This window comes from Lepisosteus platostomus, chromosome 12 (assembly GCF_059453375.1).
Source record: "Lepisosteus platostomus isolate fLepPlt1 chromosome 12, fLepPlt1.hap1, whole genome shotgun sequence".
NCBI classification, from domain to species: Eukaryota; Metazoa; Chordata; class Actinopteri; order Semionotiformes; family Lepisosteidae; genus Lepisosteus; species Lepisosteus platostomus.
Window position 1 is genome coordinate 14,957,220 of NC_142622.1, and position 72,089 is coordinate 15,029,308.

The 72,089-nt window shown below is 34.7% G+C and overlaps 1 long non-coding RNA gene across 1 annotated transcript; it reads right to left on the bottom strand.

Annotated features, from left to right (window-relative positions):
* Nucleotides 1–2,014: 2,014 nt before the first annotated feature.
* LOC148651137 (uncharacterized) lies at nt 2,015–47,301 on the bottom strand. Its single transcript, XR_015925523.1, has 4 exons — nt 47,194–47,301; nt 31,980–32,125; nt 2,826–2,865; nt 2,015–2,337 (listed from the first exon to the last, which is right to left on the bottom strand). It is a non-coding gene; the product is annotated as an uncharacterized LOC148651137 (long non-coding RNA).
* Nucleotides 47,302–72,089: the final 24,788 nt, after the last annotated feature.

The following is a 72,089-nucleotide window of genomic DNA, read 5'->3' on the forward strand; positions in this document are numbered from 1 at the left end:
CATGTCTCCCCTCCCTCATTCTCCCCATGCGGTACAGTAATCATTGCTGTAAACATAGAGATAAAGAAACAATCCCTAATTAGAGAGGATTTTATATAATGCACAATTACTGAATGGGTCAAAATAAAATGAACAATAGATTTTAAAAATATTTTAAAAAAGACAGTAGACTAATATCACTATACTGCAAAAACTGTAAAATACTCTGAATAACTGTGTTTTTAATTTAACATTTAATCTAATTAGATTTTAGTGTTTGCTACACTTGAAACCAAATTATAAAATGGGTTTTGTCAAGAGACATTATTGGCTTAATCCTACATTTTGTTCTGTTATACAGCATATGCATGATTTAGACTTACAGTATAAGGGAAGAATTCATACATTTTAAAAGACTAAACATTTGTGGTAACTAGTTAAATGTATTGTCTTAAAACTTTATGCAATATAAAAAAATATACTCTTGTACATTAAAAGTATTTATATTTTTGAACACTTAAAGTATACAGTAGTTCCTTACTTTTAGTAAGTTGTCAAAAACACAACTATAACATACACATTAAACATCTTTGCAACATTTGTTTTTTTGCTTACTAGAAGAAAGAATAAACTTGTGATTGTGCCAGCAGCAATCTGTATCAGTTTGTGAACTTAGCAAAAAGTTGTTTATCAAAATATTGTGATTGTCAGAGCTTGTGATCATGTCTGTTACATTAACTCCATATGGTTATTTAAATAGTGTTTAATGTACATCATGAGTGACGATTGATCTGAATACCAATGAGTGGTTTGTGCCTGTTCATGGAAAAGTGAACCCTAACCTTTAAATAAGCAATATTTTTATTCAAGAACAGTTCTTGAAACAGTTCAACACCATGTACATTAAATTAAGTATTAAATAATATAGACATACATTCATTTTCACTCTCAAGATTTGATGAATTTCTTAAGTAAAATTAGCAATAATTGTTGCTGTGGAGTTCAAAGAAATGTATAGGCTATTCCTATGTTTATCACTTTACCATACATTGTGCACAAATGATATGTCTTAGAAATCACAATTGTTATGACCTCCTGATATAGACTGAAATTTAAATTTAATTTTAGATTTGGTTTTGCATTATTCTTACAAAAGCCAAAGAGGAAAAAACGTTAAAGAAACTGCGTGAAGCACTCTATATTTTTTATACAAAGTGTTTCCAGTATTGAGACCATCTGAAAAATCCAGGAACAAAGCATACTTCTGTGGCTAATCATGTTCACATCAAAGTTTAAAATACATATTCCAATCTCAAGGAAATGCCATCACGTCTTGCTATAATCTGGAAGACACATCTGCCACCAATATTGTCCAGCATGTGGTCAGCTCCATCTTCTGCTTTCATCTCTTCACCAAAAGCAGAAATTCAGTCATTTTGTTTGACACATATTGCCAGGTTCAGTTCAGCCATGAAGCTAGACAGGAACTATGCATGTCTTAGGAGTAAACCTATTAATATCTAATATGTAAGTCTTTAAATGGCCATTGACAGTAGTCTTTGTATATAAATACTGAATTATAAGACAATTAAAAGAACACTAAAATACAGCTTTTTATAAATTAAATTTAATTAAAAATTAAAGTTTATAAATTTCCACTATACTATATATACATACAGTATATACAGTACTATATAAACAGAAGATGAGTACTTCTACTCAACTGCAGAAAATAACAAACATATTTAGAGAATAAATATGAGCTCCATCTTTGCGAATTATTTGTTCTGCATTTTAATGTGATGATCTTCCTTTGCTATTTTAGTTTTCTGGGCTTTGTGCAGCAAGAAATTAAAATAGGCTGACAATAAGATAATGATATTAACACAGATATCAGTATACAGACACCACATTGAAATTACCTTTGTATGAGAGAACTGGATTTGCAAATAAGGGTATTGTTCCATGTGATTTTTTTCTTATAAAGTATACAGTATGTTGCCCATGAATATATTGCTCTTTAAAAGCAGTATAATCATTTTTAACATGTTTAAGCTTTAATAAGCATGTCAATCCAGGCACAGCTTGCATGTACCTCCTTTCCAGAGATTTGCGCCAGAAGTCAGTAGGCCACTGCAATGAAATCTGTGTACAGTGCCTTGCCTTTTAACTAAGATTAGTACAGTTCTGATGTGCCGCATCCTTTAAAATATGTATCAAAGCTGTTGAAATGCCAGCAGTTGGTATGTGGTAAGCAGGGGACCAGAGGATTGGACGATGAAGTTATCCTAACTTCCAAGTACCCAGCAGGCTACTTCAGCCTGTTGTTTGCTGGCCCATCATTGCAATCAGTAGTTCCTAACACAAAAAAAGGAGAAAAAATGTTATCTGCAGTTTCTGTGCAAGGTCTGGCACATTGATTGCTTGCTCTCCATCTCTTCTCAGGAAACACTGCTGAGAAAATCTTTATGAACTCCTGGGTCTATCGGCACTGGTTAAAAACCTGCCAGTTTAACAGCTGCGTAGAGCTCGGCCCTGGATAAAACACTTGGAAGTGTATAAGTTACACCATAGGGTGAGACTTTATGAGGCTTCCTGAGTGGAAGCTGCTGCTGAGGGTGTTAATTGGCAGCTTCTGATGTGTGATATACCTGCCCTTCATAATCCAGCACAGACATCTTAAGAAGAAAAAAAGGTTTGTACAGAACCAGCCTCTGGAATCACTTGATGGCTGACCTTTATGACTTTGTAAAAAAAGCCTTTCCAATCGCCTATCAATTCAAATGGAAGCAGGCACAACCAGCTTCTTTTCCCCAAGAGGCTACATAACATAGCCGAAAGCTTACCTCTATAGTCTGTGATTTAGTGACCTGTCCACATTGCTCCCTGGCAAAAAGCAAACAAAGGCAGCAGTTAAGTAACCTTGAAGTTTGCTTTTGTTCCTGAAAGTATTAAGAGTTATTGGAAATACACTGTGATGTAACAATTGAATTGTACGAATGCCAAATATAGCACTACATAAAAAAGAGGGAAATGTCAGTAAAATGAGAAATACTTCTAGGTTAATTTAAACTAAGTACATAAATATTAGGAGCCTGTTCACTTTTACATTCAAGTCTTTATTCCTCATTGCAAAAAAATGTGAAAGACAGAACCTAGTAAGATTATCAAACTAATTAATAACAATAAAAATTTTACTAGTGTGCCATTCCAAATATCTATAATAAATGTCTAAGAAATCTTCAGTAGTTAAGTTCTTTTAGAACAATTTATTTTAGGATTTAACAGTTGGGCAGCTCTGCCAAGTATTATTTCTTTATTTATTTCCTTCTTTCTCTGTGCAGTTCCTCAGATGATCCTACACCTCACCCTTATAAAGCAGATGACCGATTACTCCTACAATGATCCAGCTGTTACAGATTATAACAAAGGAGATGAATGTACACAAGTCACCATATAATAATTAGTCAAATAAAACAAGTCAGAGGATACTAATTAATCAATTAAGCCAAGATAGCAGCTAGATAAATGTAATAGTTTGAACATATACATACATGTGGCAATTAATACAACACAAACATCAAAGAATGTGTATTTATCTTCCTGACCAATCCACATGTTCCACAGTACTCCTCTGCAGTATAACAATCTCCTGGACAACTTTAAAGGAAGACATACTTTATTAGATTAAATAGATAAAAAGAAGGTTATAAATGTTGTAAAATGCTTTTACTCACAATTTATTTCTATATAGTGACAAAATTATTCAAAAAATAATGTTGAGCTGTATCCATATCCAATAACTGAGGTAAATAAAAGTCTACATTTGCTCATTTTATTCTTAACTGAATAAATTGGCTATTGATTTAAAATTTGTATTGTTATTCATAAGAAAGTAAAGGCCGTACTAAAAGGCAATTTACAGAAGCAATCTTTAGTGATGGACTTGCCAAATATACTTGAAGGTAAGACCACGCATCTTTCAGCAGGTTTCAAGAGTTTCCTTTGTTTTCTTTTGTTTTTGTTTGAACCATTTATACAGTATATTGGGCAATTGGAAAACATGACAAGTATTTGCACTTTCAGTGATTTCAGTAGTTTGGTTCTAATGATGGAACAAGCTGTAAAATATAAAAGAATAGTGTATTTCATATTTTGGTTTTAATTTACCTGGATGGAGAAATGACAGTGTTGGTTGAAGATTAGCACTGTCATATCCCCCCAAAAATAATCCCCAAAACACTGCCACAGATTTTGAAACACTGATCTAAGAGTGAATCAGTCTGGTTGCAGTTTCACAAGAACCGAGCAGAACATGAATATAGCATGGAATGAAGGAGAAGTGCATATGATGCAGGCTTGAGATTGTTTGATTGAGTTAATTTGGATGTACAATAGAGAAGAAGCACATATTAGTAATATTTTGCATATGATGCAGGCTTGAGCTTGTTTGAGTGGATTTGGAAATGTCGTGTTTTGGAGGTGAATGAGAAACATGTGTGATGCAGGTGACAGAATGCAAGACAGAGAACAGGTGGCAGCTAGCAACAATATTTGCAGCAGCTAGTTTCAGACTGGACTGTGGTGGGCAGTGGACAATGCTGTAGCAACCCTAAAGAACAGCCTGACACAGTAGGAAAAAAGATACTGTTTGCTGAACTTTGCTAGATGGAATGAATGAGAACATTTTTGTGGTGGAATGCCTAAAAGAATAAGCTTATCATGTGACTGGAAGCTTTGGGAGTGGGAGGAGTTGAGGGCTAACACCACATCAGTTGGAAACCAACAGAGGTGTGGGGCTAAAGAAGAGGAGGGACCATTGATGTAGTAACCTGGGGCATGGAACTAGGGATGGCGTGATTTGTACACAGTGAGGTGTGAATTTGATGCAGACTGGTGCTATGTACTTGCGCCTGCAATAAAGAGTGGGAGTTTGCAGCTGGGGGCTCCTGCAAGAACAAACAAAAAAAAGGCATCGGGAGCCAGCCAAAAAGAAGGTGGGGACATAAGTGGGCTGGATGCTCGACCAGAAAAAGAATGAAATATCAGTTAAGGAGGGAAAGGGTAGTTAGTAGGATTAGGAGGAGATAGAACATAAAAGGAAAAGGAGACAAAACTGCCCAGTTGTTAGGCATTTCTGGAAACTTTGACAACATAAAGAAAAATGTATACTGCATGGCAGTAGCAGAGTTGTTTGTTATTGTTGGAGGGCTGAGGCTAAAGTGGTGAGAAAGTGACTCTGGTCGTGGCTTGTGGGAGACAAATGCAATGAAATTAAGATTTCATCCATACCGAGTGCAAACTGGGTCTATCTGGGATGAAATGCAAAGTCCTAGAAAAGATGATATAGCACAGTGCAACTGTATGTTCAGCCAAGAATTTTACCATTAATTGTGCAACACTATCCTATTTGATTATTATTTTCTGAGAGACAGTGAAACAATTCTAGAACATTTTAGAATTCATCATCCTTTTTAGGACTCTTTGAAAAAAGTATGAATGATAAACAAATGTGACAAAGCATGTGTGAGAATAAATATTTGCAGGAATTTTCAAGAGCCAAGTTGAATGAATGCATCCATGAAAGGAACAAGTTTCACCACTTTTTAATCTCACTGAAGTGATGACATACCACAGAGCAAGGTAATTTGCTATCAGGAATGTCACAGCATGAAGTTATTAGGGGATACAAGATCCATCCACTCTCAATCACTAGACTCCAGCAGCACTATCAGGTGACAGGAAACATGATCAACCCAGGCGATGGCTTCTTGTGATGACATAATAACAGGATCATCACATTCTGACCAACCAACCAAAGTATTACTCTTTACAGCTAGAGAGTCCAAGAATACTGAGGATAACAAACGTGTCATAATCCTGAATACAGCAATAAGGTACTCATAGTATCTGTAATGTTAAGACTAGTCTTCACAAGGTACTGTAACAAGTGTTTTGTTTGCATCAGCATGGATGACAATCCCTGGTTCTCTGTCATACTTGCACGCAATTAAAGAAAAATCACAACAAATTCATTGTTACATATAAATGACATTTTTCCTGTGTGAAGTGCGTAGTTAGTACCCTCATACCTGCATAGGTACCTGCATAGGGTCCTAACTACGCACTTCAAATATATATATTATAACTAACATATTTTTTCTTTATCATTGAATCCAATGAATATAACAAAAGATGGAAAATAAATGAAAAGGGAGTCTTCACATTTATCATGACGTAAGAGAAATGAGAAATTCCTTTAAGTATGTACCTCTCCTCTCTATACGTTGGGACAGACTGCATGGCCATTAGGTTAAAAAGAGTACAGACTAATAACAGACGAAAGCTTAATGAATTACAATAAAGCTATATTTTGTAACAATACACATACCTTAAATATTGAACACAAATGTTAAGATAATCACAATTACAATTATAATTAAAAAGTATATACATTAAAATGAGAAAACATACTGTAATATTAGGGTATCTGTGTCAACATGTAAAGATGTACATTTGGAGCTCAGGTTGATCCATAGCCCAAACACACTGTGTAGAATCAGGGATGACATCAGCCAGTTTTCAGAAGGGATTCCCTAAGCAGAAGTGCAAACCTAGTTGAGCACTTTAAGGGTTGGGTAAATTCAGATTGACAGGGTGTTCCTAGTTTATGTGATCTTGTGGAGTTATCTGCTAGCAAAAACCTAATGTTGGCACAAAAGCCTACATTTTAGAAGCTAGCCATTGTTACAGCAAAATCAAGAATCATGGGTAAACTTGACTTGATATTGAAATTCTGTAAAAACTTTAAAGACAGTTATAAAAATGAGAGGAGAACATTCTGTTTACACGCAAATGGATTTCTTCATGTTCAACAGTAAAACTTGATCCAGAGGAGAGAAGAAGAAACTAAGGGGAAGTGCAGTAAGTCAGGAACAAGCTACCCAGCCATGGGTTTGAAGTTGATACCTTGGTTTCCTATGAAAAATGTCTAGATGGGATTCCTGGGATTCATCACCTGTCAGCAGCCAAACTAACAAGATGGACTTTACTTATTTTTTCATATAAGGACTAACATTATTAAATCTTCATTTAAAAACAAATCACTTAATTTCCTTTTATCACATTGGTATTCACAAATATATGGAATATTTATTATATTTAATATTTATTCCTCCTGCATGCATTTAGAAAACACAAAAAACTTTTTGTAGAATTCTTTGTACAGCCTAACAAAATCCAACACTTATCTCATGTGTGAAACAGAGAAAAAAAAGAGAATATGCTTACCATGAGGTAGCCAGATGTGACCCTGAAAACCACAGTCTACAAAAAAAGACAAATACAATCCAGCACCTTCTCCATGTCTCCCATATCCCCACAAAACACTTGTAAATATTTGTAATACAAAAGCCCCTGTAGGGATGTTTATCAGAATTGACTACTGAGAAGAAAATGAAAACATCTACAGATACATGCAATCAACAGACACAACATGATTAGCACAGACATATTTTATATATTATATCTTAATTAATCACAAAAATAGTAATCTTGGCTTAAATCAGTGTAATCACTTTTTCATAGAAGAAGTAAGAAGTTTTATTTTTAGATAAAAACATGGTTTATTCCTGGGCTGAAACACTTTTTTAATTTTATATACAGTACACCCACATCTGTATACAGTGCCTTGCAAAAGTATTCACCACCCTGCAAAGTTTCCACATTTTGTTGATGTCTAAATTTGTACTCATGACACTTTCAAATGTTGTATTTTATTTATATTTTACTTTATATTTAGAATATAAATATACAAAGCCTATTCCAAACTGATAAAGCTAAAAGTTGCTGATAGTATGTAAATAAATTATATTTTAAAAGAAAATTAGAATACATATTTAACCCCTTTGCTGTGGCAATCCTAAATCATTTCAGATTAAACAGAACAGTTTGAAATGTCTAAAAATTAGTGTAACAGTTTGTCAGTATGGGTATAAAAGTAATTTTATCTAAAATTTAGAGTAAATACATCTGTCTCTGAAAGGTACTGTACCTTGGATACACTGACTTTCAAGATACAACAAGCTGGCCTTCCGAACTGAGCAACCAGGCAAACAGGGAACTGGTTAGGGATGCTGCTGTGAAGCCAGCAGTAACTTTGAAAGACAAAGTCTATGTCTTAGATGAAACTACAAAGTTCTATATCTAAGATGGGTCTCACAGTTCAAACATCAACAGTATCTTGGTCCCTACACAAAGCTTGGCTGTATGAGCCAGTGGTAAGAAAGGAACTAGTACTGAAAAAGACTCATGTTAAATCTCATAAGAGATGCACTGCAAACATGTGGCAGAAGGTTTTGTGGTTAGACAGGACAGAAATTGAACATTTTGGTCTAAATGCAATGCGTTACATCTGGGGCAAGCCAAACAAAGCACATCAACCAGTCATCACCATCCCAACTGTCAAGCATGGTAGTGGCAGCAAAATGTTAAGGGGATGCTTATTATCAGCAGGTGCTGAGAAACATGTCAAGAATGAGGTAAGAAGGTGCAAAGTACAGGCAAATCCTAGTGGAAAACCTCCATGTGTTACCCAAGAATCTAAATGTGGTTAAACAATTCACACTTCAGCAGAATAATAACCTTCAGCACAAAACCAAAGCTGAATTATAGTGGCCTGACTAGAGGAGCGTGAATGTTCTTCAGTTGCCCAGTAAAATACTGACTTGAATCCAATAGAAAGTTTATGGCCAGCCTTCACAATTGCAGTCATCATCTATCTCCAATGAAATGATCAGAATTAAAGTAATTTTGCTAGGACGGGTGGGAAAGCTACACTATCCCACTGTGTAGAGCTGGTAGAAACCAATCCAATAATACTGACAGCCTTAATTTGACAGCATTAATGCTGCCAAAGTTCAACCAAATATTGAATTAGGGCCTGAATACTTACTCTATAATGCATTTCTCTTTGTGTCCTGTATTTTCTTAGTAGATTCTGTTGACATTCAGCAAACATCATGTATAAAAGTGTTTGGTTTGATCATTACGGTTTTGAATTACAGAAAGGTCATTTGAAAAAAAAAGATTACTTGTAATTAATTAAAATGTAATCTTTTTGTCAGAGTGAATACTTTTGCAAGACACTGCAAGCATTAAGGTATATGCTTTCATACTGTGCTTCTTCTCTTTAGTACATATTCATGCAGTACTTTTATGACCACTCCTTGAATATGGTCTATAGTTTTAATATCTCCAACGTAAGGATTTTCTATTTTCTATATTCACCAACTTGGTTTCAGTGTATGTTTCTTTTTCTGGTGCATTAATAGTATAACTAAAAAGCTATTAGTTTATCAGCTACTTTATCTTAGTTTACATGCATGAAAATAAATCATTTTGGCACACTATGTTGGTGTTTCCTTCACAGCAGTTTATAAACTGTATCCTACTATCTGACAATAATATCAGAAAATTATACAGATATATTATACAAACATACAGATGTAGAATCACAGACCAAATTATCTGTGCATTTGAAAAATGAGTAAAAACACAATTTAAATATTTTCTTTATAATCCTCTTGTGCTATTTTCTGTAACACTTGTGTAGAAATACATACAGTATTTAAGATTCACATTTAGAACACAACAAGAATATATTGTACAATATGTATAAAATGAAAACAAGTTCATTATTATTTGTTTATTACCTGTGTTTTAACCAGCCAGACACATTTGTCTGGAAGTATACAGTTAATCATTATAATGCATTTTTATCCTTAGATTCTGTGGAGAAAACAATGCAAGCATCCAAATTATTGTTGTATACAGTAAATTGCATATTCCAGTGAAGCATCACCAACACCACAGACACAGAACATGAACCTTTCCTGGTTAAAACTACAAAAGAGATCTCTTGTATCATATTTAGTACAGTTGCTAGGAAAACTATGAAAAAATCACTGAAAAGGTTTAAACTGGTCATATAGACAACATTTTTCCATTGGCTTTGTTTAAACATATTGTTTATACAATTTTCAGTTTATTATTTGTCTCTTGTGACATTGAATTTATTTTTACTTCCTATCTGCTTCAAAATTAATTATCCCTTTCCCATAAACATGACTGGATAGTGTTGGATTTAAATGAACATGTTAGGGTTCTATCACTTGCACCATTTAAGGTCTGCCTGGAGACTATTTCCCAAAGGCAGTTCCCAAAGGAACAAAACTGAAAACACTAACTACATACACTAGTCTCTATAAAAAGGTCTTTTATTGAAACTCTTCCATCTTCCAACCTCATACACATCTGAAATAAGAAACGTTACAGATTTTTCTTTTACTTTAAATCTCCAGTAGTTTTATAATCATGTTTTCCCTTCAGTTACATACTGGTACTGTAAATCATCACAACGATTTAGGTGAACCCTGGTTTGGTTGCTTAATTACTGTTTTCTGAAAACATAAAACAGATACATTATAGACATTCAAATAATGTAATTGTCTGCAAACTGCCAGCTGTTATTTGATTACATTTCCTGAAACTCACTAACTAACCCTCACCTTAGAAATATTTTAAATCAGTCTTCTTTAAGATAAACTGGATTTTTTCAAAACTTTGTAAAACCATTTGGAAAAGGGAGATATACAGTACTAAAAGTACCCAACATGTATTAAATTTTAGTTTGTTATATAGAATTGACCTCCTGTGGCACTGCTCATAAAGAGTAGAGGTGTTACCCTGGTGTCATTGTTAAATTCCATTTTTAGCTTACACAATCTGACCTACATAATTTCCCACTATTTAATTCAAATGGTGAAATAAATTCTCACTTCCCTACATAGCTGATCATATTCACTAGTCTGTACCTTTTCTTATTTAAAATTCTTTTTGTAAAAATATTTTCAGGATTTTTCATTCTGGCAGTTATTTTTTGGAACATTCAACATCTTCAGTCATCTCTAACATTCGTAATAGAAATGTTACATTTTCTTTTTATTTCTAATAAACACTGTGAAACTGTGTAAAGCTTGTGGATGTGAAACACTGCCTTAATGGTGAAGGTCCAAAAATTGAAATATTTTCTTCTTCGTAAGCTGAAAAATGTTTCTGTACACATCATAATTCATTCTGCTGCCATCACTGGTTACATCATTAACACAACTGAGTGAGTCAGATCCACAGGTGCCCATGCATAACAATACCACCACCATAACCCTATCTCCACAATGTTTTTCCATCCTCTGAAAATTGGAGCCATTTACTAGCATGAGGGTTATAGATCCTGGCTTTAGGTCCTTTACCATAACAATTTAACTGTGCTATCTACAGTAACTGTTTCAAGTAACATTTTTCTTATTTCACAATAGTTTGCTCTTGACTCTCTTTGAACTCTTACATATTTTTCAATAATATTAGTCTACTAAGGAGCATTTTTTAAGGTTGCATTTTAGTATCTACAGAAAAACTGATTTAGAATTATACTTATTCCAGCAGGTATATACCCATGTATCTGCGTATATACTACTGTGTACTCAATGTCAGCTAAAAAACAGTTTTAACTAAGCCATATATTCTTACAAAAACATTGACTCCTCTTATTGGAAAACAAAACAAAAAAATCATATCATATACAGTATAATTTCCTTTAGCTGGAATTGAACCCAATCTAAACAGTTAAGGTATACAGTCCCATTGTTATTTTGATAAACTGGTCTTATTTATCTACTGACATCAGTAGCTCTAGAAAGTATGCGTCAAAATGTTGCAAGGTTATTAAGCCACTGCCTTTAAATATATATAATATTGCTGACAGCTATTTCACCAAACAGATCTGTGAGAAAATCATAATACAAGCTCCATATAAAGTTATGACCAGAATATATTACCTAACTTACTGACCTCTAACATAAGCAAACATTTTTCATGAAATTAGTTGCTCATATGAGTAAAAACCTAATGCTGAACCTACTGCCCCTACAGTTATTTGACAAGGGGCCCCATACAGTGTTACAAATGACCCTTTGTTGAGAAGGAAGCAATATCTCATACCATCATTTCTCACCTGCTTCAAGGCTCCTTTTCCTACAGTTTTGAGACTGGCTCTTAGAAGTTAAGTCTTTGTTAAATTATTGAACAGCTCTCTTTGGCTGCTATGCAGGACATGATAAAAGCCATAGGTGTTCACTCATAGACACACAATATGTGTGTGTGAGGATAAGGTAAAAACATCCACCGGTGCATTGCATCAATTTCAATAAAAACTCACTACGATAAAAACTGAGATTAGACAAAAATTATGATGTACAGTATGTAAAGTTGTTTCTTGGCTTATTCCCATTATAAAGAGTGATTGCAAATGATAGCTTTTAGACTTTTCTTCTCAATTTAGCTTAATCACAATTACTGCTTGTGTAAAAAGGTAAAACTAACAAAATGAAGGGAACCTAAAACTCATCATAGCCATAACTGATTACTGATTTTGCATTCATATTTGAAAGAGAAAAAATACAGTATATTTTGTATTTTTTCTCTTTTCTCTTTATACTGTAAGTGTGGTTTTCAATTTTATTCCTTTAATAAAATTGTGACTGCTGTAATGTAAATTTTGTCTTGTTTTTTTGTTATTATTACAAATTCTTAGATTTTTTTTTGTGTTGAAGCAATTTGAGTGAAGCTGAGTTAAGGAAAAATTGACAAATCTTACAGCAATTATTTTGAAACATGAAAATACACACCAATGCTCTTCATGTTTAGATTGTTCATGAAGGATAACATGTCTTTTTTAAATATCATAGGACATAAAACCTTTTTTTAGGTTTCTTTCGATCATGGAGACCTAACAGCTGAGCAACACTTCGGTCTTCAACAATTTGACACAACTGCACCTTACTGCTCCATTGCCATATATTCTTTAGAACAGTGACATTTAGTTGTTGTGAGTTTTAGAAGGCACCTTCTTCTATTTGAGATATCAACCTCAGTAAATGCTTGAGGATCCATAATGATCAAAGTGATATGGAATACTGAAAGGTCTAAATAATAATAGCATGCTGAAACAGTCAATATCAATTGCGGACAGTGTGCAGTAAGAATAGAGTAATGTAAGTAACAAGGGTGAGACCAAAAAGAAGAAACAGCTTTTGTTTCTGTAATATAAATATGGAAAGCCTCATCTATGGTATGGGAGATGAAACTGAAAATGTCCAAATGTCTAATGTCTACTTTTAATCTGTCAATCATCCCACAAGAGGTTGTGCATGTATTGGTCATTTTTCCTCAAAACAATAAGTACAGTAAGTGAAGAGGAGAAGAGTGAGAAAACAGAAGGGGACTGTAGAGGTAACTGACAAAATAAAGGAAACTAGTAAAAGAAGGATACAATGTATATTGAAAGCAGGTGGTTCCAGACAGCTGTAATTCCTGTGTAGTTAAGCAGTTAACATCCCATCATGCTTAGGAACATTTATTAAAATCCTAGGCAGGCCCAGTTGCCCATTACTTTGGCTACCATGACTATAAGAAGAGATCTCAGTGACTTTGAGAGAAGGGTGATTGTTAGGGCACGATTGGCAGGAGCTTCGGTGATGAAGACTGCTCAAGTTAGAGATGTTTCATGAGGAACAGTGGCTATGATGATGTTGGCATGGAAATCTGGGGGAATGACATCAACTGTGGAGGAAAGTGCATACCCCTCGACTGTGATTTCCTTAAATTGGTTCGAGATGCAAGGTAAAACAGATGAGCCACTGTGAATGAGTTGAATACAAATGTCAATCTCAGTCATGAGCAGGCAGCTTGATTAAGTACAGTCAAGAACTTTACAGAGAGCACTACTATGGTCAGGTTGCAGTGAATAAACCTCGTATTACACATAACAATGCATAAGTCCGCCTTCAAGAAGCAGAGAAGTACATGTGTGACACATGCCAAAAGAAGCCTACAAGTTCAAGTGTTTGTTTCCTATGTTGAAGGGTTCTGGCGACTATGTTATGATATGGACAGGCATGGTTTAGGTCCATTCAACCCCTTAGAGGGAAAAGTAAATGTAAAAAATTACAAAGCTATTCTGAGTGATTACTTTCATTCTGTGATAAGGTATTATCTATCTATCCTAATGGGAGTGGGGTCTTCTAGGATAGCAATGCCCCCATCCACAGGACACAAGTGGTCACTGAATAGTTTGATGTGCATAAAATGATGTAAACTGTATGCCATTGCTGTACAGTACCTGTCACCAGATCACAATCGAATTCAACACTTATGGGAGATTCTGAAGTGGCTTCTAAGATATCATTTTCTGCTACCATCAACAAAACACCAAATGATGAGCTTTCTCTTAGAAGAATACTGTTGCATCCCTCCAGACACTTGTAGAATCTATGCAAAGGTGAATTGAACATGTTCTGGTTGCTCATGGTGGGCAATATGCCCTATTGAGACACTTTATATTGGTGTGTCCTTTATTGTGGCAGTTACCTGTATAAAATCAAAATTAGTAGTCAAGTAAAGCTGTTTTGCCCTTAATAGCGCTCATCAGCTAATCTTTGACCAGTCAGCTTTGACCAACATAATTGACATATATACAGTACTTACACATATACTCTATAATGATAATGTGTTTCAGGTTTATGGTGAACTTTAAGATCATGCAGTTACTATAATTATGGAAATTAATATTAATTAGATCTTGTCATTTCATGATGCTAAATGGAGAGGAACTGCTTAAAGAGACTACTTATCCTGCCTTTTGCATATATTAAGTCACAATTTGCAGCCACAGAAAGCTGCGTTGTCCTTTTTTAGGGATCGTCAATGAGATATAGCAAGTAGTTAGACTATTCTACCATCCCCAACATTATGAAAGGGCTAATTAATATTCAATGCAATGATCAGGAAATGAAGGCAATGCAATAATGCACTGGTTAGTGCCACTGAATGCTGCCTCACAGCTCCAGGGTTCAATTCTGGCCTGAGGCAATCAATCAATGTTTATTTTTTATAGTGTCCTTCAAAACAAACTGTCACAGAATGCTTTATGTACATGCATTTGTAAGAGTTTGCATGCTCTCTTTATATTCATGTTCATTTACTCTGGGTGCACCATTTTGCTTCCACTACACCAACGACACTATGTCTAGATTAATTGGCTATTATAAATTCTCTCTTTCTCTAAGGCTCTACATTTGGCACACTGGCATTCCACTGAGTTTCACATGTACAGTATACTATCAGTCCCACTTTTTGTCGTATGCCACCACGATAGTCTGCTGCAGCCCTCACAGGGGCAAGCAGCAATCTGATAATGGACAAAAAACTAAGAAGTAAATTATCTATGTGATAATAATGGATTATTGCTAGAGGATGAAATGAAAATGATAGATGTATGGAATTAATATTTTAGAGGCGTTCATCAAAGAAGAAATGAATTCTCTGGTAAAAAAATGGTCTTGCTCAGTCTTTACTTAATTCAAGAATTTGTTAGAGTCTAGGAATGCCTGACAGAAATGTATAAATTGTCAGATATGCTCATTGAACATCAATAAGGATTACCTAACAGACAGATAAGGCTGGCATTGCAGCTAGAAAATCACAAAATGTATGTCCAACTATAAAGACCAAACTAAATATTAATCACTGTAACATGTATTGTATAAAAAGGTATGGAAACATTTATAGACTCTAACATTATATTTAAATTATTATTCTAGATAACATTTGGAAAAGGTAGTAGATCTTGTTTAACTTAGTGAATGCTTTTAAACAAGCAACATATACTAGTAAAACATCTGATGTAATTCATTTAGACTTCCAGAAGCCTAATGATAAAGTTCTGGTAAAGTTAAAAGCATTGTTCAATAAAGAATTTAAAATACTGTGTACATGAGGATTGAGAACTGTCTGTTGTGTTTAAAACACAGAGTGCTGGTATGGAAGAAAAAACTTCTAACTGGGGTAAAATAATTTGTGGAGTACCACAGGGATCCTTTTTCAGTCCACTGTTTCTCCTGACTGTATCCACAGTCTAGACACTGTAATATTTCAATGGGGTTAAGGTCAGGTAACTTGGAAGGCAAGCCATGTAATATGAAAAGTTGCTCTTTATTTTTATAAATGCATTTATTTTGATTATGGACCTTTTGTTCAGGATCATTATCAAGTTAAAAATAAACTTTTCCCCTGAAATTGACTTCCTGATATTATTACATGACACAGACTGTTAAATTGTTCTTTTACAAATGTGCATTGTTAGATAAAGATTTTCACTATATCTTTGTCATTCCACTTCCACATTTTACTAAAAGCATTATGACTTATTCTGATAACTGCTTATCAATCACATTGTGTTTCCTTTTGCAACTAAAGTTTTTGTTCAAATAGTTTTTCAACCATCTAACATACTCTCTTCTTTTTGCTAGTCTTTATAGTTAAGTGCCTGTTTTTATGGCATCTTCAACTGAACAATTATCATCAAGTTGCAACATTTGTAATTCAACAAGACAACTCCTCACATTCTATCATTTGACTATCAAATTCCTCACAACTGTTTGATAAAACTTTATAGGTAAGTGTATATTGGATATACTGTATGTTTTGAAGCCACAACTCTTCTGGTTATAAAGCATCTCAAATATATTTTGTATTGTTATATATGGTATTTTGACACCAGAATTGTGATGATAGTGTTTGTTGTCTGGTTTTCTGGTTGTGTATACATGTTTTTCTACACAAGCAGAAAAACATGTATACATGTATACATGTTTTTGTTTTGGAAGGCATTATGCAAATAATTGATTTTTTGTTTTACGAAGAATGTCCTTCCTTGTGCAGGGTAGATTTATAAATATAATCCTGTATTCTATCATCTTCATTGGATGTGTGTAGTATACTCTTACCCATACTCTCATCCTCTGCTCTTGTTATTTTATTTTTGCACTATTTTCCTAAGTTAAGAAAGATCATAAAATTGATCTTTGGCCTTTAGACTGAGAAAATGTGTGCCCTATGAGAATGTGTCCTTAGAAGTAACTGAAGTAAAATCCCCAAATAATGAATGCCACTGTTATATTTGGAAATGTCTACAATACCTAGTACTGTTGTAGGGTCTTCACTTTTCCCTAACTTTATTTCCCACCTTCCCAGACATTCAAGTGACAGGAGAAATAAGGGAATTTTGGACTGCAGATATTTTTCTATTTGTGTGTATAGGTACACACAGATAAGTATGAGCTATGGTAGCTCATTTCAAGTGCAGGACATAAAGATCAGTGAATAATAGCTGTGATTTAATAAGATATAGCTTCTACTGACAGAAAACCATTTAATAATGTTTTGAATATACTGAATGATCATTATGATCACTGTGCACTCATAATGATAAAAAGCATGCATGACCTTGTGTGTCAGTTTTGCTGATTGCTCTCTATTTCTAATACATTTTATTGTACAGTATACAATATATTTTATTAGAACTGATCTGTTTTCTTGCACCTTTTAGGGTTTTTATTTCACTTTATTTTTTCCAGTACAGATGAAAGAAAAAAAACCAAGGATCTGTACTATGTACTGTAATACAATAGCAACAGCGTATGTTTAATAATAGATGACTCTTTTAAAAGAAATATAAGTTATTCCACTACATCTTTATATAGTACTAGCTAAAAAAAGCCACTCAGTTGGTTTGAACAGAGAATTATTTTCTGGAACATCATATTTTGAGCATGAGAATCTGTTCTGTTATTTTACTCCCTTGCAAAAAGTGTGCATTATGTTTTCTGTGGCTTTAAGGCAATCCATTTGAATTTCAAAAAACATCTGATACAAAATAATATTTATCTGGAAATATTCTTTGATCTAATTATATCTAGATATTGTTTTTCCAACACAGGACAATGTTTGTTGGAACTAACTTTTAAAGTAAAAGGCTTTGCACCTAATGCACCACTGTAAGTGGGTCCATGCTTTAGCAAAGCGTGGCTTGCAGGCACATATGTTATTGGTAAACACTTAAGTGCAGCTGAGCATAAAAAAGTAAAAGATCATCAAATTAAATATTTTACATTTCAGCAACAGCCCTAAGCATGTACTAAATTACAAGAAAAGCAACAGCTGAATTTTTCACAAAATGCTTGACAGACCTTCTCTCTTTTATCCCACAGTCCAAAGACCACTGTTGGTTAATTAGAAGTCCGTCTGTCCGTGGGTTTGTGTCCGTGTGTGCCCTGAAATGGACTGGCAAAGGGATGCCTTGTGCCCATTGTTTGCCCAGATAAACTCTCTCTCTGTCATTACCTTGTATTAGTTTGTTGGATTAAGTGGTGAATAAAATGAGGATGGAAAGTTGGAAATGAAGGTTGTATGACAAAACACAGTCCAGTCTAATCCTGACAGTTTGTTAAAAATATTCAAAAAATGCCAGAGGGCATACACAATTTCCAAAAAGGTTGGTGTGTATAATTAATTTTATAATACAGTTTTGCAAATATTTTTAGATCAATGGTATGTTTTTATTTTAAATTACAGTCTTCACTTATAAAGGTAATAACTGACATGAATTAAATAGTTTCTATGGCATTATCTTTTCATTAATTTTATTTAATAACCTTGTACTGTATATATATATAAAGATGGATAATACATACATAATGTATAATATTAGAAAACCACATCTTTCATTAAGTAAAGAGCCTAACGATCAAATTGTTTTATCCATCATTTTTCTATATTATATTTTTATATAAAGTGCGGCCAATTTGTATAAAGTACAACAGAAGAAAAATAAGGGAAGAATGATTTAATGAACATATAGTACTTTAAAGTGGAAATCATAAAGGACTTTCACAGTCATACATTTAACGTGCATTCTCAGCCAAAAGTCGTCTGCATATTTGGAAGAAATGAAAGCCTCTTTGTGAGAATGGGTTTAATCCTTTCTTTGGCACATAAAGGATGTACCTTTAAACTTGCCTTCACTGCAGTGACAGCCATGGAAATTGCTCAGAGGTAGGATGCCATCTCATTGACATTGTTTGTAAGAATAACATACTGGAGGGGAAAGGTCTCATCCAGAGTAACCATCACTCTATGAATTGTTTCTAAGAATTGTCACAGGCTTGCTATTTACTATAAATTACTAATTTTATTCCTTGCAAACACATACATTTGCTTAGGAAGTTCCTCAGCTATCCTAGCAAACTTTCAGAAGAATTTCAGAAAGGCTAAGCAGCACAGCACTAAATAATAACAAATCTTTATTTATAAAGCACCTTTCAATTCCAAGGAGTTTTCAAAGTACAACAGCAACTAACAAAAGTCACTAAAATAAATACAATTAAACAATTAAAATGTGAGTAAATTGACAAAATGTATAATAATAACCTTTATTTTATTACTTTCAAGTACTGTAAAATAAAACAAAAGAGAGAGTTATCCACAAACTAAAAACAGTAAATCACACAAATAAAATCAAGGTATAAAACTGAATTTTAAAAACGTATTTGAGTTCTGAATAACTAAACTCTGATATGGTGTTGTCCCCAACCTCATTTTGAGATTAGATTTACTGTACCAAGTTTCAGGGCAATGGCTACCACATTCCAGACAGCTTTCAGCATCCTCTAACAAAGTCCCCAAAATAACACAACAGCATTGGGAGGACAATAGGAAAGATCTTCCACTTCAACAAGTGATGTTGGGAATAGTTGGATTGGATAGTTAACCAGAAGAACTGAGACAGCAGTGAAACAGGTCTCCCATTCATCTTTTTCAATTCTTCTTCTGTGCTTTCCTCTTCTTTTTTCTGGGGTACAAGATCCTGGCAGACAACTGATCTTTCTGGCTCCCTGGAAATCTGAGTGATGTGCTTCCTCATGAAACATTTCCCCTTACACCAAGTTATGCTGAGTCATGCATGTAACCAAGTGATTAAAATAATGTGATCTCAAAATTCAGAGAAGTTAAGACTTCCCACACTTTTTAAGATTAAGAACAATCTTCATTACCACTTATTCAAAGGATTCAACTTTGCCCATGTCCTAAAATATATACACCTCTACAACCACTCTCTGTCACTGGAGAACGGTTTGAATGGATCACAATGCACTTCAATGGGACATTACCAAAGCCTTTCAAGACCACAAATACTGTATATCCTTGTAACCTTGATTACACCATCAGATATCTGGATGCTACTAAACACAGCTAGTAAATCTTTGATGAAAGAATCCATGTCCTTTTTTCATCAGAATTAGCCTTCCCAAAGAAATGATCACAAAATAAAGTAGCACTTTAATCTAATTAGGTGGCTTTGTATTTGAGAATTTTCTATGGACCTCTGGTTACCACCTGTAAAGCCAGGTATTTATACGGTTCCTTCAGTTGAATTGGTGTATAAAATTGTTTCTCCAGAGAAAATCAGTTGAAATTGAGTCTGAAGATATTTTGCATTTCCTGATCTCTGTTTAAGTGTTCTTCTTTTCATTTACTTTTCATTGTGGATATAACCTCTGCATATATACTATAATTTTATAATTGCTATTTTTTACAATAATTCATTTTTCTAAGATGTATATTGTTTCTTTTTCAGTTACAAAGAAATATGCTTTATTCTTAACTAAGCTGAATATGGAGACATGAACTAAAAGACTAGCAAATGAAATAAAAAAAAGTATAATTACTAATTACGGAAATTTGAAAAATACAGAAAATGATGTTAAAATGACAATACACAGTGGCTGCTAACACTGATATATTGTCCAGCCTTACATGTTTTCTTTTTTTAAAGAAACTTTAATAAGGACATTTGTTGACAAAGCAAACATCCTACAGTATATGCATTCCTGACAAATGTCCATGTCTGCACTCTGTATGGAGTTTTAAGAAGATTTTCCATGTGACTTAAGATCAGAGATCATGAGCAGGTCATTTTCTAATCATACACATATTGAACACATTCCTTTTGTATTCCATAGTAAAAATGATCTTATTTGCACTGATCATGGTGTTATCTTGTCGACAGCACAATGTACTTCATTTGGCCTTAGATTTCAGAGAAGTTATTCAAGTTTTTTTCACCAAATCCAATATGAGAGTCAACCAAGTGACCAAATACCTTTTTTGGACTATTTTATCAAAGATATAGTATAACTACAGAACACCACCATGTTTCAAGGCTCTATGGTGTTCAGTTCCAGAGAGTAATGCCTTTAAAAACCCTCACATTTGGTCACAATCCAGCATGACGGCCAATCCACGTGACCTGCCAATGTAACTTTCACTCTTCCCACAGATCTTTACAACCCTGCCAAATTTCATAACCTTTCATCCAGGGGTTTCGAAAATAGCATTGGAAGAGCATTATGATAATAATCCAAAAAACGATAATAGGTTTATTTTTTGCTTGGCCCCTTGATTTTGCATAGCTTTGTTTACTAAAGTATGCACAGCTTATTTTTAATGTTTATAAAAAGTCATACAAATTTGAATTGTATTAAAGTGCATTGCATACTAAAATATGTTCAGTTGTGTTTCAAAGTACTCATTAAATAATACACTGTCTCTAAATGTATTTAAAAGTATATGAATGGGTGGTCCCTTTAAGGTGGTCCTGAAAGCAAACCATTCAATTAATCTTTAGACATGCTACAATGTTTACAGCACATAATACTGTAGGAGAGTTATTGCCAACTAGAGGAGTGGTACTGTACATCTCACATTTTTGTCACAGCAGGTCTGCAGGTGTGAAGAAAGACAAAGGATTCTCTGCTTCACACAATCTTAGAAAGCCTTTCTGACTAATTCCCATTCAATCAATCGCAAAAAGGCGGTATAACTTAAAGAAAATGTTCATATTTTATAAATTTTTAAACCAAAAAATCAATAATGAAATTAGCAGATTCCCTGAACAGAAAATAACCTCAAGAAGTATTCAGAACCCACATGTACGTGGGTACAAGCAGTGGAAATAAAGTTTCTCCATTTAGCTGCTGGGCTTACTCTCCATGACAGGGTGAGGAGCTCGGGAATTCGAGGGAACCTTGGTGTAGAATCACTACTCCTCTGGAGTGAAAGGAGCCAACTGAGGTGGTTCAGGCATTAGATCAGGATGTCCCCTAGGTGCCTCCCACACTGGAGGTGTGCAAGGCATGGTGCACTGGGAAGTGATCCAGGGTAGACTCAGGACACACAGGAGAAAGGAGCTGGGGAAAGGGAAATCTGGTCTGCCCTGCACAGCCTATCACCATATGCACCTCTCACCAGGAGTAGGTGGTTAAAAATGAGATGAGAGGGGAGATGAGTGTTTAGTATTTCTATAGCAGATCAGAAATACAATAAGTCATAATACTGTACTATATCTAAAAAAGATATTTTTATTAAGAGGTTGAATCCTGCTGAATTTTAAACCATTTGAGTATATGTATAACACGCAGCATATGCTCAAAACCACAAATAATGCAAAAATAAATATAATATTTACTGTATATGCTGGGGATGCATTGCTCTACTGCTCTTCTTTCTGGAACAGTGTTAAAAAAGAATAAGAGTTGGGTTTTTTTCAGGAGAAGAAATCTAAAGCTCATTCCATATGAGCCACATTTTATGGGCAGACAAATCAATGTAAATCAAATGTGAGGCATAAAATGAGGAGTGTCACACAACTCACAGTTCTTACAGCATTAAGCCTCAAAACAGACATATGGGCAAAAGTGTATATGGAAATCCTTTTAATGTATTTTTGTGATTCTACAGATTATGACAAGACCATTTCTTTCTGCAGATCACATCTTTGATGCTTTATGAAAGGACAGTGGTACCATAGGAGCAATATGTGGAAAGAATAATAAGGCAAAGCTGTTTTCTTTGCTTTATATTGCCATGTACAAAAGCTGACCTGTGCAAACCTTTTTTTTAACAGATACACAAATGTTATAAAAAGCGGTTAGAAAATAATTGGATAAATGCCTTGTTACATGGAAAGGTCATCTTTAATTGCCAATTAGGCCATTGATAAAAGTGATTATAAAACTTATCATGGAGAACTCCATCATCTGCTCTTATTGATGTCTACGTTTACCTAATATTACTGTGTCCATAGTGTGAAAAGGAGAATAAACAGATGCTAGTTCACCCACCCTAATGTGTAAAAAAAAGGTCAGTTACAGTAACTAAATTGGTGTTGAGTTACATGTTTCATATACTATAAGTATCCAACAAAGTAAAAGACAGAGGTGTCAATAAAAACCTGCTTTATAATCTTTGACTACATTTTATACTAGCATTTTCAGCCATGTGTGCTGATGTACACTATTACTGGTAATTTGGAATTTTAATTGGTGGCAATTTTTTTCCCAATTAACATGCAAAAATACCTGAAATGGCTGAAGCTGAAATTTTAGTATATGACGGTGTTATTATGGATATTTTTTATGTCTTAGCAACACATATAAATAATACCATGGCACTTTTACATAGTGCTGTCTTCTGTTATTATTGTATTGTTGTCTTATCATAGAACACAGGGAGGTAACTGGCTTGATTAATTATTTTGTTGTCCATTTCCCTTAGTGAACGTAAGTTTTGATCTCTGTCAGCAGTGGTGACCTTGCATCTGGCTAAATGCATTTAATTAACTTGTGTCAAGAGAAATAATAAACCTCAGGTCTATTTAGTTTGGATCATTTACCACACTAAATCCAGTGAAGTTGGAGATCACCATACTGTAAGTATATGTTTGATCATTTGCAGTGTATATCCAGTCTTAATCAGCATCCTCACTTTCAATTGGAAAAGCTGTATAATACGCACTGCTAATATAACACAAAATGATTTAAATTAATTTTCTGCAGTGGTTTGCAAATAAAACTATAAGAAAATAGAATAAATTAGTCATAATATGAATCTTTGTTAAAGTTTATAATGTCTTTACAAATTAGTATTCATATACTGTACATTATTAAATGTTTTTAATGATGAATGTAAAAAAGACAACCTTGACTTGGAACCTCTTTTGTTAGCACATAAGATTAGCAAATGGAACACAAACTATAACAGACATGCACTGCACAATATAATGTATGTTTACGCAATTCAGATGTGCCTAGAATAAGTCAAATGGGCATCAGTCTTGAAAGATCACATTCCAGTTTTTAACACAATCCAGAAGTAGAGCTCTATCTGAGTGGAAAACGGGTAACAAGCAAATCCTTTTGATACCAGTGTGACTAACAGTTTAATTTGGAACAACCACTTCAAAGGAATCTCTGAATGTTTTCTACTGTTTTCCCCATAGGGGTCCATACATTATTTTATAAATGCATTTCTGTTCTAAATATGTTTTAATGCCATTCTGATTGCCTAATTTCTCATGTCAGCAACTCTAGTTTGGAATGAGTTGACACAATTGGACCAGAAGGGCATATGATTATTACTGGATGTAAATGGTAATGCAGCCTGTCTGTTGTGGGATGGTTTTAGTTTTAAATATGCCATTTAGTCATATTTGTCTAGTTCATCTACAGGACATGTCAGGATGTGGCACTGATATACAGCTGTGTGGAGGCAATGATAGCACTGAATTTAAAGTTAATTGAAAACATTAAAATTGTCTTAATGGAGTTTAGTCATTTGTAGCATATTAAATGTGTTCATGTAAAGGTCTGTATAGTATTATTTGTTCAAAAGGTCATTCTATGGCTGAATATTGAGTTTCCACTAATAAACAAAATGATTTATCTGTGCAAATATCTGGTGGCTTAACCAGGTTTAACAATTCACATATATTTGCCTGAATAAAATAGAGCATTAATGTAAAATGTGGCTACACTGGTTAATATCTGTATGCATCTAGGGAAAAGTCCACAGTTGTATCACATCATAAAACTTTGAGAAACAGTTATGTTTTATAGGAAACCAAAACCAAAAATTGGCAATTGTGTGATGAAAACATAGATTTCTGAACATGTGGTTTGGGGGCAAATGAGCATTGCTAAAATTAAACTAAACAGTGCTTCAGTTTGCAGATTTGTATGTTAAACTGCAGCTTTTTTCCTCCTTCTAGCAATAGTATCTACTTTTCACTTTTAATAAATGCAATCAAACAATAAAATAAAGAATATTCATATAGTTCAAATGTACTGTATGAATGTTTATACAAATGAAAAATCATGTTAATAGTACAACTAGGTTTTGTTTTTTTAAAAATAAGAAGAACTATAAATCAGATAAGATCCCTTCGCCAATCAAACTGAATTGGAACGGCAATGCTTTGAGCAGGAATGGCACCCAGGCAGGCAAGAATTCTTCCACTTTTTCCACTTTAACAGGTCAAGAGTATTCTGTCATTGTATGACTTACATGGTCGCAGTTGTTTTTGTTACATATTGTCTTGCCTTAAACCTATTGACATGCACTGCTTTGAACATTTGTAATTTGAAAACAGTATGTCAAAATGTGGAAATATGATATTGTGAATGTGGGATGAAACCCTTCTTCGAATGATGGCTATAGTTTGCAACAAGGTTTAAACCTAAATCAAATGTGTGTAAGGTACTTCAAAAGAACAGGTAAAGAAATAATGTATACAATTTATGCTTTTGCTTCGTCAACCAGTGGAAATTCCTTGAAACTAAAGAAGGACTCAAGGTTATACAACCTCACAAAAGAATGTCTCAAAGGAGACGTGTACATGACTGAGTGTAAAAATAGCATTACCCCACAAGAACCTGTTAAACTAGGGTATACCATGGTTTAAGAACAGCATGCATAGTACATGATATATTCGATTGCATTACATTTGGTTTCAGCATTTTTTAATAATGATACACAAGATGTACATTCACTTTAAATTCACTGCTGCAAAAATGACTATATATTATATGCCTATAGAAAGTAAAAGTAATTTCTGTCAGCATTACTAACAACAAAATAAAAAAAATGTTACTGTCAATGTATTGTTCACATGCTTGAGACTAATAAAATTGATTCCCATTCAAAATAATTTCTTGATATTGTCAAAGTATCTGCTTTCATACTTTTGTAAAGGTTTTATTTCTTAATAACCCTTTTGTTTGAAAGTCAATTCCAACCTCTGACATGAGAAAAGCATTACAAACTAACAGTACTTTGATCTGAAGGATTATAGGATTTATTTTCATGCAAAGAGAAATACTAGGATAAGCAAATCACAAAAGACTTCTTCAAGTCAGCAGTTTTCATGTATGATTCCTTTTTCCGTTTTCATCATTGATTCCTACAGTAGGTGTCTGTAAATTTAGAGAAACCACTAGTGTCAAAGTATGAAGTTTAGCTTGAACTATAACACTATGTCAAAGCACTTAAGAAAATGTGTTGAAAGAACAAATACTTAAAAATGACCCTGACAGTAGAATTTACCTTAAACGGGTAACAGGAGAAGAAATTGATTAAAAAAGGAACAGAATAACAGGAGTGAGAATGCTTCAATTTAAAAAACAATTGGGCGTAGACTGTAATTAAAAATATTATTGTTCTTCCGGGTAGATTATCTATTATTACTGTACGCACTATCATCAACGTTTGCTTAATGATTAAACAACGCTTAAAATATTTCTTATTAAGTTTCCTACTGCAAAAATAGTTACAAAGCAATTCAATTTACCACTTCAGAAGAAGTCTTTTGGAAGTTATCTGCACAAATGGAAGTTTGCACAAATGGAAGTTATCTGCACATTGTATGTGCACTATGTAAATGTGTCAAACGTATGAATGGTCCCTGATGTTCCTCTATTCAGTCTGTACAACAACTGCCACATCAATTTCTGAGCATCTCTATTCCTTTTCTTCCTCTGTGGATCTCCATCTCTTTACCTATTGATTCCAGCCCCAATCTATGTCCCTCTATTGCCAAGAACCTGTCACGATCATCATCCCTCCTTTAGAGGGCGCTCCGACCCTTTTGTATTTTAGTTTTATAACGTACACCTGTCCCTGGTTTTTCCCCTTATTATTTAAACCCTGTGCCTCTGAAGCTCTGTGCTTAGCATTGGAAGATGGAAAGCCGGAAGCCCACCTACCAACAGGTCCAAGAGGGACCCAACGGCATAGGCTTCAGAACGGCATCCTGACTGTCTGAGTCCGGGGCTCGGAGGGCCTGCCTCCAGTATTGTTTTATCTTCTGTGTCCTTGGTTTCCTGTTCCCTGTGTTCGTCTTTGGCTTTGGATCTCCCAGTATTGGATTTTGGACTACGCCCTGCTTTTACCCAGTTGGACTCCCCTTGGAGTCGTTCGCCATGCTTCCCAAGCACCGGATCACTGCCGTCACCACCCCCCTGTTTGTAATCCCATCCTGTTCCAGCTGTGTTTTCCCTGTTGTCCTTCTCCAGTCACTTCCAGATTATCTGCATAGGGTCCTAAACAACACACTTTACGGGAGTCAGGACCAGCTCCCGTGACAGAACCTCACTGTACTATTGACTTTCCCTTTATTACTCAAAATATATTTATTCATTCCCTGGCACATTCTTGCTGGATATTATTGAATAATATTAATCTGCCCATTCCTTACCAAATACACTGGTAATACTGGTAATTCAGGCCCTGGTACTCCCCAGCCCATATGATTGTAACTCTTTTATGGTCAAACTCCCTTCTGATGCTTTCTGAACAATCAAACAATTCAAGAATTATGTGGTTCTTCTTGTCTTTTCTCTTGCTCGCTTTTCTAAAGCTACTCTGTTACTCCAGTTCCACAACTGGATTCTAACTGGATTGCTATAATCACCCGTTTCAAAACACTAGTTCTTGCCTACTCTTTTCTCAGGTTTTTTGCTCCTTGCCAAACTCTTCTCTTTTTCTACCAGACTTTCTGTGCCCCAACTCTGTTTTCTTACTTTCAGAGTTTGTTAATTCTCAATCTTTGCTCCTCAATAGTGGAATGAACTATCAAATCAGAACTGCTTTGTACCTTAACATAATTTGGTATTTACTCAAATCTCTTCTGTATAAGGAACTGTGATCTCTCAGCTACTGTATAATATATATCTTCAGTAATTCTAACACTATCATGTGCTGATGTTTTGAATTCTCATACTAGTAATGTAAACTTGCTAATTGCAGATATTTACTATAAACATGGAACACATACAAACAGGGTGCTTACGTACATTACTAATCTGTATCTACATATGGTCTCTTTTCTTTAGTTCTTAATATTGCATTTTCTTTCAGGGCATTGCATTACTCTTCCTGCTTGTGCTGTCCTTATTTAATTGACTTAATTTAATCTCAGTTTACTGTTGCTGCATGACTGGTATATGTACTTAAATGTGATGTAAGAAATGTAAATTTATAACAGCAACAAACCTCCAATCTAAATTTGTTATTAATGACTAAATATTGTTGCATGTGTACTAACATTTTATAAAACAGAAATAGTTTAGGTTAATCCATTATGCTCATTACCATTTGTCATCCACATGTTTGATCAACAGGAGCTCTACTTTGGACGTCACAGTACCAGAGATCCACCATTGGAAGAAAGCTTTAAAATTTGTGATGCATACTAGGTTGTAAATGTGGTGTCAACGGATTCTGTCCTATTACTCTTATCGAACGAATAAATGTATATGTCAGTTCACTGGTCTCTGAGCCCTAGATGCCACACATTATTCCAGCTCATCCTATAAATATACAATAGAGATCAAGTCAGAGAAGAGGGTATCCACTGCATAATTATCACATTCTTATCTTGCAAGAAACCCTTTGTTACATGAACAGCATGAGGATTCCTGAAGGAATGTTAAGTCAGGATGAGTCAGAAGGTCAAAAAGTGAGGTCCCAGGACTTGATTTGTGTTACGCCATGCAGGTTATCATCAATCATTACAAATGGAATTCTGTAGTGACTAGACACCCCTGTCAGCCTCATCATACTTAGAAGATTGGCCTGTTGTACACAACAATTAACATCTTTCTGCACATCTGTACCACACTTGCTAATGTCCATCTGGGTGGTCTACACAAAACCTTGATTTATTGCTAAAGAGTATCTAACACCACAGTGATAGTGTACTGATTTAGTCTACATACGTATACTGTAGCACAAAGACATTGTTCTCACAATTAGCAGGTAATATTTTTCCCCTTTCAGTGTTTTCCTTTCTTGATTTTCGTCAGGTCAACTGATGAAATTACTTCTTCACCTGTGTCATATCAAGTCTCTCATTAATCCGGTTATTTAGTGCTAATGCAAGAATGACAATTATTCAAGTATATAATGGTCATGATTAACTATCTGATCAATTAAACAAGATGATGCCAAAAACATCTAATCCAGTGATTCCTAATTTGGGGGCCATCTTCCCTAGGTGAATTTGAGTTGCTTCAAAGGTGGGTATGAGGAAATGAGAAAATATTTAATGTCAAATTCAGATAAAAAAACATTACAAAAAGAGTAGATTGTAATATTTGTTAGCATTAATATTCTGCAAATAAAGAACATTGCCCAGCATTATTGTGTTTTTAGAAGAAAAATCATTATAAAATACCACAGAACTGCAGTAATAGACACAAACAGAACATATATTTTCAGATTACTTTTAGGAAAGTTCTTTTATAAAAGGTTCTTTGCCAAATTGCAAACAGTAGGCCCTTCCAAAGCTATCACACATTTTTGACATCTTATTAACAAGAACCCCCACCAAAAATAACTAAAAATGTAAAGAAATCATTATTAATTGCATTCAGCGACATCATTTATTAAATAAAACAACATTGAAAAAAGAAAGCCATACAAAAGATTGATATTCTATTAAATTTGTAGGAAAGAAGCTGTGTTTTCACCATAAAGAAGCTGGTAGTCTATACATATAAAAATCTATAAACTTGTCTCACACAATGCCAAAATGTTCTTCTCACTAAATGGGAGTGAGCAATATTAGAACCAAATGAGCAATGTACCTTGCATGGACCATGCAATGCTCAGCAATCTTAAATTTACAACACTTAAAATCTATCATAAACTGGAAATTCATGCAGACACACATGTAATTATTTCCCTCGACTAGTTGCCTAACTAAAGTAACCATAGGCTAATTTATTTTTCCCCTTTAATCTATATAACACTTGGACACACTGCATGGTTCCATCTTTGCATAATCTTCCCTTAGGAAGAGCCATTTTGGTTTTGAATAAATTTAAATAAAATGTTCATACTATAGTGTTGGAAAAATAAATGTGAAGTACAAAAATATAAAGGAAAGAAATCTGCATTAAGTTATTACAAACACGGATTGAGGGTAACTAAATCAACTCAGTACTTTTATATATTTCTAAATGCATCCTGAGTTTTTTTTTCTTAGGAGACATCATTTATTATTTTTTTCCTATTCCGTCTTCTTTAACCTGAATCAATTGATTATAGTTTCATGCTCACATCTGAGGTCGTCTTGTGTGTTTTTAAATTTTGCTTTAAATCTGTTACTATTTTTCCTAGGACTAAATTGGTGTTATATACCATTGCACTTAGAATAAGGCCTATCTGTACTGTCTCACCAAGAAATGACACATTTGTGGTTGCTTCAAATTTACCACACCCGATTTTCTTTTTCTTGCCAGAAGGAATTCCTAATCCAAACTTGGCATCATTATATACTACGCAATGTGCCACCAGAACTGGAAGCTCGGGATCACTGGATTTTAAAATGGTTTGCAATACACTTTTCCTCACACAAAGAAATCATTTTTTCATCTAAATCCTAATTCCTTTTTCATTTTACTTAGAACTCTTTTAGGGGAGCACCTGTGTAAAAAAAAACAAACTCATGGTGGAACAGGGCATACATTTCCAAATAAAAACGTATTATAACTGTTATACTGTATGTAGTCATATCGAAGCCTTCTCAGTAGTTTTGTGCAGAATAGTTTGAAATATTTCAGGCTCTAGTATTTTTTTCCTTCACGGACATGCATCATTTAAACATATGTGATCTTTCTAGCGTCACTCAAAGGTCAAATTGTAGTTAAGACTATAGTTATGTGTATTAAAGTAAATTAAGACCCTTTGTGTACATAAAGTGACCTATAATATTCATTATATTTAGAAACTTTACACTTAAAGTTAATCTGTGCTCGCATTCCAAAAGAGTTATTAGTCAGTTTAAAAGTTTATTTTTTTAAAGTAAAGATAAACCAAAATGCTCTCAAATTGAGTTCACTTAGCTCTACTTGTGGATTGTTTGACTTACTAAGTGCTCTATTATGAAAAATTGTCCAATAACACATAAAGAACCTCTTAAAAAAATTTAAATCACAACTTCCAGACATTGCGACTGAATATGAAAACAGATGTTTTATAAATAAGGTTGTAAAGAAATAATGGTGTGACACATTTTTATTTAAATCGTCCTTGATAAATCTAGTTGTTCAGACATAAATACAGAAAAATATTTTTTTCATCATAAGATAAAAAGATCACAGAAAGCAGTAGCAATATGACCCCCACCACTTGATTACTTGACTACTTTTGTGTAGGTACCATAAATAAAAATGAATGAAAATGGATGAACATCATTTTGTATGAGGAGACAAATGCAGTTTTGAAAATAAGTTGCAAAATTACTTTTTTAATAATCATTCAATAAAATCCAAACATTTTTAAAACTAGCCCCCACTTCATGTTCAGTTTTAAGGTGTGCATGTGCCAGTATGGAACATAAGTTGGGAGACATAATTCTGCAAAACTGTACTGTATAGTGTAACAGTTATATTTGTATAAAAGAGATCACAGCATTTCATTATAAACAACAAATTTAAACATTTTATGTGCAACATATGCGCCTCATAAAGTACTCCTATTTAAGAAGTGAGCATTGGTTAGTAATAGTCTTTAAACTGTTCAGTCACAACTAACACCCTTAAAGGAGGTTTGTCATTACAAACTCATACATTACAAGCCTATATGATCATAATGTCTATCATTCTGTAAATCAACATCACATATCGGTAACCTTAGTTTCGCCTTACCTTACTCATTGTGCTGCTTCACAAAGTCTATCAGGCTCAGCCATCAAGATTCATCTGTCAGTGTATATCCTTTTGCAGCGTCCATCTTCATACACACTTCAGTCAGACTGTACTTCAAAAATATAGGACAGTTTGTGTCACAGCCACTGTAAATGAGGAAATGTATTACAATATTATTCATGCATTGATAAAACTTCCAGCTCTGGTTTCTTTACTTTTTATGCAGACTCTACTGGAAGGAGCTATTTTTGTGACTTTCTGTGGAGGTTTGCACTGAGGAGGAATGCAAAACTTGTTTATTACATTAAGACATTACATGACATTCATCAAAACCAAAGTAAGACTGTAGTAAAATCTGTTTTTTTAACAAAACATACTGGAATTTTATTTATTTTTCAATGCCCAGACACTTTGGCACACCTCCATGTCACTGTTGCTGCATCTCCATGTCACTGTTGCCAAGAGGACAATTACCCTGTATTTTGGGTTCATTACCAGTAGTCATGAGTAATGTCTTTCTGTACATTCACAATATATTTTAGATGCCGAACACCATTTGTTACACATATATTAAGTAAAATGATGTAAATTTGATGGTGCCATTTTGATTAAATTCAGAGCTCAGGTCAAGAAAGAGAATTTCAGACATTTTCTCCCAGACATGTAGTGTTTTTTGCTTCTCATGTGTACTATGACCTCAAAATAATACTCTGGAGTATTTTTATTTAATGTCGAGACTCCTTTTATGTTATATCATAAGTGTGTTATGTGCTTGCCATGCTAGTCTCTTTAGCAGTTGTATGATGGTTACCTTGGATGCCAAGAGATAAGTGTTTGGAGACATAGCACATACATATTCTAAACAAGCACATTACATGTTTTTTTTCTGAATTCAATAAAAATAATTTTATATCTGGAAGGAAAAAAGAGCAAACAATCTGAATAATAAGGGTAGATCGAAATCTGTTTAACCACGTGTGACCGATTTCTCTTGCATTGTTTCACCATCCCCCTCCTTCACAGCTGGTGCTTTTCTCTGTGGGTAGCTTTTGACTCCTTGTTGTCCTCTTCGGTAGGTTTGCAGTGGTTGTGTAAGATGTCAATAGAGACAGCATTAAGGGGTTCACAGACTAGAAACGTTCTAAAAATATATATTACAGACAAAAATGTTTCCTGACTGAAAATTGAGGCATTATTATATTTAATATAAGTCTTTACAGTTTGATTAAAAGAAAGCTATCATGCAGCAGCACACCACTAAATGATGCAGTATTAATGAATGTTACACAGTAAAGCTAATTGGATTATCAGATTTTCTAAAAGAACAGTGTGCATCAAAGAATAAACTGTTTCTTTTTTAATGAAAAAAGACAGTGTAATTAACACTGATTATAAAATATAATGAGCAAATGATTCTGGATTACTATGGAGAATGATGTATTTTCATTGTTAGAGTATGCTAAGAGTAATTGATGAATAAGTATTAATTTTCTCATGTGTTTTCACTCCAAGATATGTAGTAAGCTGCATCAGAAGGAATATGTAAACTTAAAATAAATATATATGTATACACAAGTGGAGTATTGCATCCGTTTTGCATCAACAGATACAGGTAATTTCTCCTAACAAAGATGCATTCAATCCTTACACAGTAAATGGTTTTATGTCACTTTATGTTATCATGCAGAGAACAGAAGACTGTGAGCATAATGCTGCCTGCCAATTGCAAACAGCTGAGGCCAGAAAGGAGCCATTTTACGCCCAGCCATGGTTGTCAGCTTCTTTGTTAGCCAACAGACTGAGTGATATGGCTTCTCTAACTGAGAGATTTCCCCATACATTGGGAGGAAATCTGCTTAAAATACCATGACTGCGTTTGCTGGGAGAGTTCGACCACCAGTGGGTAGATTTAATAACAAAGAAAAAGTTAAAGACTGTTACCATCTTCAAACCAGAGTTGCAGTCTCTGAGACCACAAGAAGACTTGGGTTGTCAAATGAAGAATATTTTTCTTGTGATTTACAACCTAATTGGGCCCCCTTTTTCCTGTTGCTGCATTGAAATGTTCATGAGTGGTTTGGCAAATTACTTGAAAACTTGGCTAGATTTGTTTTATTTTACGAAAGCTGAGAAAGCATTTAATTTTTTTTTAGCTGAGCTGCTTACTTCAATGATTCATATCTACAGTATCTATTTTTATCTATGCTCTTAACACAGTTAAGAAGAATGTTTATCCTCTGTTTTTTTAGATAAGAGCTCTAAAAATACAGCAGTGCAGTATAGTTCACAACAATACATTAAGCAAAAATTAAATTTTTAATAATCAAATTTTTACCCACATAGTTTCCAAACTGAACACTGAGAACTGTCATTTGTGGTTGAAACCCATTTATTTTTAAACTCCTATAAACCACAGAGAATAAAATAAACAGATAAAGAATGTACTGATCTTGTCTCTGAATGTTTTTACTGACTGTAGACATTTTAAAAATACTTTCCATGCAGCATATAGTACTGTATTTGTTTCTTGGGTCTAACAACAAATTAGTATTGTAGCAATCCTCTTCCCCCTGGTGTTGGACTGTGCGCATGGACCTCTGCCCTTTTTCCTCAGGCATACCCCTTTGCTGTCTCTTCCCCTTATAAAAGTGGTGAAGAATCCCCTGTCTTTCTCTTTCTCTCCTCTAGGACCAGCGGATGCTTGCCCTTTTATCTTCTGTCCTTCCCTGCTTCATGACCAGCACACACCTCACCGTAATGAAAAGGGCAATAAAGCCATCAGACCATCTCCAGCTAGTCATTCCCCATGCCATTCTTGCAGAATTGGGGAGTACAGGATACAGTACGCATAAACATTAAACAATTAAGTTTAGAGCTAAAATTAAAAACTGATCATTTAACATCGAATATAGGGTTATTTGGCTCATTGTTTTTTTCCCAGACCTTAAATCTCCATATGAGAAGAATTTGTCAAATAGCTTAAAAGGTGTGGGATTTTTTCTTTATTCTTTCTCACCAAGGGTTTTTTTTTTCCATTCAAAACAGTTCCAGGGATGAAGAGAGTGTTGATCAGTCAAGAAAGACAGAGATTGTGTTTTGATATTTTGTACAAGAACAATGCATGAAAGTTGCAATAGCTAGACCAACTCTGTACTGTATTTCCAACTCATTGTAGAGTCTGATAACAAAACTATACAATAACTTGTGTTTACTGGGTAAATCTTCACTTGAGTAAGGCTAAAAAATGTAATAACTTTATTATAAATATAACTTAACAAAACAAAGCAATATACATAAACATGGACCATTGTAGGTGTAATAAGCACGTCCACTGGGAAGAGACCCTGGGACTTATCCAGGACATTCTAGAGGGATTATATCTCTTAATGAGCCTGGGAGCCCTCAGAAGGAGCTGAAGACTATTGCTGGGAGGGCAGTATGGTGTGCCCTACTTGGCCTTTTACTATCATGACCCTCACCAAGAGTAAGCAGTCGGAAAATGGATGGACAACTGTTAATGTTATCATCACTGTTACTGAGGTGCATCTACAGAAAGTCTTTGACAGCCCTCAGATCTTTAATTGTGCTTTTTCTGCTTTTAGTTTGATGCAAATACAATGTTTTGTTAACAACTACTATGAAAAATCCTGTGCCTGTATTGTAATTTACAAAATAGTGTTTATGAAGGACTTTATTGAAGTAAAGTTTTACCTATTTAGTTCATCTAAGTAAGAAAAATACTAAGAACATAAATTAAGTATTGAACAAAGTATGCACAATATTATGGAGCGTAGGAAAATAATGTTTATTTACAGTATGTGTTTTTGTGAAGCTCAAGCAATTGTATACTGAAAGGCATTAAAAATACAACAAATGCTATACATTCTAATGCTTATTTGTGGCATTTTAAATAGTTTTCAGTATAAATAATTTGGTATATTTAATTGTTTTTTATCCTTTCTCTGTGTTAAAATGTTCTGGTACTTAAGTTTCCATATATTTTCTAACTTTCAGTAAGTTATTTACTGGAATAGATAAAAAGATTAACTCCTAATGTTGCTCACATTGCCACACCTACGTATCACAAAAGTATCACACCGGCCCACACAATATCATTTCCCACCACCTTCTCCACACCATCATAGCCCTTGCAGCAGTTTCTTGCCTTCTCCTTCATGAAAACCGAGCAGAGGAAACTTATAGCCTCATTCTTACAGGTTATTCCCTCAGGTGGGTTAAGTCTGTATATCAATCCAATTTAAATTACAATTGTATTCTGACATGCTTTAATACAAGGTCTAGCAAAACTATTCAGATCCTTCAAATGTATCTCGTTTTGTGAAATTACAAAATGATGCATGCACATTTCTTAAACTTTATGCTTAACCTAAATACTGAAACTGAAAACGTCTAAGTGAAAAATAAGTGGCATGCATAGGTGACCGCTCACACAAGATTTATTCTTGCTTTGTGCATGACTATACCACCTGGCAATTATAAAGTGTGCTAGGATCCTTATTCTATTTCCACAGGGTTCTCCCAGAATCATCCATGCATGCACAGATCAGCAAAGTTGACTGATACTGATATTTTTTAAGTGCTCTTTTTCTTTTCTAGTGGTTAACAACATTCAACACATTCTACTCAACATCAAAAGCATGTTATATACATGTAGTCCTCTTGGTGGTTCTTAGGAATCTTAGGTCCTGGCTATCCTGAACAACATGGTTACCTCATGCTCCCCTCCCTAACTTGATTCTTTTAAGTGTAGTATCAGGTAAAAAGGGAGGACGATGATATCAGATCCTTCTTCAACTTCTCCTGTAGAGTACCTGGTGTCAGCCTCCTCTCCTGGGTCGAATAGTATGATCTGGCCTGCAAACCTTCCAGTTTCCATTAAACATCAGTTCTGTGTGACTGGAGCTTTTTCAGACCTCTTAAACAAAGGCTGTTGACTTCCCTAAAGGGGTGGAAGTATCCCTGCAATAGTTTGGGCAGAACCAAGTGCCCAGGGCTCATTCAGGACATGGCAGTACACAGATGACCAGGTGTAATGATGCATTGTTCCACTGCAATCTGTCTTTAGGCCCTCCTCCTAATCACAGGCACACTCAGTCCTGCTTTGCAACCCCACACGTTACACCTGAACGGTATGGTGATTGCCTGACAGATGTGCTAAGAGGGCTTTTGATCAGGTTAGTAAATGAAGAAAAGAAAGAAGGTGTGAAACCTCCATATAGCTCTCAATACCTGGTGTCCTAACACCCACTGCATTTTATGTAGATTGCGGATTAATTGTGCAGATTAATTATGTCATTACTGTGTATGGGACAGATACATTCTTAAAATGAATTTATGGTTGTGCAATGAGTCTTATGATTTGCTAAGACACCAGTTTTCATGAGAAATATGTAGCTGCAGCTCACTAAATGTACAGTATAACTTGAAATAATCAATGACATGGTATGTTTATACATTCAATTTTTAGGGGGAGCATTTTACTTCAGGCAAACTAAAAAAGTCAACTTTATTAATGGTTGCATAAACTCCAACTAATTATTCCTGGTATGGGGTGCAGCCTAGAACGTATCCCAGAAGCCTACAATAGAAGTTACAAATGCACAACACAGAATTGAGTAATGCACCATGTCAGATTTGCATCAGATCTAACACTTGGCATTTAGGCCAAAATATTCCAATTTCCAGTTCCAATTTTGTCTTCACTGACCACAAAACCATTTGTGAAATGTTTGCAAAGTCATTGAAGTGCTTTGTTGTTAACTCCATACAGGGTGTGAAATGCTTTCTTTTCAGCTAAATAGAAGCCCCCTTTGAATATGAGCATGATATTCCTGACCATGGACATTTTATCCCATCTCAACCACTGAAATCTCTTACTTTTTTGAAGTTACATTTCGCCTTATGTTGGCCTCCATAACCAGCTTTCTACTTGCCTGGCTGCTCAGTTTGAATGGACAACCTGATCTAGGCTGTATCTGGATCTCAAATCAGTTGTTTTGAAAGCTCCTTGGTCTTCGAGGTTGGATCTCTGCTTGGAATTCACCACCTGACTCAGGGACCATGCAGGAATAGCTGTATTTATTCTGCATTTATGTGAACCACTATTATTGTGCTCAGAGGCCACTCAACTAATAGTGTCTCGTTAAGTTAATCTTGTGCAACTAAATTAATTTTGGTGTGCTACAGCAAATTGAATATACAATGACTTTTCCATTTTGTCTTATAATAATTATTTGTTTACTTCTTCCTGTTTTGTTTTCTGCATTGAATTATGTAGTATGTGGTGTATTTAACAATTATTAAACTTTTTAAAATAATACTTCAAAAATCTACTTGCTTTTTATATTACGGAAAACTTAAATAATATACTGTATATTACTACATATTATTTTTGGTCTCCTGGGTGGCTTATCCATAAAGGCACTCGCCCGAGTGCAGGCTGAGCTCAATGATAATGGGTTTGAGCTTGGGTCATGCCACTAGCCAGATGTGATTCCCCAAGTGGGGGTGCACAACTGATTGATATGCAAAATAATAACTTTATATGCAAAATAAAAGCTAGGATTTCATTGTGCCTCACTATATTTTGTTTCCTGCAACAAAGACGTTTCCTTACAACTCACTTGCATTGATCATTGTCATAAAAGAAATCACGTTTTATTTTTTGTTTCCCTATTTGGTACATTTTATGTATATATTAAAATTCAGAGTAAAGATTTAATCTAGTCAGAGAAATATGATTGTTTATGTCAGTTACTTCATGTGTTAACTGCAATACATTATTTGAAAAGCATTCTTGGTATTGCAGCTAAAAGCCCTCCAAGTTTGTATACCCAATGTTTCTGAGTTTGAATCTTCCTGTGTTTTGTTTTATATCTATATTTTATAAAAAACAGATTCTCTCTCTGACTTTCTGGCACCCAAGAATCGTTTGTGTACTTCCAACACAGATCTGCCAACACGTCCGGCCATGGTCAAACATGTTTGTTTGCGGACAGGTATAGTCATAATATTGCCTGGAGATATATGAACTTGATGAGAAGAACTATACAACTGCAACCAATTATAATTGTTAACCAAGTAAGAATTTGTTGGAGCTTATCCAATTGTTATCCTGTATGTTTTCTACGTAATGAAATGCATGTAGACAACACCTACTGTACTTATTCATCAACCAGGAAATAAATAGGAAATTTAAAGAAATTATTATTGATTAGTAGTTTAATTCAAGTTAAAAAATAAATTATATCTGTAACATGAACATAGAAAACAGCCAATACTCTCAGTATTAAAAGCTGAGATATGAAAATGTTTGCCAAGTCACTATGCATAAACAATTACAGTAAACTTCACTCGCATCACTTACCTTTTTTATTTATTTGTTGTAATGTGGCATGTTTCTATTTTCCACTAATAACAGCTGGTATTTTTTCAGGCTCACAATGGGTTTGCAATATAAAGTATGTGCTCTGCTTATGACTTTCAAGGTAATACTGTACATCTGTATGTTAAGAAGAAATTAATATGAAGAGGAAATAAATCAATTTAACTGAATTGTATTTTAGAAGAATTAAAAAAAAAGATTAAAAGTACTGATGCATCTCAGAATTTCTCTTGGTGCCAAGTGGATACACTGTGGAATGGCCAATGCAATTCTTTTCTTTAGAGTATGCGTGTTTATGTATAGGTGTGATTCGCAGGAAGGGTGAAGCTGGAAAAATGGCAAGGTTGATGATGAGTTCAAAGCAGAGCAGGATCAAAAGAACGTCATGGGGAAAGCTTGAAGGACAGTACACAGGTTTCATTTGAGGCAGTCTCTTCAGTAATCGAATGTACAGTGCAAAAGATTTGAGGTTTACCAGTCCCAATGTTTCTGTTTCTAGTCTTTGGTGACCTAATTCTCCTGGGGCCTTTGCTGTCTGTCAAAGTTTTACTAAAACTTTTGTACAAACAAGAAGTTATGTGTTGCGAATTTCTGATGAACAACAAAGGCTGGATTTGCTGTAGTGTGCAGAGGAGGGGGATGTTTTGTATAAAGAGGAAAAGAGGACATTTAGAGGTCATTGCTGAAGTAGAAATTGACAGAAGCAATAGGTACAATGCAATTCATCAAGGTATCAACCTCAGCTTGACTGTCAACAAGATTGGAAGGCCTTGCAAGTCCCCTAAAAGAAAAAAAATGCCAGAAAAAAAGGTAGAGTTTGTAACAGTTTCTATTACACTGCTCAAGAATTTGCCTGGGAGCTTGGCTTGACAGATTAGCCCTGTACCCAGACTGTGCAGAACGATGGTGAAACAAGAGCCACTTTTATGAGGTACGTAACACAAGAACAGGGTAGCCACAGTAAGACTGGAAAGTGATCCCTTGATGAAAGTGAGCGCAGTGCTCCACCTTTCAAGTTTCCATAGTTTTTATTTGGAGAGCTCACAGACAGAGCTGTAGACAGAAATGACAGACAATTAAGATTGCACAAAGGCAGGGAAATTCAGTATCAGGCTACATGACCCCTGCAAGACAGCAGTATTTCAATGCATATGGTTGGCTTTTGTAATAAAATTCCAAAGTAGTGGCAAAAAATAATAGACATGAGAGCTGCTGGTTGGTTAAATGTGCAGTTATATACCTGGCAAATTCCTGTTTAAAAACCACCTTTATGCATCAAAGGAGAGAAGAAATAGAGAGGGATTAATGTTGAAATAAACCTTGGGTTTTCTACATATCAAAGAATAGATAAAGCTTATGAAGTTTAATTTATATGTTTCATTCCCTGAAAATGGACATTTGTGATGGTTGGCTTGTCCCTGTAGATTGATGACGGTATGATAACGATCCATTTTCAATCCCATATCCTCACTCTATATCCATTTTAAGGGAAGATTCAGGCTTGAAAATATAAATTAACCTTAGCCTGACTGAGAAAGGTTTCTTTCATAAAACGGCATCAACAGGGATTTTTTGACACCATAACAGAGATGTTCCAGTTCAAGCCAAGACATAATACTGAAAGATTCTAGCAGTATGATTGTATACACAAACTACCTTTTGTGCCTTTTTTATAAGCAAAAAAGAATTTCCAGTTCTACAAAGTATAGGTCAGGAATTGGATTTCACTTACAGACAAATACCAAGGGCAATCAGGTGTATAGCTCTTGTCTATTGAGGTTCAATACCCAACTTAAAAAAAGCCTTACTCAACAGAGTAAGTGTGAAAATGTAAACCTATGGCTTTGGGTGCATACTTGCACAGTTATAAAAAAAATCGTAGGTACTAAAACTAATACAGTACATGGCTCACACTTTCTTCTCTACTTTATGAAACATGTCTCTGCTCTGCTACAGTTAATACATTTTTAATTATGCCTGGTTCTTCTATTTTCCAAGGTCTCTAATTTGTCTGGAGCTCAATATTTCATTAAGGTACAGTACCTGTGCATTCTATGCTTTCAGTCATCAATTTTCCCAACAGATACCAAGTTAGTACTGGAAATTGTGGTTGTTCGGAAGCCATCTGGTTGGAAGGATGGATGTAAAGTAAAAAATGGCCATGACAATGTCTCCATAGGTAAGTTAATACCTGAAAGATAACATTTGTGGTAGTTAGGTTCCTGACATACAGTAGCAAGACATACAGTATATCTCAAATCACGTATAATTACAACACCTGCCTTAGAGCCTCCTATTTCCCTCCCTTAAACAAGTGAAATCAAACATAAGCTTATTAGTATACAATATGTACAGTATGTAGTTTAAAGTATTATGAAAACTTTTCTTGACTTGCCTTTCCCCTTCGTACTTGTTCTCGGTTCACGTGCCATATTGAGTGTAATGCACGATAAAGAAAGAACTGGTATCCTACAGTCAGGTGTGTGTCGCTCCAGATTTGAACTTTACACATTAATTTACAGTACCACATTATATGAAAATGTAATAGATAGTATTTGCATTTTTTCCCATCGCTGACCGCGTATACACGAATTTGTGTCAAAATATGTAGTGTATAAAACCCGAGTCTATATTTCACATATAATCTGTATTTCTCATCTTCAGTTTTGAGTTCCTGTGCATTATAACTTTTATATCTTTGTTAATTTTTCAGTATTACTCATCTTATTGTGTAATTATCCAGTTAAAAGATTTTCTGTATACATCTAAAACTATAATAAAATGAACTATACAATAATTACTACATTTTCACAGTAGTCAATGTAACAATGTTACTCCTGTGTTTGTTGGAAAATAAAACATTTAATATAACATGAGAATATGCTTCTGTGCCTAATAAGCAAATAAGAATATAATGTTACATTAACTATAAAATGTCAAAATGTTGTCAGTTTCTTATATCATGTTTTCATTCTTGTTTGTCATTATTTAGTTGTGCTTTTTGTCAACATTAAACATAAAAATCAATAACATACATACTGTATGGTAACATATATTATATTGTATGGTATTGGATAGTCCCCTTGTTGTTGGAAAGTTGTGTACTAATATCTCTAATCAAAGGCTAAAATACAGTAAAACATGGAGAGGGCAGTATATATAAAATTATATATAATATAAACTTTATATTTATCTGGAACGTTCTGTTATGATGTTGTGAAGTTATTTTTGTTGTTTCATTCAGTTTTCAGGTATCTTTATTTCAATTTATGCTGGTCTTCTGTGGAACCTGTGGAACAGAATTGCCCAGTACTGCAATTTTAAAATCATGCATATATATTTTTAAAACTTAGTATTTCAAGTTCAAGGTTTCTGAGGGTAAAATATGTTATAGTAAAAGTCATGAAAAACTAAAGAGGAAAAACTGAAATATTCAGGCCCATGAAATCAGTATTTGGCTGAAACACCTTTGGCAGCAATTAGCGTTGAACACTGGCTCAGTGCAGTTTTTGCCCATTTGTCTTGGCAGATTTGCTCAGGCTCTCTCCAGTTGCTTGGGGATCTCTTACGCACAGCAGTTTTAAAGTCCTTCTATGGGATATCAGTAGAAAAGTCAAAACTTTGATTGGGGAACTCAAGGACATGGACTTTCTTATGAAAGTACATTTTTGTCCCAAGTTCAGGTCTGAAGCAAGTTTTTCAATTTGCAATGCTTGTCAAGATTCCCAGTCTCTGCTAATGAGAAGCAGAGCTATAATATAATACACCCACCCCAATGCCTGATAATAGGGAAGGTGCTGACTGAGGGCAACTATTGTACAGTATGTTGGATTTGCATCAAATGTAAACTTTGCATTTAGACCAAACAGTTCCAATGTTGTTTTCTCTGACCATGATACCTTTTGCTTTATTGATTTTTTTGCATACCCAATGTGGTCTTTGAAGTTTTTTTTGAGTTTCTAATTCCTCTTTGTGAAGTGACTTGGATATTGTTGATTTATGGACATTTTCTCCTATCTCAGCCACTGAACTCTGTAGCTCTTCTAAAGAGCTGCTGTTTGCTTCATGGGGCTGGGCTCTGTAACCAGTTTCTTCCTTGCCTGGCTGGTCAGTTTGGAGAGACTGATTTAAGCAATGTCAGAGTGCCTTCCATTTCTTAATGATCATGCACCATGAGATGTTAAGTTAACATCTTTTAACTTTTAAATATTTTATACCCTTTACCTGATCTGTGCCTTTATACTTTATCCCTGAGTTGCATTGAAAGCTCTATAGGTATTATAAGATACTATAGGTACAGTATATTTATTCTGAAATCACATTAATCAGAATTAATTAGAATTAATAATTAATTTTATTGCACAAAGAGGCTACTCAACAAATTTGGTGTCTTGTCAAGGTAATATTGGGCAATTAAATTAATTTAGGTTTGACACAGCAAGAGTTTACAAAATTATGCAATCATGATTTTTCTATTTTTCTTTCATATGATCTATTTACATCCTTCTTTTAGTTTTTTACTTTGAATAAGCAGAGTAGGTTGTGTGTAGAATAAATATTTACTATGACAGAAGTGTCATGACTGCAACCTTTAATGCAACAAAATGTGAAAACTGCACAAGGGTCTGGTTACTTTTGAAAGCACTATATTTAGTGGTTTCCCAGATAATAGTGTTGTGCCTGTTCTCTTTATTAACTAATATTTACTATATCATTACAAAAGAATATCTTGCTAGCAACATTTCTAAAATTTGCTTTCACTGATTTATTTAATTAAGCTTTTATTTAACCAGATACAATTTATGCTTTACAGTATATGACTTTTACAAGTATAACAAGAAAACATCTTATTTCAAAGGAACAAGTACTGTAATACTGTAGGTTTATTCCATGCTGAAAAGAGAAGAAAGAAAACAACATTTCAGCCATGGAGCCTTCTTCAGGTGGCTTCTAGAAGGCTTCACGGCCGAAACGTTGTTTTCTTTCTTCTCTTTTCAGCATGGAATAAACCTATTACTTGTTCCTTTGCAGCCTACGCATGCTGACGCAGCTACCCACCTGAACTACCCTCTTATTTCAAATTCTGATTTGTTGCTTTGAATAATTATATCTCACTTGCATTGTTGTAAAATACATTTCTATTTCTTATTGTGCTAAAAATAAATAATTCCTTCATCATTAGAATCTGTCAATTTACAATTTTGCATATGATTTTAAACAAGCTATTTAAGTTATTTTTAAATGGGTTCAAGATCTCATTTCTACACATAATGAATGTACCATGTTAATACAGCATTTTCTCCCTATGACACTTCATTACATCACAAAATCTAAAATTAGTTTACAATTCAGTAAAACAAATGCTGCTTTAATAGGGTGATATATATTCCACAGTTATTAAAACACAACGGGTAATTATACTTTAAAAATATCCTGAGGTCATGGTGCTCTAGCTATTACAGTACCTTTCTAAAAAAGAGCTCAGAATCTATATGGGTCAAAAAACAGTTTAAAGGTACATTTCTAAAGGTATTATTTCATGTAAACCACTACATAAAGATGTTTAATAGGATTCAACCCTGGCCCTGATATGAAACAAACCAATAGTTTTTAACTTCTGACTTTCTGACTTTAACTTTACCCACATAAATTGGGAAAAGCCTGTAGGAATGCCAATCACAGAAGCCAACATGGTACACATTGTTAATAACTGCTTTCTTACTAAGTTTGTCAGAGCACCTACAAGAGGAATAGCTTGTATTGATCTAATCTTTTCTTCAAATAATCAAGACAGAGTGAGGCAGAGGTGAAAGAGCCATTAGGGAACTGTGATCATAAAAAGTATGCTTTGAAAATGAACAGTTTGAGTCCAAAAGTTTAACATTTCAGAAAAAATAGACTTTGAAGTAATTAAACAGGTTCTAAGGAGGCAAAAGGGATACAATATATAAGGGATCAGTGGAAAATAGATGACAGCAATTTAAACAGCTTCTGCTTAAAGCACAGAACAGATTCATCTTAAGAATGGCTAAATTAAAAAAAAACAGTATTCCAAGAGGCTCAACAAATCATTTAGGAAAAAGAAATGAGAAAAGGTAGCGCTTTAGATAACAATTAAAAAACACAATCTAGTTAAAGTAAAAGGGTACAATGAGATTAGTTTTTAAAATTATTCATTTCATTTAAAGTTATTAATAATCAATTATATAAATTAAGAAATAAAAAGATAAGTAGGCAGACCAAGAGAAAATATTGCTAACACAGAAAAAGAACAATGAAGGATTAGGTAAAATGTTTCTGTGACAATAATGAAAAATATTGTATCAAGACAATATAAGAGTTGATGTACTAAATGAGAATTTCACTCAGGTGTTCACTAAGGAGAAAGTTAACAACCTGTCACAGGCAAGTGGAAAGGCTTTATTTAACAGTATTAACATAGAAAAGACAGAAATGTTTCAGGTCCAGGACACACTCAAGATTAATAGATCTCCTGGGACATATTATATCCTACCATTAGTACTTGGGGAAAGAAGCGATGATTTATTTGTATTCCTTTAGAATTTTAACACCCGACAACTTCTATGATGAAAGCTGGTGCTTGCCTTCTCAAACATTGCAATGAACCTATTGGTTGAAACAAAATCAGTAAGGCAATATTTAAGAATGGGTTAAAAATCCTATAAGGTGAAATAAATGTGATTTTGTGCAATGTGCAGTTACGTCTCTTTAAAATCCATTCAATTGCTTGGGAAGCTCAATGGGTAAGTCACAGGTGTTGAGCATATAGAAGGTCTTATGTTATATGACTAACATAATTACATACAAAATCTTTAAATCAGACTACCTGCATATTATGGCTAATTTTGTTGAGCGTGTCTTCTTTAAAAAATGTTTATTGAACACCATGCATACTGAAATAAAGGAACCATGCCTAAATGAACAAAGGTGTAACAGGCCTAATACTGTAAGATGAGATGTTACAGTGAGATCACTCCACAGGACTCATAATGGCATTCCAGCCTCTCACACCAGGTCGTGGGCCTTTTTAATATAGTAGGCATATCTGCTTCTTATGTAGGCTGTGCATGCTGGGTCCTTGCCTGAGAAATAGTAGATAGAATCCTGGACCCAATCCCACTCACTACAAAGGCATCAGAAAGACCTATGTTGGCCTAATCAGCACGCTTTATAAGAGGGCTTCCAAACATTATTTTTCCTCAGCATGAACCCATTTATTCTTTTCAGGTTTTTTTGATAGCCCAAACTAATGTAGACAAGATTTACAAGATGTAATACTAATTATGGCATCATAATGTTATTCATTTAAAACTTTTTAAAAATATGTATTTCAATCATTTAAAACTCGAGGTGTTTTAGATTAAAAAACACTGAATACAAAGTTTAAGAAAATAAATATTAAACACATTCATCTGGCATTTATTTTACTTGATTTAACTGATTAATTAAATTGAAATGTTGAATTATGGGCATTATAATTACTGTGCCATAACGTTAAACTACCCTACATGTCATGGATGCTAAAAGTCTTAAATACATCTACGTGACAGAGCAGTCTGTCACTGTGGCAAATGGAACATGCTAGGAAAGGGGTGGCAGAAGTTAACAGAGCTTGTTTTTCTAAAACACCAGAGTGCATCAGCTCTCACCAATTTACCCTGTTTGTTTCTGAGCCTGCAGGTGCACACATACGTTGTGGAAAGGAGAAGAAACTACTAGTAGAGAACATTATGTTTAGCAAAATGGCACTAAAGAAACAAAGCATAGTGTAAAATACCACTAGCTTACCTCTTAACAGCACTGCATGAGAGGAGAAGCCAGTGCCTATTTGTTTGGAGGGGTCCTCAGAAAGGTCAAAAGGTTGCAAACACATAGGAGACTGGTTATATGCCTGAAACTTCTCTAGTAGAACATACCATTGCTGGAATGCTGAGTGGGGAGGTTATCAGAGCCTAATGCTATTGCTAAAAATGGCAACCAGGTATAGACGACCTAATGAATGTTTGTCCCGTGTATTAAGAGTTTCATGTATAGTGTGTCCACGTAGTCCTGACTACTATGTTATGTGTTGTTTGTCTTGAGAATGTTATGTTTTACACCTAGTGTATCCATAATGGTACAGCCCAAATCCTATTTTAAGGGTGTGGTAAGCACTGGGGTTTGTTGGGAGGCAGGAGTCAGTTGTGGTGAGTTAGGTGTTTAAAAATAAGAGCAAGGTGTGAGTGGATTTTATAAAAAGGTTGTTCCTTTATTAATTTTTTTAAATATTTGGGACGAGACCCAATGAGTGTTTATGTGGCCAGCTTTGAAAACTTCAATAAAACTGGCCTTTTGGTTTGTCTGGGTGTTGACTTGCCATCTTGTATTATTTTCTCTGTGAACAAAATGTCCTACGGCCAACACTACCCACACAGAAGGTGTTTGTGTAACAATCAAATACACAGAAATTGTTTAACGATATGGTCAGGATTGAAGTCAAATTGCCAGGACCATTTCAGAATTCATTTCACACTTAGAGCAAGATGTCAAATCTTCCCTTTTTTAGACACAACAGTCCTGACTGTTACTACCTGCAATTAGTTTTTCCCCCTCCAAAATCAGTGTCCCCTTCTGGGGAACAGCAGAACTAATTGGGTTACTCACTCATTTAGTAAACTGGAATACTTTTCTCTCTAGCTAGAATTCTAAAACTGAGTATGAAATAGTGCACTCCATAGACTTGCTCTGGAGTAGTTGAGAAAGTTACAACAGCTTCTCCTAAGAAACGTGGTCAGGTTCAAAGGAGAATGGCAACCTTAAAAGGTAACCAACAAGTAAAAACATCCATTTTATGTCAGTTTCCTGTAATGTACTGTACAGGCTCCTTGTGTAATTAATGGAGCTTTCCCTGTTCCTGTCAGGATTTGATCCAGATGAGCCCCGTTACATTTTCATCAGAGCTGCAACTGTCTTGTGTTCATAAATAACTGCCAAGAGTAAGAACCATGAAGAGTATACATCATAATCGGGCTTATAAGTGGCACTGTTAATAAATAAATTTCAAAGGTTTTGTTGAGCAGACTGGTTTGATATTCCCACTTGTAGTACACTATTTGGTTGAGTGAAAAATAAAACAGACTAAAACAATGCTGTCAAGTGTTTTTGCTCCTCAAATGGGGTTTTGCCCCAAGACTGGAAAACTACTGCTTTAATCAATAAGAACATGCAAAAATGCAGGAAGAAAAAAATAGTCTCTGATAAGATGCAGCAGGGATCAACAACCTACAGCACATTTGCTATTGGTATACAAAGAAATGTTTCACAGCACATAAAGTCAAATAAGTCATAAAGAAATTAAGTTAAAAAAAAAATATATTGTTCTGTAATTCTCTAAAATATGCTATCCAATTAAAGTTTATTTGCTACATTAATGTTAGTGGGACTACACCCTATTGTCTTCACAGGAAAGCTTGCAATCCATACCACTAATAACATTTTGAACATATAAGTGTAAAGTTACACGTCTTGAACAAAATTGTTAGATTTTGAGAGATTGAGAGATGAATATGGATTTGTTCAATATAAAAGAAGGAGTGTGCATGCTCTATGTTGTTAGAGTGTCGTTAGTTGTACAAGTGTCCAATGAAAAACACTTGAAGGAATGAGGACAAGGCTAACTCTATCCAAAGGCAAGGAATGGAAAACAAAGCAGCATCTTTACTAATTTCTGTGTAAGTAAAAATCATACCACACAAGCAAGGAACAAAATCACACAATGTGTTGAGAAACAAGGAAAGCCATTTACAGATATAACATACAGTATATAAAAGAGGCTTTTCTTAGTTGTTCGGGTGTTTTGTTTAATGGTTTACCTAGCAAAGGATGAGCATCTCTAGAATTAAGGGCTTACCTGGGTCTGCTACATCAGTGGAGTGATGCACAAGTGAAATGGATGAAAATGGTAATAAACAGACATTGGAGATAAAAGATGTACAAGATTAAATGTTGCATTTGATGAGTGTATGGATATAAATGACATACTGTGATTAGCAATTTTTAACCGATGCTGTCTAAAACCCATGCATAGGACAACTACAGGGAACGAAATAATTAAGAAATTTCTTAATCATTTTGAGGAAAGAGGAATTGACATCAAGGAAATATTTTATGTGATGACTGAAGGTGTCCCTGCTATGATCAGAAAACAGAAGGGATTTGAAAAGATCATTGGAGATCACATTTGTCACCCCATGGTAAATTTTCACTGTGTTATCCAACAGGAATAGCTTTGTGCCAAGATTTTGAATTAAGAGCTTCCACAGTGGTGAAAATATTGAATTTTCTTGTTACTAGATCTATAGTACCTTCACACTTTTTCAAACTCATGGATGTCGGAAGGGCAAGCCGTGGAATGACAAGGAGAGCAATACAGACCCTATGTGTAGTGGTAAAAGGGGCAACGCCCCTGGGGTTAGACCAGGCTAAGGGGATCAGATAATGTCAGTAAGAAACCTATGCCCTCAGGCCACGGACAGGAGTGACCTGGTGCTAGGCGGGTTTCAGGACATCCGTACCTCAATGCTGAGCGAGGAGCAGAGCAGACACAGGAAGTACAGTAAAAAAGCTACACAAGAAGATGCACCAGAAAGGCATGAAAAATCACAGGGAACTAGGAACAGGACAGAAGTAGAGCGCCCTCTAGGTGTATTGGGCATGAGACAAACTCTGCTTCAGGTAATGGACATTGTGTACAAGGACATTCGGCTTCACAGCACTGTTAGTTGGCTAAACCATGGGAAGGTTTGGCACGCTTTGTGGACATTGTACACGATGAACAATGGGTTGCTAAACTTATGTTTCTAGCAGACATTGGTAAGCATCAATGTCTGTATCTCAGGACATTGACACCTCAACTTTCTGCTACTGTATTTCCAAAACCTTAAAGAACTTTCAAAACATTGCTGAGTTTGGAGTGTACATGTGAGAACTGGCATCAGAATTTTCGATCGGATTTCACAATTTCCAATGTTTTAGCCCAATGTTTTCTTTTCTGATTAAACAAGACAGCTTTGATCCTAGCAGCATGGATTTTTCAGTGTTTCAGTGGGTGGGTGTTGAGGATTGTGAAATATAGCTAATTGAATTACAGTGCTGAGACTTACAGAACTCAAAGTTCTGCGATCTGTGAAACATGAAGCTACCGAAAGTGATCACAGCATCTCTATTCCGACCTGTTGGAAGTCCCTGCCAGTGAAATTTGACTTTTTGAAAAAAGTGTCATTTTTACTGCTCTCAACATTGGGATCAACATACCACTGTGAACAGGTATTTCACACATGAAGTCAGTTCTTAGTCCCCCCCCCATAGCTGGTTAACAAGTTAACATTCAGAGGCTTGCAAAGTGTCAGGCTATAAGCCTAAGATGGGAAAATTCAGCAAAGGGAAACAAATGGTAAGGATCACACTAAATGTTGACATAAGACATGCATATTAATTTATTAATTGTAGATATTATTATATTTAAATATTAATATTTTATTTATCAAAATGTTAGTAGGGCTACTATTGACATTATAAAGTATCAATGACATGCAAATATGTCAAAAGTAGTGCATGAGCTAACTCTTGGCACACCCCGTCTGAAACGTTGCCGACCTCTGGGATACAGTATCACCAATTGCTCTTGTCAGCCACATGGGGAAAGGTTTCTAAGAAATTGTATTGGAGGAAAAAAGTCTAAATTTAAATGGAACATACTTTACTCATACATACTTTACATGTTGATGTAAAACGTTTTTGCTTTACTGTATAGTATATACTCTATGTAAACATCGTCTTTGTTCTTACTTTTTATCATGCTGATAATGCCCCAGTTTGTTCAAGAGATATGTTCAGTATATTTAACAAAAGCAGTAAACATAATTCTTATTTTTATATTATATTCTTATTAATTAATCATTTAAATTAAGAATTTCATTGTTTTTACGTCACTTCCAAAAATGGTGAAGCAACACAGAAGTATACAAATGGCATTGTTCAGTGACAGCTCATTTTGTTACAAAGTTGCTCTGTTCAAACCTATTCATGAGGTTCTTCTCCAAATCATATTATATAATACTATTTGTATTTCCAAGCATAAATGCTGCATAACACAAAAAGGTGTCTGACTAAGAACCTTACCATTATGAGAATAAGATTGATATAGAGTAGTTTAAGAGATGCACAGAGATTTATATGTGTTAAATTCTGATGGAACACAGAAAGTAACAGAAGACACAACAGAGAGATGATAAACCATGAACATATGATGCTTTACATATGGAAAAAAAGAAATGTATGAAGCCTAATAGAACTGACTTATTAACACACAATTATTTAGTGATTCTTATTTCTTCTTAGTACTATTAATCTTAATACATATGACTTATGGATAGACAGCTTTGAGTCATCATATATCATACATTCAAATATCTATTTGGCTGAACCTTTAAAAGGTGCTACATGTCATCTGGAATTCATAAACACTGTGTGGTGCTTAGCACTAGGTTGAACAGAATGCATCCCCCACAATCCCTTAACTAATATGCAGCACACTTTCACCACAAGGACTGAAGTGAAGATTCTGTGACAGAAATGCCTGTCATTAACATCTCCTGTTTTCACTTACAGCAAGGTTTTTAAATGCCTCTCAAGTAATAAAACAGTTTTAGGATTAATGGTCAGCACGATGGCATTTGAAACATCATGTCACAGCCAAGTAAATCTGCCAGTCACACAAGCTCCATGTAAGCTGTCAAAAAAAAGTCAGTCAGACAGACTGGTGCAGGACAGTTTGGAAAGATTATAAGATTATCAAATTTTCAGATCAAGTTACTATGTTGAGGCACACTACTTTTTTAGCCACAGATTCTATATTGCCAGATCACTACATTTCATTTTCTTTCATACGCTGTTCACAAATTCTGAGTTTTTTTGCTTAGTGTAATAAGTATTACATTATTTATCAATACATCAATGCATTGATACAGCAACAAGTATGGAAAGACGGAAGATTTCTCTCTGAGATCTACAGAGGTCAGCAGCTCCAAACTGTCCAAAACTGTCCCAAAAAAGTCTTAAGGTTTCTGAATAATCTACTTAAACTGCTGTCCACTCCGAGGCTACCATATTGATATTTCTATGTCTAAAAGTAAAATATTAAATTATTAGTCTCATTTGTTACTATTTTGCTTTATTCAAAGGACTATACGGTTGATGAAAAAGTTGTATTTATTTCTGTGGTGCAAAATTTGGAAATGATTCCTAAAGCATTGTAAACTGACACTTTTTGTCCTTAATGCAGATTTTTGGATAAACAATTTTACTGCATTTGCTGTATTTTACTGCATATTTTAAGTGTGCATTATTCGTTAATCACTGGAGCTCAACGGAAGCCTAAAATAGCATAAAATAAAAAAAAATATTCTACCTCCATTAGTTAATACTCTTTGTAACTCATACCTCTTCATACATTATGTAAAATTAGTAAATAACATGATATTAATTGTTTAATGACGCCTTTAAAATATGCAAAAGATTGATGATTTATCACAATTACATACACTGGATACAAGTTAAGATGTTCTACTAGCTATTAATTAGCAAATGACTTCAAAGTGTGGACTTCTTAAATGCAATTTTATTAAGAAAAATGAATTTCTTTAAAGACACCTGGGCTGCTTACAGTATGTTGTTGAACTGGTATTTCTAATAAAGTAAATCAGAATTAAAAATGTTTAACTAGAAGAATCTTAAAAATCATCTTGTCTATAATGTACTATCAGTGTTAACAAATACAAATTTAATTTCCTTCAATTAAAAGGAAGTGCTTATTTTCTTCTATGTTATATTTGTATTGTATGTCTACTTATTGCATTTAATATATTATATAAATTGAAATTAATTAATAAAATGTTATAAAAATTAACAAATCTTACATCAATTGTTTTATAACATTTCACCAAAATTTTAATAATAGTTACCACTAAATAGTTATTATGGAAATTTAAACATTTGGAAGTCTTGTATCATCTTACAAAATACAAGGCATCTTTTTCAAGGTTTGTGAAAGCCAAGATTTTCTTAAAATGGAAATTTCAAATTTAGTTTTCTAGTAAAGAAAATGACTGGATTTATTATGCATGGCTAAATGCAGGTATGCTGTATAATCTACCTTCTTGTAATCAAGTGGAAAAAGTATGTTTACTTATATACCCATAATTCTATGAAGAGTGCGTAATGTGAAGGCATGTGGTAAACAAACACCAACATTATATATTTTTTCTGAATATCTTGCCAACACCTGCAAGGCATCAACTTTTTTTTAATTGCTTTGAAGAGGTTAACAAAATCAGTATATGTTACTTGCACACTGAACTGACTGGTGAACTATGATAAACTGTATCAACAGTGGAGACTGAAAAATTACTCTTGATTTTATTCTGTAACCGATTGTAAGAACAGTGCAGCTTGAAGATGATGTCATATAACATGACAGAGGCTCAATAACTTGTTTCATGTGTGCAATGTATTGAATGCCTGAATTAATAAATGTGATGATAGGTTGCTATACTGTAAGCCACACGTGCAGTTCAATATTAAGCATTTCAAAACCTGATATTTTGTACAATAAATAAACCGCAAGGAAGCTGACACACACTAATCATCCTTTACCATTTAAGTTTTTTCATTTCTTTTTGAAAGAGAAAACAGGTCCTTGACTTATTATTGTAACATCATGTTTAGTTTAATAATTGCATTTCACAACACCTCAGAAATCAAGATGAATACCCCGATGGGACTTTGCAAATGAAGCGGCAATTTACATTCAATACTTTCAATACTTTCACTGTGCTCTTTTTTTCTTGAAAACACACTCTGGTCCAGTTAAAAGTTAATTTATTTTTGTTTACCCAATTTTCCAGCTTGGTTAATAGAGCATTTCACTTGGCAACCACAATGCTTTAAAGTTTCAGAGCAAGTTTGATATAAATTTCCTTAAAAATATTACAAAATTTAAACGTGGGGGCTGGTGGAGTCAGAGTGTCTGCAGGATGTAATTTGACATGCTGGTTATTCTGAGTCCAATCTGGAGCTGACACAAAAGCTCCATTTAATGTGCTGCCAATCACTGGAATATACTACCGTAATATTTGTATTATAAAATGCCATACAATTTTTATTGGTTATTTTTGCTGCCAGGACATTAAAAGGACTTAAAAGGCCAACATAATGGCAATTTCTTTTAAACAATTTCCCATTCTTTCCCATTCAGAATTTTGACTACCAAATGATATACTGCTGCAGTGCCATGTATTAAACATTTTTCTCTCCAGATGAAATCTGTTTGAGTGAGTGGAAGTAGTCTCACAAAAGGCTGGATATATGTATCCTAGTACATACAGTACAAAGCATTAAGCGGTTTATATAAAAACAACATGATTTTGTTTCATGTTGGTAACTTCAATTTAAAAGTGGCTGTGATTAATATAATATTACAGATGAACAGGACTTTCCAGAAATTAAATTCTGTATTTGGTTTGTAAATAAATCGTACTAATGAAAGTTATTTCAATGTTAATCAAAAGGCCATTTACTGATAGTCTTGTCTGCTTTTGAATAAGAGTAAGTATGGGTGTCAAACACCCCTTCACAGAAGTTTTGCATCCTCTCTATCCAGCTGCTCCATTTTTCATTATATGTAGTAGGAGTTCTTATAGAACCCATTCTCATATCAAAACCATTTTTTCCCACATGCAGTCATGTAGGCTAAGTTCAAACATCTGTCTCAGATTGTTCGCTCACTAAACCAGACAGTGCTGGAGAGTAAGTCCAAAGTTACTGAATGGAGTACTCTATATGTATACTGTATGTGCAGAGGTCTGAGTCGGGAGTGACATAATCACACAAGGTGCAAAGGAACAATTACAGGTTAGGACTGGATCTCGACCAGTTCTTGCTTCATAATTAACCTTTGCATGGGGGGAGGATGATAAAAGGAGAAAATAATACATATGTACCCAATATTAATCACATTAAAAATATACTGTATATATATACTGTATATTATTGAGTATATTGAGCTAAATGCTACCTTGCTGCTATTGGAAATTGTGCAAAGGTTATCTATGCAGTATTAAATATCTTGCTTACTTTTAAGCATAGGGAAAAATAAATAATAAAACCTGAGTACTCTTTTTGTTTGAGTATGTGTAGAGGACTGAAATTATGGCATGTGACCTTATTCCTGGGTGAAGATTTCTTCCACGAAAGAAGGAATTTAGGAATTGTGGAATTTAGAGAAACTGGGTATAATCTTAGATACTGGTTACTTTCAAGAAGTGGCTGGATGAGATTCTTAGATCAATTTACTTCTACATACTAGATGAGCCAAATGTCCTCCTTTCATTTTTAATCCTTTTATGTTCTTAATAAGCTAGAGATTTAGAGAGACCTACAAAACGTACTGGATAGTAGCCCTTAAGGGCCTAAATTGGGTACCCCCAGATTAGCCAAACAACACATTAGACAGCAATGTCTTCATTACAGTGCCGTTAGGATGCCATAGAAGGACAAAGGTTTTATTCTCATATTTTATTTTTTATTTTTTGTCGACTTTTGAATTTGCGTAGCACCTTAATAATACAATCAAAAAACCCTTTCAGGATCTCTTGCTTCATGCAAAGTTAGAAAGTCAAAGGTATTTGTAATACAAACACTAAGTCATCTTTGTTACTAATCCTAAAAAATAATTGCCAAATTTGTTATATGGTATAACACATATTTGTTGATAAGAAAAAAACGGTTTGGAATTCTTCAATTGCACTACAGTAAATGTCTTGGAAAGGATGAGCAGGTGAGACCATAAATGCTGTCATGCTACTCTTTTATTTTTTACTTTCACATCTCCTTACATTTTTAAAGTAGTATCTGTTTCTATTTGTTTTTACATTTCTTAACTGTTATTTTTAATAATTGGTAATATTAATAATGACACATAAGCTTTTAGTATATTTCTGCAATTAGAGTAAAAAATCTACCCAAAATACCAGGCCAGAAAGCATAATTTATGAGTCTAGAGATTTTTATTAAAATCTTCTGAAGGGAAAAAAAAAACAGCTGACATGCGATTATTTTGCACACTGTGGAGTCTTAGACATAAGGAAAAGAAACTTAACTAATAAAGAAATGGTATATTGCGTAAGTTGTTATTAAAAAAACTGTATATGTTACGTTACAACCTAGGCTCATTAATGATTTTACTCCATTAATTGTAAGGGTAATTAGAGACTACAGGGATAGTTAATGAATTAATGAAGATTCTTTAATTTTCCACAGTAACAATTTTCCACTGTACTGAAACAATTTGTTAAACATATTATTTTAAAAGGGATCAAAATCCTGACAGTTGAAAATCTTGATCCTTGATAAGTCTTGTGTAGTTTACATCCAGAAAAAGGAAAAAAAAGCGTAAAGCCTAAATTGTTCATATACTGTACTGTACGTAAAAAAAAAAAAAGACATTGTCAGAATAAGTACTGTGAAAACTTGGTAGTTGGAAACTGAGTCAATCACCTGGCATGAGGATTATAACATTAACAAGTTTATATTTTGCCCATCTTTTGAAAGGATTCAATTTTCCTAATCTTGTTTAGCTTTAGAGCACATAGCTTTGAGGTATTTAGACATCCTTTTCTCAAATGTGCTTCCTTTGTGTATATTTGCATATCTACATTTTCACTGGCAATTCAGGGAAGTTGCTGCTTTGGCCTTAATGGAGCTAGACTGAGAAGCTTTCCTGGGTCTACCTAGTGGCTTAATATATGTTTGATGTGTACAGATAACCACCTGCTCTTTTCAGATTTACAAAAATGCTAAACTACCTCTTGATCCTAATAGGATAGAATTCAAGTCTTATAAGGCATATCCTCTGAAGTGGGAAAGACGTTATTTTCATTGCTTCCTATAGTCACATTTAACTTGGATCTAAAGAAAAGATCCAAGTCAGAAAAAAATTGCACAAGTCTGTAGAAAAGATATTTAGACTGAGGAATGCATGATACCAGTGTTATGGTGACAGTGTCATGTTATGAAAATCGTATATATTTAAAAATATATATAATAATTCTGATTTTGGATATTGATAAGATTTTACATTATTTGGATCATTTATGACAGATCATGAAGATCATTAAGAAAGGAACAAAACTTCAGTACTTACTAAGAGAAATAATGCCTTAGTGTGTTGAAGGCTGCACAGATTTACTGTAGTTCAGGTGGATTCCACAGCAGTAGGAATTAAGCAGTTTAATTTTGTTTAAATCAAAATACACACATACAAATTATTTTATTCAGTAACTGCTGCAAACATTAAATTGCTGCAGACCTCATAAAATGAATCTTCACCATACAATATAATACATATAATTGTTTTACATATACATATAATTATCTTAAACTGATACAATTTTCTAAAATGTACATCACTACATATTAATTACATTTGTGTGACATTCAACAGAGTTTCCACGGTTGTTAAAACATCTTCACAAATCAGTTTGGTGGTTCACAACACAAAATACACTAGTTTAATTAATACTATTTAAGGGCATATTATTGTTGTTATGGGCAGCCTAGTAGTGCAAAAGTTAGCATTTCTGCCTCGTAGAGCTAGGGCCCTGGTTAAATTTTTGGGCTGCTATTTGCAAGATGTTTGTTTTTTATTCTCATCACCTCTTCAGGCAAAATACTCCTGCCATGTGGGTTTTATATTTCATTGCTATCATCCAAACAATTAAACACTTCCTGAGTGGTGGTTGATTGTGTGTTCAGAGATACTTCTAAGCTGTCTGAGAAAATCATTCTTCACCATTCCTTCAGACAACATCCACTTTAAAGATTTCAAGATCTGTAAATGAATGGTAATTGTTTAGGCTAATACCAAAAAAAAAGCAACACAATGGTCCACTTAAACCAACCACATATAATACACTCATTTACAGCACATTCAACTGCTTATTACATGAGTAACCAAAAGATGTCGATTTAGAAGCGGTCTTCTGCACTTCTGTAACTGTTTGGTGCCTTTTACACCTGTTTAATATCTTCATCTGCTAAGTACATATACCTCACTTGATTATTAATAAAAATAATAGTAATTAGTAATGAGTTCTTAGCTCTTTCTGTATTTTGGAATTTACCTTTTTCTCCTTGGCTTTCAAGTTATTTTTTGCCTCATCTGATAGGAAAGTGTCAATACACAGCCTCCTTTCCAGGGTTTATCCCTGATCTGTTCCAGTCCCTGGAATCCCTGACAGAACAGTAGCTGTTTTGCCATTTCCCTTCCTCACTCCTTCATCTTCTGGTTCTTCTGCAGCTAGAGGCCTTATCTGGCTAATGCCTTATTCCTCCATGTGCTAACACCTCCAATTAGCTCTGGCCCAGCAAACCATGTAACTGGGCTATAAACCACATGCTGTAAACTTCACACTTCTTACATATAGTGCTTTGCTTTAAAATTATTTATCTCTTTTAACCTACCAAAAATGGTTTAAAATACTTCAATTACCTTCATGAATACCATTAGTCAAGCCCATTTCTTCAACTGTTGACAAAAAAGGAACTTATAATTCTGCTGCTCAGTTTGATAGTAGTCTTGAATTATTCACATTTTAACACTGTACAAAAATTGTTCAATATCATGCTATCTGCATAGTTTAGATTTCCCGAGGTTTAAATGTGTTCTGCCATAAATGACATTAAAAAATTGCTGTAAAAAACTGCTGTACTCAGTATAAATAATTTGCAACTGTATGCAATAAGAACGAAAGGGTGACACAGGGGTTGGCAAAACTGCCTCAGCACTGGGACCCTGGATTTCATTACTGGGGTGCTATTGACATGGAATGTTCTCTCTGTGTTTGTGTGGGTTTCCTCAGGGTGCTCTGGTCTCCTCCCACAATTCAAAGATATACTGGTAAGTAAATTGACTTCAATGAGAACTGGCCCTGGTATGAATGTGTGTGTTTGTGTCTGCGCATCCTGCGATGGATTGACGTTGTGACAAGGGTGTATCCTACTTTGCGCCCATTGCTTGTCGGGTTAGGCTCTGGTTCCACCATGACTCTGAACTGGATGAAGCGGTTAGAAAATGGAACAGATGGAATAAGTCTGGCTAAATTAAAATTATGCTGTGGATGCTGTCACATGGACTAAGTAAAATTGTTTAAATACCATTTCCAAAATTAATGTTGGGGTGTGCACAGGGCCCATATCTCTTTTTGTCAGCTAATATCAGAGTGCTGACCTAGCGATGAAAATTGAAGCCACACAACACCTTTTCCATCTGCAAATTGCTTTGGTGTGCATAGGATTGTTTATTGCTATATTTCACAATATGCATAATGTTAAGGCAGTTATTAAAGGCACTTAGAGTGGTTTGAAAAGCTTTAAGACCTCTCTATAAACAATTGTGTAAATATTTAGAAGAAATCACATGGCCTTGGCCCAACCTGGGTCTAATTATTGATAAAGCACTGAGATGGCATGATATGGGCTACAGTGACATTCAGATTCCTTAAAACCAGGACTAAAAAAGGACTGGTACAGTTGAGGAAGCAATATCCTGACATAACAGTTGTGAAACAAACAAAAAGGAAAATGTATTTTCTCGAACCATCCTTCCGTGGTCATGCCAAAAGAAACGGAGACTAGACAAACTGGTCTTTCTATTAACTTGTGGTGAGCTTTGGGATGACTCATATTCACTGGATGAACTGTTTGTGTGCCTTCTGTAATGCGTCTTGTTTTATCCTTGGAATGCCTCAGAAGTGTATATTTCTAGTGTGATGATTTAGCAGTTTTATATTGGTGTAATAAAAAGGATAATGTGGTATTTCACAGTGTATCACTACATTTGGGAAATTTCAATGATTAAAGATTTTATGATAACAAATACCTGTGCTCCACCTTCTCCTCCCTTGAAATGTGAGGTTTTCCATGTAATATGATTTGTTTGTCTTCTTTTAAATAAAATAAGTGTCATGGCCACATTTAAAAATGTCTTTCAATAATTAAAATGAGAAGGGATTTATAAGGCCATTTTTAAACTCAGAATCCTAAGAGTATCAACACTATTTTTCAAATAATTCCAAATATAGCATTAAAGGTCTTTTGTTTTGGGAGTCCCCCAGTGGCTGGAGATGTAAAAACACTGCAATAATTGAAATAAATCCACTTTGACACTCATCACCAAAGTGCAGTGACTACTGTAGCAGGAAGTGCAGTCAGGTCACAAGGAGGCCAACTAATATACCAATTGACTAGGTCAAGACTTTTAAATAAGGCTTCTAGGGAGCCCAGGTGTCTTCTGTTCATGAGGCCCCCAGGAGCAAATAAAAACATGTGCAGGTACCACTCAGACATGGTCTCTGCCATGACATTTAATCTTTCTTTACAAAGTACCACCTCAAGTTAAACAAAGTTTCCTGCAATAACATGAAACCCATAGGTACAGGACATAAACTTAAAGCAGTTTATTTTCCTAGAATCTAGGACGTACGCAAGTGTAACAATAAGATAAAAAACTAAAATGGATGTTCCACCAAGCATTTTCATTTAACAGCAAAATAAAATGTTATATGGGGTATGAAAGCTCCCAATCTGTGCAGGAACTCTTAACTTATTTCAGTGGTATTTATGCCATGCCATAAGAGGTTGATAAGAATGTAATAAATGAAACTCACAGAGATAATCCCAGCAATAAATTAAGGAGTCATTTCTGTTAAGATCATATCCCATCCTGCACTACCCATGCAAATCTGTCCAGAATGTAAGCATGAACCTAACTACAAACTTCATGCGTCTGTTCTGAGAAATCATCAGTTTATTCTTGCGAAAGCTGAGTTATTTTGTATTGTAAGAGTGTCCTGCTATCCCACATGCATGGGTGCAAATCTCTTCCACACAGTCTTTGTTTGCTCACACAGGCTTAAGGGCAGCACCAGTTTAAAATCATGTTTTGTTTCTACTGTGCATGATCCCAGCACTACGAGTTGTACCTTCAAAAAGCCGTCTTTCAGATGAGACGTTAAAACGAGGGCCTGACTCTCAGTGGTTATTAAAGATCCCCGGGCATTTCTTGATAAGAGTAGGGAGGTATCTCGGTGTCCGGGCCAAATTTCACCCTCCTAATCGTCCCCATGTATGACTGGCTTGCACTTCCTGCAATGGACTGGCGCCCCGTCCAGGGTGTATCCTGCCTTGCGCTCTTTGTTTGACGGGTAGGCTCCTGCTTCACGCAACACCGTATAGTATAAAGCGGTTTGGCAAATGACATGACATGACCTTCAAAAAGTTGTTGACTGTTAAATGTGTCCCTTAGTAGAATAGTATGAATATGAAAGCAAACAACTTTGTATTACAGTACATGTCTTGGTTTCCTGTATTGAAGTCAGTTCATTTCTTGTACACACTCACCATGAAATATATGTTGATTTATCCACTTTTGTATATAAATAAAAGTGTGTGACAGAAGAATGAAAACTGTTTAAATTTAGCTTTCAATTATTTAGAAAACTACTTAGCTCTAAACTGTATTATAAAGATTATAATGTTATTTTTCATTATGTTAAATTACTATTGGTAAACAGAAATTTTACATATAAATACAAAAGTTGAAGAAACTGCTTTCACAATTCACATTTACACGGCTTTACTAAGGCTATAACTTTCTCACAAATTACATTATTTGAATTGAATTTTTTCAAGGATAGCCTCTTTTTTCCTTCTCCCACCTAGAATCCATATCACAGCACATTGAATATTGTTTCAGAAGCATGATATATAAGAAGCAGCAAAATGAATCTTTTTAATCCTAAAAGACCATCTTGATCTGCGAGCTTGGCTGCTCACAGTGGATTGAGTTAAAATATAAAAAAGGAACAAACATCTTTCCTCTTTTGGAGCTAGATGTGCTTGATAAAGAAAATGTCAGCAAAAATACTAAAGCCGTGTGTCACAGCAGCTTTCTGACAGATGGAGGGAAAAGGTAAAAAATGTTCTATCATGTCCAACAAGGTGTTCTTTTTGAGATTTAAAGATCACTGTGCAACTTTAAACATGTTTGTCACTTTTACTCTGACTGGAACTATCAGGGGCTTCACAAGAACTTTATCAGCTCAGCAAGGAAAAAGAAGTCCATTCCCATTTATCTTAGCCAGGTTCCCTTCAAAGCCAACAAATAAATTACAGTGTACATTTGATACAAATTGATTTCTTAACTCAAATAACAATGTTGTCCTCCCGGTCAGGCCATGTGTCACTCAGTCGCAAGCCTGAGTGAAAGGCTCAATCTGTCTCTGTGATAGAAATAGGCCTGACACATCTCAGCCAAGGAATGCTAATCATCCAGGCCTGGCCTAGGCCTTTGTGGGCAGGCCATGATAAGAAAAATCAGTTTCCCTCCTGTCAAACAGTGTGAAGGCCTGATCTATGTCTGTAGGAAACAAGCCATGGGCCTAGAAGTTACTGTCCCACTTTTTTTTTCGTGTTGTTACATGAGCGAAAAAAATAGGATCCGGCCACTGTGGTTAAGGCTCACAGGCTGTGATGAAGCTGAAGTGAAACCCATTGAATATCTTGAGCTGATCTTATCAGCTGCCAGAGAAATGAGATATTGGCAGGGGCTGTTGAGTTTTCTCACAGCTGAGCAGGTTAATAGGGTTGGGAGGCAGGCCACAGGCTAATTGGATTTGCCTTCACTTGATAAACAGTGGCAAACACTTTTCTCAGCAAAACACAGTTGTTTTAATACGTACACACGTTAAATATATACTGTTATATACTAAAAACATTAGGATAAATATACAGAGTGCTTTTTGTGGCTCAAGAAAAGCATCTTCTTGAAATTCCCAGCTGAGCAGAGCAAATGCAGTGAAACAAGAGTTGGCCATCTCTTGATTTTAATCAAATACCATTTAACCTGCATGACTTTTAAGACTCATCTCACATTGCAGCATCAAGCATGGTTTTCTTTTCTTTTCAATTATAAGATGGTGCAAAGAGCTATATGATGTTATTTCAGCACTTTTTCATGTTAAAGTTAGCTTGTTTCCACATTGTCGCCCTTTTGTCCTTACTCGACTTTCTTATTAAGTCAAAGAGGGGTCACAAACTCTTTCTTATATTCCTCCATCTGAACCTTGACAATGAAGGAACTTGCCTTTTTACAAGAATGAAAAATATTTATACAGTATAAGCATTACACAGACTGGTTATGAGCAAAGTTTAGTCTAATGTAAATTTAGTTTTATGGTTCAAGCATAAATTACCTAAGAAGTATTTCTCACCAATGTTGGAAAAGTGTTTGTTTTTTTAACTGTTATGAATTGTTTTGTCTAACTGTTCTGAAGAATACATATATAATGTAAAAAACAATTGCTGGTTATGAGCAAAGTTTAGTATAATGTAAATTAAGTTTTATGATTCAAGCATACATTACCTAAAAAGTATTTCTCACCAATGTTTGAAAGTGTTTTTTTAACTGTTATGAAGAATATATATAATGTGAAAAACAATAGTTTTTAAAAACTACTTACCAATGTTTTTTGATTAACTGCCAAGTTTTAGACTTAATTAGCATTATTCTGTCATACTGTAAATACTATATGTAAGCAAATGGATAATACAGGAGCTCTTTAAGAATTTTATAAGAATTTAATAGTAAGAAAAATAGTAAATGCTCTTGTATTATTTCACAGTAACTCTCTGGTCCATTAATTAACTTTCAGTTTTTTGAAAACTTTCAGTTACTGTGCTTTGTTTTCAGGTTCCTCTGCACCTATTGTGAAATCTGTAAAGATACATTTAAAATTATTGTGTTTATATATTATTTATTAAAAGAGTTAATTCTGACTTGACAGCAATAATTTGTTGCCCTCTGACCTGACTTCCATGCTCAGGACCTCCTTTAATTTGTGAAGTATATGATACTGCTGTAAAACATTTGGACTCTGTGCTACTTGGTGAGTATTGGGTATTATAAAAGATACAATTTAGGTGTGATGGTTGCCATCTTTCTGCACCTTAGTTTCTACATAACTGGCAGCCACACTTATATACTGACATGAATATGCTTTTCATGCGATTTCATCTCTTTAAAATATTTTTAGGAACAGACAAACTTATGTAAAAATCTTACATTTACATTTTCTTCAAAGATGTAATGATATCTTTTGGAACAAATTATTTGTCTTACAAAACTACAGATGGCTGTCGCCGTCAGTCACTGTCAGTGTCATCAACGGAGAGATTAAGTAGTTTCCCCCTGGGTCATGCACCTATGCTTGTGTTTCCATATTCTACTGTGACCCTTAGTCACAATGCTTTTTAGTTAGCAGAATTATCTTCTACTCACCAGGACAGCTGCATCAAAGTCCATATTAATATTTTATGGTGGTCAATTTTTTAACCATCTGTAACCCAGTCCTTTTTTATAGGATCATCAGTATTTTAATGCAAAAACAAAATAATTTGTACTAGGTTTCATAAATGTTTAAATCATACTGTTACACCTGTTTAGGTACTACTCATTGGTTTACAATTTTAAACATGTTTGTGTAAGAATAAGCATATCTAATAAAATCCCCTTTCATTTTAGAAATAATTAAATTTGCAGGTTCCTATAATCAACAGACACAGATACATCTGAGTTATAAACTGGGCTCACAATACCTTAGGTTATATCCATGAATTCATTTAAATAACAATCAAGGCAGTGGTATCCACTGCACACTGCCTTGTGCAGTCAGCTGAGTTTCTCATATATATGAAGCCTGAACAATGAAGGATAGGTGAACTGTAAAACATCTCCAGATATTGACATACCAATGCTAGGAAATTATGTTTGGAAAACAACAGCAGATTACATGCAATTATTCAACTTATCTTCATTGCTTTTATTGTCAGCCTCCTACTCACAAAATCTATAAATCTAGAAAACATACTCAGTGAAAACCAATGAGGGAAGAAGCCAGCATGAAACCATGAGCACCAGTATCACTTATCAGGACAGCACTTTCGTATTCATCTTCAAGTGTGATCTTTTATACTTTCATTGGCAGTTTTGCCAATAAGGCTGAAGGGAACACAGGTGGTGCCAATAAAACACATGAATCTATGTTAAATATTATCCACATGGAGTGTTATTATGCAGCAATTAGCTATAGACTTTGTATTGGATTTTAAAATTAAAAAGCACAAATGTATCACTAGTTTACATTGTGGAAATAAGACCAAATAAAAGATTGATATAAAATGTGAAAAATAGCCACATATGAAATCTATCAAGAATGTCAGCCTTAAGGTTTGTGTGGCTAATATCAAACAACGTGAGAATTTCTATCACCATCTGTGCATTTTAATTAGAAAATATAAGGGAGACACAATATGTCCAACCATCGTTACAGTGAAACCTGCTACTTGCAAGATATGAGAAAACGTTAAAAGTTATATTTAGTTAGTTTATATATATTTTTTTTAAATGCACATTGCTATTACTTTTCAAAGACTTTTAAATACATTGTACACTTGAACACTCCAAGACATGCTGTACTCTCATACAATGCACACCTTGTATAATTTCAAGAAATTATTGTAGGACATATCTGTCAAAAACTAAATGCCACAGCCGTTAAATGGAAAATTCAGTAGCAGAGTATTTATTAATGAGACAGTGATGTTTAAGGACCTGGACAAGAGACCAGAGAAAATACTGAATCATAATACAAAACGTAAGAATTCAACTTACAGTATCACAATTTAAACATAGTAGGCAGACAGTAAATGATTGGCGTTAAGTAAATAGCACTGTAGAAATTATTTTTAAAAATCTGTGATAATCATAACAACATTAATTTAAGCACTCAGGTACAGTATATGCAACCATGACTCATCAGTCATGGTTGACTGATGATTCACATTATATTAACTTTGCATTACAAATATTAATTCTATCAGAGATAATCTCTTTCCATACTCATTCTTCTTGATCTCAGTGCTGCCTTTGACACTGTTGACCATAACATCTTACTTTCTCGTCTCAAGACTATGTTTGGAGTCTCTGACACTGCCCTCAAATGGTTTAAGTCTTACCTCACTGATCGCTGTCACTTTGTCTCTCTCAATGGGTACAGGTCTGAAATTGGTCTTGTCAAGTCTGGTGTCCCCCAGGGCTCAATACTGGGCCCCTTGCTCTTCAGCATTTACATGTTCCCACTTGGTCAGCTTTTAAGATCACATGGCCTCAGCTTTCATTTTTACGCTGACGATACTCAAATATACATCCATACCAAACCCGACACTGATGTGGCTGTCTCTATTCTATCTAATTGCATCTCTGACGTAAAAATTTGGATGACTCAAAACTTCCTTCATCTTAACTGTGACAAGACTGAAGTCATGCTTATTGGTACCCCCCATCAACTTCGTAAAGCCAGTCCTGTAACCCTGTCTGTAGATGGCTCTGTACTTGAGCTTCAATCAAAATTGAAAAACCTTGGGGTTATATTCGATTCTGGCTTAACATTCGACCCACATGTACAGCATACTGTCAAAACATCTTTTTTTCACCTTAGAAATATCGCAAGACTACGCCCCATGCTATCATTAACTGTGGCTGAAAAGCTGATCAACATATTTGTATTCTCTCGAATTGACTACTGCAATGCTCTACTCCCTGGGGTATCTAAATCTACTCTGAACAAGCTGCAGTATGTCCAAAATTCAGCAGCCAGAATCCTGACCAGGTCTAGTGCAAGTGTTCACATTACTCCTATCCTGGAGTCCTTGCACTGGCTTCCGGTCAAATTCCGCATAGACTTTAAAATCCTCATGCTCACCTACAAGGCTTTACATGGCTTGGCACCTCAATACCTGTCTGAACTTTTATCTCCCTACTCCCCACCTCTCAACCTCCGCTCTTCAAATTCTGCCCTCCTTACTGTCCCCCAAGCCCGTCTACATTGTATGGGCGACAGGGCCTTCTCCTGCTATGCCCCCAAGCTCTGGAACTCTTTGCCCAAAGATATTAGAGAGTCACCTTCTCTAAACTCCTTCAAATCCAGACTCAAAACCTTCTTCTTCAGAAAAGCCTTTACTTAACTGGTTCCATTCTTCACCCCTCTGCTCTTCTTAATACCATCTTCCACGGTCTCCTCTATTGTTATTGTTGTATTGTTGTAATTATAATTGTGTCCTATCTTGTGAAATTTTCTTATTTATTGTTGTAGTCTTCTTATTTATTGTTATTATCATCCTGTAAAGCGCTTTGAGAAGCCACCTTTAAAGGCGCTATATAAAATAAAGTTTATTATTATTATTATTATAATATGTGATTTCTGGCTACATTGCCCATTTTGCTATGTTAAATGCATTTGATTATCCATATCCAGGTTCAGGGACCAACAGACATTTTTGTTAGTGTTTGTCAAAAGGTTCAAGTCCTTAACTGACATTGATTTGGCAGCCTGGCCATATGGATAAGGCAGAACCCCGAAAACTAATGCAAGCAGACCTAATATATACTGATTGAATGTGACAGGTACTCTGCAATAAATACTTGTAAGATCTTAATGTTTCAATGGACGCAAAGTTGGCAAGTAATGGTGGTCAAGTAGTTTATTTGTGGAGGCTGAATTGTTTTTTTTCTCTATGAGGGAAGTCTGTGTAAGATTCCTGGGTAAATACTGAAGGGCCACAACTGAGAACTTGCTAATGCAGATTCCACAGTTTAATGCCTGACAATGCAGGGGCCAAGTGTTGATCCATGCTGACTCAAGGTCTGAATTTGGATGAGAACACTTGCAGGACTAAACAGAACTTCAGCAGTAGGGAGAGGGTGAATGCCAAAAGAAAAGGACCATGAGGAAGAGGAAGTGGGTTTATGAGCTGCCATTAAGCTAATTTGGGAGCCACCTGGTGATTACAGGAACAAAGAAGAAATCACATAAATCTGAGCCTTGAATAGGACATTTCAGTGGAGGACAAAGTCAAGTGTGGATGACAGAAATAACAGGGCTCTGAACTAACAGAAGCTGGGGCAGAAGGCTTGTGCAGTAGTTTCACTGAACTTGAATTTGGAAAACTAAATATAGTGCTTGAGCTAGCCAATTAAGGGTTGACAAGCTCAAATGTATCTTTGAGTAAACCTTGAGAGCCACTTAAGTTGTATCATATGTGATAATAGTATACGTTTTAGACAAAAAAAGAGTTTAGATCTTTATTGACTGAAAAAAAATGGGATAAGTGATTTGTTTGTAAAAGTTTTTTTATTTTCTATGCTGGCACTTTCCTATGTACCAAAAGGGAATCAGCACTACAGTTTTGTTTTCAGGATGGAATGTTTATACATTAAAAATATGGTAATTGTAACACTAAGGTAATGTTTTAAGGGTATCTTCCACCTCCAGGAAGAATGTGATAAAATAGTTTAGCACGCTCAGCCTGCTCCATTTAAAAAAAAATGTTGTAAGTCCCAAAAGAAAACCTGTAAATATGATGGACCAAGTTGACTCTTTTGTGAACTGCAGCAAAGAAAAACAGTAGAAGAGGGTGAAAGATAACCAATGTGCAACGTAAAAATGCATTTCATTTGATCTGTCCCAAGGTGTAGGAGAACCAGCAGACATTTTTTTGGTCTTATATGTTTATTAGTGTTTGTCAAAAGTTTCAGGTCCTTAACTGACTTTGCTTTGAGGGATGACAGACTGGCCATAAGGACAAGGCCCCTAAGAAGTACTCTTCAAACAGTGCAACAGTGCATTGTCTTTAAATTATTAGTACACAGGTCTCTTGATAGACAAGTTCTATTCCATTATGTAAAGTAAATATTGCAAACTAAAGGAATTACCAAGAATGTGGGGATATATCACCATCCATCCATTTTCTATCTGCTTCCTCCAATTCAGGGTTGTGGGGGAGCTGGAGCCTATCTCGGCAAGCAACAGGCACAAGACAGGGAACACACTGGATGGGATGTCAGTCCATTGCAGGGTAGACAGTTATATCACCAGCTTTTTAAAAAAACATACAAAGCTTCTCAGATTCTATCTCTGTGTTTACAACCAGGCAGTGAGAAATTATAGTTTTATTATAGAGCAAAGCTGAAAGATTCTGAAACATTTTAGTACCACTTGAAATAAGACATTGTATTATCATGGAACATACTGTAGATGAACCACGGGCAGATATAGTGTATAATCTCTGGACAGCCAGCCATTTTCACCTTCCCATTTGAAAAGACAAATTGTGTGAGTGAGTCACAACTAGGAAAAATACCATAAATATAGCCTTAAAGAAAAGCACTGAGCATTAATTTAGGTATAAAAATACATCCAGTTGTAGAAGTAGAAATATCAACCAAATCTGGAGAAATTGAAGTAAATCCTAGTAAAAAGTAGAATCAGAGTAAATTTTGAATTCTTTACAAATCTCGAAAATGCTCTATAGTGCATAAGAAAAAAGTGAAAAAGAGATTTTAAATTGGTATAAATTAAGTAATAAAGCGCTTATACTAGCAAACGTCCAAAAAAGTCTCCATTCTCTTGCTACAGGCTAACAGCAGGTTTGCATAAAAATTTTAATAAAGTACAGTATTTGTAAAAGTGAACAGGTAAATTTAAGAAAAAATCTGTAATAATTTATTTGTGCAGGTCATATTGTATGTTAACATTGCACTTAATATCTGTAAATATTAAAGGCTACACTTGAATGCAAGTAATGTTAGCATTTGAATGTGCATGAGTCAGTGGATTTAGTTGTTAGGGAAATCTAGCCTTAATCTAGTGTTTAAGTACACAAGAAATCAATAGAGTGTTTTAGTGGAGAGGGCTAAACTGATATCAATGCCTTGTAAAATGTACAGGCTTAAATTATATGGAAGATTCATTAAACTGTTTTGGACTGTGACCAAGTACTACAGAAGTGACGAATGCAGGCCTGCAGTCTGAGTTTTGTTTAGAATGTCTGCACTGATAGTAGAGGCTAAGATCAGGCATCAGAATTAATGTACCAAAAAAGTTAGAAACTGGGAATGATTGGACGTCAGTCAACAGGACTATAAAAAAGAAATGAGGGCTTTGAGGACAGGGCCTGGAGGCATAGTGGGTGGACTGAGTGAATCTGTAATGCATGTTAGTGAAAAAGACAAGCAAAGGGTAGATAGAACAGCAGTTGGGAGAGCAAATGAAAACCTGAGAGGACTTTCCTATTGAAAAACATGTTATCCTAGAGCACTTCAAAACACAAGCTAATGGTCTGACAAGCTGGCTTGCTCAGCATGTCTGTGAGATGAGTGAGGTGATTGGTATACTGAGCTGATTTCCACATCAAGAATAATACAATTCAACCTACTGTATATGTTCCTTATCTCTTAAATTGTCATAAAATCTTTCTTTAATATACCCTTTTCCATAGAAAATATTTAAATATGGACACTGCCTCTTAATAACATCTCATTCACAACTTATATTTCTGAACAATCTTTTGATATTCCACCCATCACCAGTGATATTTTTTCACCATTGTCTGAAAGAGCTCTATCACTGTCCTAGCACTATTCTGGTGCCATGAAATCACACTTTACAGTTCTTAGAGCATTTTAGAGTAATCAAGTATGTGGCATTTACTTTGGGGTTGAGATGTTACTTCTGGCTCCAGAAGAGATTCCATCAAGGCGACATAGTCTTTGGTTTAACACCATATTTCCAAAATAAATCATTTTACAATGAAATTCTGGAGATGAGGTGAAAAAGCAGAAATGTAGGTTTGAAAGAAGAAATTGTTCTGTTTTCTGGAGTTGATCATAAAATTAAAGATAAATAAAAATAACCACAGCAGACCTTATGCTAGCACAAGAAGAGGAAGACAGCTGAATTGGCAAATCTGGTGCACTACAGCTTGGAAGGTGGTAGTAGATGCTAAACAAAACTGGTACTAGATAGTGTGGGAAAGACAGACCCCAGGGAAAACCAGGTTGCTATTGAAAGTAAGGTTGGTGGAACATTAAGTAATACTTTTCCCTCTGAACTAGAACATTAAAACAAATGCTCCAGGGGGATTTCCTTTAGATTAAATTCAGGTCCTGACTATTTTACCATTATACTTAGATCCTATAATGACAGCACTTTGTGAAAGAGTACGAGTACTAACTCACGTTTCTTTAGTAAATTCACTTCTGGGCTTATACAATACAACCTTTATAAAATTCTCCCTAAATTCAGTTGGTTGAGAAATTTCTCAGTTCTCTCAGTTTCTGATCTGCCGTGTAGTAGGACTACTAGTACATTAGGGTTGCCAGATGACACCCAGGTGGATGCTGCACTTCAGTGGTAGATGAAGTGGGTCCCCTCCTATATGTAAAAGCACTTTCAGATCATTTGGTATGAAAAAAAAACATATAAATGGAAAGAAGTATTACTAAAATTGGTATAGCTGAGGCTGCAAGTTCATTATCACCCTTGAACAAGGTACTTCACTCAAATTGTTCCTGTGAAAGCCTCTCTGTTAAAATAGGTCTCCAGGTCATCATTGTAATTGTGAATTTTGTTTCAATTGATTGACTTACGTGGTAGAATAAAGGAATACAAAAATGAGTTGTTGAAGATTAAATC